Source organism: Gossypium arboreum, chromosome 7 (assembly GCF_025698485.1).
Source record: "Gossypium arboreum isolate Shixiya-1 chromosome 7, ASM2569848v2, whole genome shotgun sequence".
NCBI classification, from domain to species: Eukaryota; Viridiplantae; Streptophyta; class Magnoliopsida; order Malvales; family Malvaceae; genus Gossypium; species Gossypium arboreum.
Window position 1 is genome coordinate 97163251 of NC_069076.1, and position 63886 is coordinate 97227136.

General features: G+C 30.9%; 4 protein-coding genes across 5 annotated transcripts; all 4 read right to left on the bottom strand.

Moving 5' to 3' along the window:
- Nucleotides 1-22707: 22707 nt before the first annotated feature.
- LOC108484655 (transcription factor TCP14-like) lies at nt 22708-24681 on the bottom strand. The gene has a single exon (XM_017788529.2). It carries the CDS (start codon nt 24304-24306, stop codon nt 23050-23052), a length of 1257 nt encoding a protein of 418 aa, XP_017644018.1. The 5' UTR covers nt 24307-24681; the 3' UTR covers nt 22708-23049.
- Nucleotides 24682-33064: 8383 nt separating this feature from the next.
- LOC108485381 (flavonol synthase/flavanone 3-hydroxylase-like) lies at nt 33065-39536 on the bottom strand. The gene is made up of 3 exons (XM_017789211.2): nt 38987-39536; nt 38279-38600; nt 33065-33533 (listed from the first exon to the last, which is right to left on the bottom strand). Exons 1-3 carry the CDS (start codon nt 39337-39339, stop codon nt 33264-33266), a joined length of 945 nt encoding a protein of 314 aa, XP_017644700.1. The 5' UTR covers nt 39340-39536; the 3' UTR covers nt 33065-33263.
- A 768-nt stretch (nt 39537-40304) lies between these two features.
- On the bottom strand, nt 40305-44754 carry LOC108483963 (NAP1-related protein 1-like). Of its 2 annotated transcripts, XM_017787532.2 has the most exons (11): nt 44461-44754; nt 43850-43972; nt 43696-43746; nt 43445-43516; nt 43184-43294; nt 43034-43095; nt 42473-42533; nt 42325-42381; nt 42187-42222; nt 40610-40716; nt 40305-40471 (listed from the first exon to the last, which is right to left on the bottom strand). In XM_017787532.2, exons 1-10 carry the CDS (start codon nt 44587-44589, stop codon nt 40657-40659), a joined length of 762 nt encoding a protein of 253 aa, XP_017643021.1. In that variant the 5' UTR covers nt 44590-44754; the 3' UTR covers nt 40305-40471; nt 40610-40656. The 2 variants fall into 2 exon arrangements, with proteins under 2 accessions (XP_017643021.1, XP_017643020.1); XM_017787531.2 differs by having other exon boundaries at nt 40305-40716; nt 44461-44753.
- Nucleotides 44755-57463: 12709 nt separating this feature from the next.
- LOC108485202 (protein PHYTOCHROME KINASE SUBSTRATE 1-like) lies at nt 57464-58999 on the bottom strand. The gene has a single exon (XM_017789044.2). It carries the CDS (start codon nt 58843-58845, stop codon nt 57637-57639), a length of 1209 nt encoding a protein of 402 aa, XP_017644533.1. The 5' UTR covers nt 58846-58999; the 3' UTR covers nt 57464-57636.
- Nucleotides 59000-63886: the final 4887 nt, after the last annotated feature.

The window sequence follows — 63886 nt, forward strand, 5'->3', positions numbered from 1 at the left end:
AACAACGCCATTCTCGGTGTGACGAACCTCACCATCATAGTAAATAACAACACTAATACGTTCACTCATCTTCAATTTCTATTCTGCTTAGCGTCTCTAATTTTTCTTGCTATAACTTATGTAACCTGAGAATAAAATTTGGCTCATTTATAGCCTCAGACAAAATAGGAACTACTGTAGAAAATGAGCGTCTACGTGGGAGCTTTTTTCAGTACTTTTGCTGACAGTGCATCCTGCTTGAAGTGTTTTTGACACTATTTGTTCAGAAACATCTTCTCAAAATTATTTTTTTTAGAAACTACTGTAGAAAAAGAGCGTCCACGTGGGAGCTTTTTTCAGTACTTTTGCTGACAGTGCATCCTGCTTGAAGCGTTGTTGACACTATTTGTTCAGAAACATCTTTTCAAAATTATTTTTTTAGAAACTACTATAGAAAAAGAGCGTCCACGTGGGAGCTTTTTTCAGTACTTTTGCTGACAGTGCATCCTACTTGAAGCGTTTTTGACACTATTTGTTCAGAAATATCTTCTCAAAATTATTTTTTCAGAAACTACTGTAGAAAAAAAGCTTCCATGTGGGAGCTTTTTTCAGTACTTTTGCTGACAGTGCATCCTGCTTGAAGCGTTTTTGACACTATTTGTTCAGAAACATCTTCTCAAAATTATTTTTTCAGATACGTCTTCTCTAATATATTTTTTTAGATACGTCTTCTCTAATTTATTTTTTCAGAAACTATTGTAGAAATTTTTTTATTGCTAATATATTTTTTTCATAACCCTAAACACAGAATTATTTAAAAAACTAATCCATAATTTAATTAATTAACCCTAAACCCTAATTTATTTAACTTTTTTCTTAAAAACCCTAAACCTTAAAACTCTAACCCTAAATGCAAAAAAAATTCTAACACTAAAAAAAGGGCAAAACGCGTCCCTAGGGAAGCGTTTAGTCTACATCAGCACAAAGCGCTCCTTAAGGAAGCTCTTTGTGCTGACGTGGACAAAACACTCCCCCAGGGATGCGTTTTTCTGACATGTCACTTGACATTGCGTTGACGTGGACACGCTTTCGGGGAATTCAGCCCTTTCCAGTAAATAATTAAAAAGCTTACCCATTTCCGTAAATATTTTAAAAAAAACTTTTTCTTATAATTTGCCCGTAAATATTTTCACTTATCAATTACTTAAAATCCATCTCTTTTACTGTTTCCATCATAATTTTATTTGAAAGTGCAAATTTTACCATATTAGTTCACTTTGTAGATCAATTTCGGCACAATTTAATCAATAAAATATAATTTACTTCATTCATTCCATAATATAAATTGTAATAGCCATATACACATACCTTCATTTGGTTAGGAGATTTTTATTAAAGTATAATAATAAATTTAATTTTTAGTGTCTATATGTTTTGTTAATTTGGTTATTATTATTATTGAGTTAAATTTAATCATTAGATTTTTTATTAAAAATTTAAATTGCTTTTTAACGAAAATGTTGACTAAAATATTAATTTTTTACGATGATGTGGTGGCAACCCGTGTCATAGTTCACGTGTACTTTATGCTGACACGTCATTATTTATGTTATATGTTATATCAATAAATAATTTAAAATTGATAAAATATTCAAAAAATAAAAATTCAAAATTATAAAAGTTATAAGAAGTTCAAAAGAAATTAGCATGAAATACATGTGGATTGTTATGCAAATTGTCATATTAAAGAAGTTAATGTTTTAGTCAATATTTCTGTTAAAAGATTCAATTCAACTCTAGTTGAAGGTAAAATTTAGTCAGTATTTATGATAACACTTCTTTATTTCCCTTAGGAAAATTTTGAAATCATCCAACCAGAATACTACAATTAAAAGAAAGCTAAAATTTAAAGAGCACTTACCTAGCACCAAGCTCCTCACTTCAAATGCTAACTTTAGCTTCAATTTTCTTCCTTTCTCACTAATAGATAGGCATGGAAACACACCAACATGAGAAGAGGTCAATAAAATATTAAGTGCAATATAATCAGGGACTGTATGGATGTAGTTGCAGTAATTTATAGTAGCTTGAAGGATTGCATAAAAAGAAGGAATTGACGAGCAACTGCAGCACATTCATTAGGTGCTTTGTCTTCTCTTCAACGTACTACATGCAAAGCAACTCAATAGCTCTTCTTTTTCATAGATAAATTTATACATGACAATTTAATTTTGTTGAACAGCCACTGTGAATGGCCATAAATGACAGCAGCAATCAATCTTGAATTGGTAAAAGCCAAAGCTTGAGGCGATGCAGCAAGAAAACTGCAGCTGCTCTCTTCAGTATTGCTAATAGATATTTGGTAAATTCTCCTATTAGTCCATGTACTTTGCAAAATTTGTTAATGTAGTCTTTGCACTTATTCTAAAATCTGTTTGGTCAAACTCTATTACTAGTCTTATACTATATATATGTACAGTTGTAGATTTTAATCTTGACGCAAATAACACTCATTAATCCATTAACTAGATCTTTAGTGAGTAATATCTGAAAATAACAAGCAACATGGTATTACACGTGATAATATATTTGTCATGTCAAGTTTTGGAAATAGAAAAATTTTAACTTAATGAACTTAACAATTATTATTTAGTAATGATTGGAATTCTAAAATTTAAAAAGTATCTGGGACTAAAAAAATTAAATTAAAGTATATAGATTAAATTCACAACATTCATAAAGTACATAGAAAATCTAAATATTTTCTTAATTAGGGGTGAGCATTCGATCCAGTCGAGTCGGATCGAGTCAAAAAATTTCGAGTTAGTCGAGTTGACGAATCCTATTTTAGCAACAGAACTCAATTTGAATTTTTTCGAATCAGATCGAATCGAGTCAAAAATTTCGAGTCAAGTCGAGTTGAGTTAACAAATCCTATTATTTGTACTCAATGTTGCTCTTACATGAACCGATTATTTAACTAGGAAACGAAGTATAAAATTATTTAAAAACATAAACAATATAATAGTTTTGCCTTTTAACTTAATTAGTAAATATTTATCAAAACAACATGATTTTACCTTTTAACTTAATGGTTTTGACTTTTAACTTTAAAAAAGACAAACATTTATCAAAATGACATAGTTTTACCTTTTTTTATTCGGATTTTCAGATAACTCGAATTGTGTAATTCACATTCGAGTTAAACCGAAAAACTTATTTTTTTATTCGAGTTAATCCAAATAACTTGATTAACTCAAATAACTTGAACTATTTAATTCAAAATTTGAAAATTTTATCGAAATTTTCGAATCGAATTGAATTTTGCTCACCCTTATTCTTAATTGTGTAAAGATTTGTCAAAGTGGGATGGTTTTGCCACCTAGGAAGTAGATTTTCAATTAGTTTCATGTCTATCGATGTGTCATTATCTTAATTAATTATGTTACTTATCACCACTACCAATTACTTTATAGAATTTTTATGTGGTATAAACACAATTTAACCCCTCTTTACTAAATGGCATAATTACTCTTTGAGTCCTACAATTTATCATTAAATTTAAATTAGTCATTGTATCGCATTTCATTAAGTTTGAATATCTTGCCACCTTTATATATATATATATATATATATATATATATATATATATATATATTTTCATCGATTTTATTTTGGTTAATACCATTGTGTAATTAAATCATTTCCTCTTAACATAATATCCATTTGCTAAATGGTCTAATTTTACTTCAATCCTGCAAATTATATCCATTATCGTAAGGATAATTTATACCTTTACTGCCTCACCTAGCAGAATGAGTACTTGTTTGGTGGGATTCCTGGCTCCCATTAGGCTAGACACCTAGCCTTCAAGGGTTATCATTAATACTTGCGGCCATCTTCCATACATAAATCTAAAACTTCAATAATTTATTCTTATTTTATAATTTCTAATATATTTTAATGACTAATTATTAACTCTCAATTTGCCACTTTTTCCCATTATTTATTTTAACCAATTTCATTGTCTATTTCCTTCATCGCCTCTTTCATGCAATGGCCTAGATTATTATTATTATTATTATTATTATTATTATTATTATTATTATTATTATTTATTACAATTTTCGTAAATTTAAAATTTAATTCTTTATACTTTTAATTTTAAGTATTTAATTCCTTTATTTTTCTAGATTTTAATATTTAGGTCCAATAGTTAACACTATTAAAATTATTTGGTCAAATTTAGGTTCATTATGTAATTTTTTTAGTTACATTGCTACCGAGTGAGTATTTTTTTCAAATTGTCACACTAATAGATAGGCTTAGATTAGAGTTCTAATCATACTAAAATATCCCTGGAATAATCAGAGTCCAACTGGGAGAAACAGTCTTACTTGAAGTCTAAAATGCAGCTGCCTACTAGGAGAACATTCTTGATGTCTCATGCATGCTCGTAACGACGTCATCGCCACATTCATTTGGGGTTTCATTGTGTTGTCGTAGCGTCACTTGTCTTCACATCGCGACATCGCATTTGTTTTACCTCTTCTTCACTGAATCATCGAATGTCTTCCTAAGTGCTTGTAAAACATCTGATAAATGCTAGCCACACCCCACAAATCTCCACCTTGACTTGTATTTATCACGCCTCCATTTTCATTCCTTGTAATAGGCTAAACTCGAATTTTGTAGAATGTCAACCAAGTCTAAACCGTCCTCGAGCTTGGAAACTAAAAGACTTCTAGTCTTCAAATCAAAGTTGTATAACGCAACAAGGGCTAGTAATACTCAAACATGAGAGAAAACATCAACTCTCTCCACCTGACTATAACCCTCTGCGGACAACTTTGCCTCGAGCACTCTGCGAACTATTCGAGTCTTAAAGACCAAAAGGGGATTAGATTATTCTCTAAATCAAGTACATGCCTGCCAATTGACACTACGCCACCTTCAACCCGATAAAGTGAAAAGCTACGAATCAACACCCTCGTCCTTGACCACATCAGCTACCTCCGTAATTATTTGAAGTTACCAAAAATTGAAATTTGTGATTGTCAAACTTCTTGATATCCAAAATTATTATTGTGTCACTAAATGATTCGATCTGTGGAAGCTGAACCTTGGGACTGATTCCAATTTGTTGGGGATCTACCCGTATAAACAATGAGCAAGAAAGGGTAGAGAAGATTGAACACAAATATTTACGTGGAAAACTCCTCTGAAGAGGATAAAAACCACAGGCAAAAGAGGTGTCGACTTTTCACTAAATGAGTAAATAAACGAGAGTACAATATGGAGAAAATAAACCTAAATGTACAAACCTAACCCCCAAAAACAAATCCCTATCTCGGGAACAAAATTCTCTCTATAGTCACCATGAAAACTCTCAACAAACTCATATGTGATACATCTTGTCGCCTTCAAAGAAAAACCCTTATTGATTGGCATTCCAAAATAGGAATACAATGGCCCCTTTAAATAAGCTTAAATTAAAGTTCTAATCATATTAAAATATCCCTGGAATAATCAAAGTCCAACTGGGAGAAGCAGTCCTGTTTGAAGTCTAAAATGCGACTGCCAAGTAGGAGAACACATCGTGACGTCCCATACATGCTCGTCACGACATCATCGCCATGTTCGTTTGGTGTTTCATCACACAGTTGCAATGTCACTTGTTTTCACGTCGCGACGTCACCTCTATTTTACCTCTTCTTCAATAAATCATTGAACGTCTTACAAAGTGCCTGCAAAATGTTTGATAAATGCGATGCATACTCCACAAATCTCCACCTTGACTCGTATTTATCACACCTCCTTTTCCATGCCCTGTAATGGGCCAAAATCGATTTTTTCATAATGTCAACCAAGTTTAAACCATGTTCGAACTTGAAAACCTAAAAACTCTTACTCTTCAAATCAAAGTTGTATAACACAACAAGGGCTAGTAATACCCGGACAAGAGAGAAAGCACCAAATCTTTCCACTTTAATGTAACCTTTTGAGACCAACATCGCCTCAAACATTATGTGAACCATTTAAGTCTTAAAGATCAAAAGGGGATTAGATTCTTCTCTAAATTAGGTATATTCTTGACATCTGACACGACTCCACCTTCAACCGAGTTGTGTGGAGAGCAACGAATCATCACCCTCATCCTCGGTTACATTAGCTATCTCCTTAATTATTATAAACTATCAGAAATTAAAATTTGTGATCCGTTGAACTTTTCAATATCCAAAGTCATTGTTGTGTCACTAAACGAGTCGAACTGCGAAAGCTGAACCTTGACACTGATACCAATTTGTTGGGGATTGACCCGTATAAACAACGAGCAAAAAAATATAGAGAAGATCAAACATAAATATTTACATGGAAAACTCCTCCGAAGAGGATAAAAACTACGAGTAAAGGAAGTATCGACTTTTCACTAAATGAGTAAACAAACGGAAGTACAACATGGTGAAAATAAACCTAAATGTACTAAATGTACATAATTTTAATAATTTCTAGTATAGCATGCTTATATGCAACATTAATTATGTTTTCAAAAATTACATAATTTTAGCAAGACTATCCACTAGAGTAGTAGTCACCAAATTATTTATATCTTAACCTACAAAATTCAAAATTAAGATCCACTTTTTATTTTTGAAACTAGACTCAATGAAATTTGTACCATAAAAAATTCAGAATATCTACTTAATTAAATTAATACAGTTTATTCTTTAAATCCTCATTTGTTCTGCTACTAGGCAGATCTGACCATTCCTCACTAAAAAAATATTAACTTTCAGCACAAGTATCATATTAATTTTCTATTTATTTCCTTTGAAAATAGACTCTTTAAGGTTTTATTCATATGAATTTCATATCCTAAACATATTTTTAAAATTTACAAAGATTTTTCAAATTTAGAATAGGGGAACCAGAAATCATTCTGACATTGTCTCACAAAAATTACTATATATCATAATCTATAATTCCATTGCTTACACCGTTTCTTCTATGAAAAACTATACTCAATAGGCTTTAATTCCATGTTTGATTAAAAATCTAATTCAATTTCTACAATTGTTGGTGAATTTTCAAATTTTACTTACTTCGCTGTCCAAAACTATTTTAGTAGAAACATTTTCTTTTCCATGGTTCTTTTGTATTAACTTTCATCTAATCACATATATTTATTATAATTTTAGTTTCTGTCCGATTTAATCACTTATATTTATATGTTGATAACATATTCATTTCTTTACCTTGACACTTTTCATAGTTATAAATCATATCCACTCACTTGAAAACTTGGTGTCTCTTTATGTCATACTTCATCAATACTTTCTACCTCTAATGTATAAATTAAAATACATATATTATGTAATGGGCCAATTTAACCCGGGCCTGTATAAACACAAAACCAAATTATAAAGTCCATTTACATTAGCCCATTAAAAAAATACTAGTCCAATTACAGTTCAAAATTCAAGGCCTAAGTGGCCCAAAATTGAAACAGTTGCAGAAACCCTAGGTTTCTCATGTGAGCCGCAACGACCCCTTCATGCACCACTCCACAACAACGAGCCGTACGCCACAGCTGGCCCTGTACACCCCGTACCTGCGAGTAAGCCAAAACCACAACAGCAAGAGCAAAAAACGAAGCGGAGCAGAGAGAAGAAATTGAAATTGTATTTTTCTTCTTCATTGTTCTTTGGTTCGGCTATAAAGCCAAGAACCTTTTCATTGTAATTTTTACAGACAGAATACACACATACTAAATAGCAAAAAGAAATAAAAAAAGTCATTGAAAGGTGATTTCACATTTTTTTCTCCCTTATTTTCGATCTGCTTGTGATTTTTTTTTTAGCATAGAAAATGAAAGGTGTGTTTGAAACAACACCGATGAAAGCCCACATGTCTCAGAAATATAGAGATTCGGGCTAGGGTTGTTTTATTTATTATTATTATTATTTTTATCAGATTTTACTTTATTTTTTGGTAGAATAGCATAAGATTTTAAGTTTTTCTTTAAAAAAAAAGAAGAAAAAAAGGGAGAAGGAGTGCGTTTACCCGATCTCCTTGGGCGTGTCCTCCGTTGACAAGGTCCGGTCGCCATTGGTGCATAGTCGGCCATCAAATAAATGATGGTTTAGGCGGCTGCATGTTGAATCAAACACTAGGGGGAGGGGTTAAAGCTTCTGTTTAAAAAAAAATGAAAGGTTGTTGAGTTTTGAAAAGGAAATAAATGGGAATTAAAGTTTAGCATCAGATTTGGAAATGATGGAGTTTAAAGGAGGGGACCCACGCGTGTTGACCCAATCCAAAAGATTGGATCCGCATTCTTTTGTTTCAAATGGGTTAATGGCGCATTTGGTCCTCCTCTTTCGCGCCAATTTTCAATAGGCTTCTGTTTGTACTTTGTTTATTTTTTAAATATTCCCTAATATTTGTATGTTCTTACATTTTAGCCCACGGTGTACTGCTGCGTTTTAGGCTCTGGGATATTCCCAATTCTAGTCCTCATACGATCGTGTGCATTATATATTGGCCTCATAAACTATTTTATTCCTAAATTATTCTTATTATTTTTAATTTGATTTCAATTAGTTTCCTTTTTCTTCATTTAATACTTCTTTAATCTATGTTTACCATCATACGTCATTTGATTACTCATTTTAGAGTAGTTATATTTTCATGTTCTGTACATTATTTTATGTAGTTTCTTTTTATACATTATCATATACATATATATACATATACATTATAATAAGGCTAATGTCACTTCATTTGTATAATGTTTTCTTTTGTATTCTAACCATGTATTTTAGCATAAATTTTTGCTACGATAATATGTTTTGTATATATATTTTGCATAAAATTATTTTCTACTTGCTTATATTAGTACACATATTTGGTTTATATATTATTAAACCTATACACATTATCATTTCTATATAAATTTGCATGTACTCTCTTTTAAATTTATATGTATATATATATATACACTTATTATTTTAATAAATTTTTATTTAAAATACTTTTTGCTTTATGATTTATTAAATCTTCTCTTTATATATATATGAAATTATTTTAGAAACATCATCTTTGTAATTTTAAAATTATTATTTTTGAGTATTTCTCGATATTATGTTTATGTTTTTATATAGCCTCTTATTTAAATATTTTTAATAAAAGGGTGTGTATATAATTTTTAGATTAACAATGTATATATATATATATTATTAATTTCATGATCGTTTTTTTACAATAGATTTACATGTACATATGTCTTTTAAATCTATTTTGTGTGTTATGTCTCGTCTTGTACCCTTATTATTCTTTTATGCGTTATATATTATTAAAGTTAGCATGTAGTTTGTCAACTTTTAAATATATTTGTGTCTAAAATATTTTACATGTATTTGATTCAAACTTTCACTTTATAATGTCTATTTCAAAAAAATTATATATCTATCCCTAGTTTTTATATATAAATTTGTCAATCTACATTTTATGTGTCCATTTATTCGTCGTTACTTTAAAATAATTTTATACCATATTATTTCTTCGGTTTGCATTTTGTTTTGTGTATCTAGTAGTGGTCATATTACATTATGCCATGCATGTTATCATTGCATTGTTTTATATTGCTATGTTAATTATTCCTCATGCATGATTGAGATTGAGCTATATTTCCAAACTAATTGTACTTAGTTGTAAGTGTTTGTTAGTTGGTTAAATAAATCGTATTGCCTCCACTCTTCCATTGTCATATTTTATGCGTACACCTATTACCTCATATCATCGTTTTCCACTTGGTTTTTGAAATGCGGTTCTATAATATCCAAATTTTTACGATTAATTTCGTCTTATTTCAAGTCGAATTAATACATTTTAAGCTAGTTTTATAATTATTCATTTAAAAATTCTTTAAAACGAAAACGAGATTTGATATTTGGCAATTCGCGGAATCGTGCCCTAACGTGTTGGGTTGCAATTTCGCGTTTGCTCCAAATGATCGAATATCCCTTTAGAATTTCACCCATGTCTTTTAAAAACCCCTTAAAACGGAGGCGATATTCGATATTTGGCAATTTGCGGGATTGTGCCCTAACGTGTTGGGTGGCAATTTCTCGTTTGTTCAAAATAATCGAAGGTCCCTTTTGAATTTCACTTATGTTTTCTAAAAACTCTCCAAAACGAAGGTAATGTTCGATGTTTGGAAATTTGGGGAATCGTGCCCTATCATGTTGGGTTGCAATTTCCTGTTGGTTCCAAATAATCGAACATCCCCTTTGGAATTTCCCTCATGTTTCTTAAAAACTCTAAAAAATAAGGCAATGCTCGATGTTTAGAAATTCGAAGAACCGGGCCCTACTGTGCTAGGTTTCGGTTTTCTCGTTGAGCTAAATAATTGGGCACCCTTTTGTGGTTTTCAACATAAAAATTTTGGAAGTCAAAATTCATCATGTTTTCAAGGGCTTAAGGGATCATGTCCTATCGTGCTGGATGTGGTGCTATATTCCTCTTAGGCAAGAGAATTTTGGTGACTAATTCTGGTTATTCAAATGTCATCAAAAGAGAATCACATTTCAAAAAACATTTTTTTAAGCTTTGACATAAGGACAGTATTTAATCGATTTGGTACCAATTTTGAGCGTAGTGAGGGTGCTAATCCTTCCTCATGCGTAACCGACTCTCGAACCCATTTTCTCATATTTTTGTAAGACCAAAATCGTTGTTTTAGTAAAAAATAAATGTTTTATTAGAATAACCAAATTTTTAGGTGATCCGATCACACCAAAACGAAAGGATCGATGGCGACTCCCCATTTTCGTTTTTTTAAAAGTCGGTCCCCGTTTTGCTTTTAAATTTAAAAATGGTTTCGACATATTATACTTTTCATTCACTATATATTTAACTCAACTCATTGAAATACAAGTAAGGTTAATTTGAAAACTTACCTCTTTTGATAATAATTTCTTCTCTTTTGCTTCTCTTCCATTTCTTTTTCAACTTCATCACCACCCTTCTCTTTTCATCTATTTTTCTTCACTTCCATCTACTAGTTTCTTGCTTCTAGGTTGATGAACATACTCTCTAAGATATTTACTTCCATTTTCGTTTTTGATGCTCATAGAAATTCTCATGATTTTGGAGTGAAATAGTAAAATTGAATAACCAATGACCAAATTGTAAAAGAAGGAAATATTTTTTTTCCTCTTTCCTCCCTTTTATAATACTATTTTATTATTAAAATATCTCATTTATTTATTATTAATATATTATTTAAAATATTACCAACATCATGATTACAATCCAATGGCCTATATTTTATATTCAAGGCTAAGCAAATTTAATGGCCATAATTTATCCATGTATCCAATGACATTTTGGTAATTTTACTCAAAATTATTTATTATTATTTTGCTAAGTGACCATTTTGCCCCTGGTCAAATTTTATATTTCCATTTATGTCCTTTTTCACTTTTGGTTATTTTCATTTTTAGTCTTTCAACCTTTTGAATTTATACTTTAACCTCTCAACTTTTAAATATTCACACTTTTAACCCCATTACTTTTTACATTTTACAATTTAGTAATACCTTAAATTTATATCTCACAATATAATACTATATATTTTATTTATTTATTTTTGGACCTTTTCCATTATCTAATATCTTCATCTAGTAACATTGATGTATTGTATTTCATTTGCTTGATAATTCAATTATACACTTTTGCATATAACACTTTACAAAATTTAAGAGGATGATTTGTGGGGCATTACATTTCTCCTGCCGTAATAAAATTTTGTCTTCTTAATTTGAGTAATTATAAATTCCATTATTTATTTACTCTCTTTTATTGCCTTGATATCCTTCTCCCTTGTGATCATATCTCTAAAAAAATTTTATCCCAATAATGCACTTGTTTCTAAATTCTACGGTCTCTTGAACATATATTTTACTTATCCTTCTATTTCATATAATTTTCTTTCTTTCATTTCTTCATGTATTCTTGTATATATTTTCAATCTATAAGTTATCTATAGCCTTCATATATCCTCCTAATTCTTGACATAAATCTTGACCTTCCATTATTTAACCATGACATACACTTCACTTAATTCACATTACATCACTAACGTATAACTTACTACACCACTCCATGACCTTCAATACCAAGTTTAGGATATTCTAACTTATTAATTTCTATTTGAAGTTAAATTGTCTCTTCTCACCTTTACTTAATGGTCATAGCAAACTTTAACCGTTCAATAAATCTAACACATCAGTTTAATTGTATTATTAAACTAATACATCATCGTATTTTTTTCATTCATTATTTCTAATAATAAGATTTCAAATTATAATTTTCTTAATTGATTTTCTTATTTCATTTTTTCTCTAACATCCCTTATCATTTACTTTCTTTACATCTTATTTTACTAAGAATCTATCCCATATTATTTTTTACCAAAGGGGTTTTGAGGATGTTACAGTGCCTACAAAACATCTGATAAATGCGAGACACACCACAATCTTGATCAACTAGAGTTTCACTTTAACTCAAACTTTAATAGCTCAAATAAAATGTTAAAATATGTTATAAGTCTATGTACTTTTCCAAAAATTAGAATTTAATCCATATACTTTTATTTTATGAAATTTAGTCTCTACTTTTCATATTTCAAAATTTAAGTCCAACTATTAACACTGTTAAATTTTTTTATTAAATTTGTTGTTATGATGTTTTTCAAATAAAAAAAACTCATTTGGTAGCCATATAATTTTAAAAATAACTTTGTAATTAACTTGAATTTAATAAAAAATAACAATATTAAAAGTTGGACCTAAATTTTAAAATATGACAAATAAAAATTTTAAATTTATAAAATAAAAGTACAGGAACTAAATTTTTTTTAAAAAATACAGGCATATTTTAACTCAAATAAAATAGTAATCAAGAAAAAAATTAGTAACAAATAAAGTAAAGTAGAAAAAAACTCGATTAAACTCAAAATCTACTTAAATCAAATATTAAATTATTCAAGCTTTAATCAAAATTTATTTTCAGTAATTTCAACGTATAAAACTCCACATTTTTCATATTTTCAAAATTTATTTGAAAATAAAGGTCGTATAACTGAAAAATATGGAACTCCACATTTTCATATTCAAAACACACTACACAGTGCTCAGACCCAATCATTCAATGTTGCCCCATAAACACAGGGATTTGGCCCACAGCTAAAGTAATTGAACGGTCCAGATTGATGATATTTTTCTCGTGTCCAAACACCGAAGTAGGGTCATTAATACCCACCACCCATCTCTATGGTGCAAGTAACAATGAACTTTCTTTTTTAAAATAAAATAAAAATTAACTGAAAATAAAAAAAATAAAAAAAAAGGGGAGGAGGAATGATCCACCTGTTTGTCAGTGACAATCGTACATTGCTTTGGGCAACGAGCAGCAGCTGGGACCCACCATCTAGAACTGATAAGGTCATTGGCCCCACCCCCACTCCTTTAATCATTTATGGTTGTAAAAAAATAATCACCTCTAGCTTGGATTTATAAGTTTAAAATAGTAATTAATTTCATAACTTTTAAAAGATGAAAATTAATAAAACTATTGTATAAAAATTACTTTTTAAATATTTTAAAAATCAATAACCTAATAAAACATAGTTGAGTCTTTTATTTTTTAAAAATTAATATATATTTTGCTCTTGTTTGTATTAAATCGTTTTAAACTTAACTGATATTTAAACTTAAAATTTATCACATCAGGTATCTATACACAAATGTTATTAAAATGTGATGACGTGACATTGAAAACTTCATTTTATGAGATCTCATATTACAATATGTGGCAAGCTTAAAAGTATATAATTTTATTAAAATTATAAAAACTATTTTACATTTCAATGAACTTAAACAAAATAACATTTAAGTTTATTTGAATTTCGACATTCATATGTCAAGACTTATTCGAATGTGTTATAGTAACTTAATATAATTTTGTTATTATATAACAAAATAATTATTGATATATTAATAAATTATTATTAATATCAATTAAGTAATATAGCAAAAATAAATAGTATTTTGGATAATGGTAAGTTTGTTTAAATTTGTGCTTTTATCTATATATATTATAAATATTGTAGTACTACAAAGAGGCAGTAACACACTTTTTTTTTTTTACTATCTATATTACTACTAGAGTAAATATACTTTTCTGAGATTTAAATTTAGGTTTAATATTCATTGATATCCGTGTTTTTTTAAAAAACTAAATACTTAAATTTGATTTCAGCCACACGTTTTTTGACCAATTTTTTAACAAATTTAAAATGGGATGATATTGACCCCATAGGTTATTACATGTGACATACATGCCACACCATTAGTTAAATGTAACGGCCACATTAGCAAACCTGTTAAAAACTGAAAAAATTGTAGAAATATATAAAACTAAAATGAATTAAAATATTTAAAACTTTAAAAATTCATAAAAATAATATATTTAAAATTTCAGAAAAAATAGAATTTTAAAATATATAAAAATTCAAGAAAAAAGTTTGAAATTTTATTTTAAATTTTATAAAATAAAATATATAAAATTTAAAATTTATAGCTAAAATTTTAAAAAGTAAAAAAAAAAGTAAAGTAAAAAGAAAGCAAAAAGTATTGAAACTTAAAAATAAAATACTCAAAATGCATATTTATAATAAATATAAATGCAAATTTAAAGAAACTTTTAAACTACTAAGGATATCTTTTATTGTTAATTATATTATTAAATTGATATTAAAATAATTTATTAGTATTATTATATGATGATAATAAATATAATATTAATTAATTAATATATATATATTATTAGATTAATTAATTTGTTCATACCATCTAAAAGTTCTACATAAAATAACACAATATATTATTAATTAATAAAATTGAAAATCTATAAAATCATTGAATATAATTGGATAAATTAAAAATAAAAATTAATTTTTTATTAAATATTTTAATTAAATAAATTTAATTTATATATATGATTTTATTTAAAATATGATAATAATCAATCATGTTAAAATCAATTTTTATAATTAAAAAAATTAAATCTATAAATATAATTTTACATTAAATATGATAATAATTATTTTATTAACGATTTTTTATTAAAATTTGAATATAAAATTAATAGATAGGTTCTTCATTCATAACAAATTATTAATAGTTATAATTATTTTGTTAATAATGTTTCCATTGTTGAAATAGTTATTATTACTTAATTATACTTTCAATCCATATTAAATTACATTTTTTATTGAAAAGTAATTATCACTTAATTAGTATTACAATTATATATCAATAAAACTAATATTTAACACTATAAATATATGCATCAACAAAGCATTTTCACTCAAATAACAATAAAGAATTATTAGAAAATTTTATATTTTAAGGTTACGTTTCCATCACCAAAAAAAGGTATATTCTCATTATTATTTGATAAGCTTAACTATTTTTATTTGATATTCGATAATTTTATTGTTATTTGATTTAATAATACTTATGCATCAGCTGATGTTATTCATCATTGTGTTTTGCAGTATTATGTTAAAAGTAATGGCGTATTACAGTGTTATTTTTTATTTTGTATGAAAAAGGGACTTACGATCATCACATCACTACATTGCAATGCCCATGGAGCTACTCTCACATCTTTGTCGAGGAGCAAGGATATATCTTTGCAGGTAAATTTTAATTCATAGTCGAATGTGAAGTTGTTCTATCTAATTATTGTTTTCCACTTTTTATTTTACTTTCAAAATATCATCTTATTCTCTCAATTATTTTTCAAAATTAATACACTTTTATTATAAATTATATCCACCCCAATTTAATTAGTAATAAAATTTTTAAATTATAAAATATATTATTTAATGAATTAAAAATAAACATGTAAAATCACGTGACATTAGAACTAGTAAATTTAAAAAAAAATTTTACTTAAAAAATTATCCGAAGCTCTAAAAGCATCTACACTTGTATAACATTTAATAGGGATAGGTGGGGATGTTGTAGTGAATGATCTAGACAGTTCTTTGTAATCAATTATAGTCATCAAATCAAAAAGGGCTTATTATATAAGAGAAGGCTCTCCTCCTTGATTTTTACAAAAGCTAGCTTTTTGAGTGAATACCAAAGTAGTCATGTGACACCCCACACCTGATTTGATTACCGGATCTGAATGCGTAACGTCACAATACATTGTCGAAGCAACTTAGACTATTTCAAGTAATTTAATTAAACAATTTGACATTAAATCATAATAATCACATACAATCGTAATTATCAACATAAACATGATGATTCAATGTTATATGATTCAACAAATAAAGTTACAAATTTATGATCAATAAAAACGGAGTTAAGACTCGAATCCAAACTCTATTCATAAAAGGGGATTATATGTCTCGAGATAGGCCTCCCCTATTCCACTATTTTAGCTTTAATGTTTGGATGTCTCGAGACAAGAGATTCTTGTCTCGAAACATGGAACAGAGCAAAACTAGTTTAGCTTCGATGTACCCTTGTCTGGAGAAAAAAACCACTTTGTCTCGATACTGGGTTAAGGTTATCTCAAGACTAACATGGAATGTCTCGAGACATTAACACTTTGCATGAACAATAAGGTAAATTTTATTCTAACAATTTAGAGACATGTTTTTCCTGTCTCGAGATTGAATGGCAAAATAACCAAAATGTTTGTTTTCAAGCATTCCAACTAAAGCAAGTTATACCTAAAATAAGCCTATATGTAGATCAACACAATAACAATCAATTCAATACATGTAATCACAATCAAATACCATCTAAGCATACAATCCAATACAACTAGACAAAACTTATCAACTAACACATTCAAGCTTGTATGACCATGCATAATTAGCTACCAATCAAAGGTTGAAAATCAATCTTGGAAACCCTATAGGTCACCTTACCAAATATACTGTAACATGAGCATATATATACAAACAAAATATCATAAGAACTCTAAAATACTTTCTAATGAATTAGGTACATGCCATATGTATTAAACATAGTAAAAATAATATAAAAATAGACGAGTTGAGAATTGATTGCTTGGATGCTGATCACCCACGATCACTCCAAAAACCTACAAAACATGCGCATGAAAACAAACAAATTTGTACATTGAGTATTGATTACTCAGTGGTGTTGTAACACCCTTAACCCGGCTTGGTCGCTAGACCTGAGTTATAAAATGCTACAACAAAAAACAGAACATATAACATTCGCATATAAAGTTAAACTTACAAGATTTCATGTAAACACCTCAATCAATCATGTTTCATAGCATTCATATTAAATACGGGTCTCAATCAGACTTACGAAATCCTTTAAACCAACCTAATAACATGTAAGGACTTAATTGTAAACTTTACAAAAAGTATGAAAACTTCATTAAATAAGGGTCATGCGGCTGTGTGACAAGTTGAGGCTATGTTGAGTTAGGTAGCATAGTCGTGCTGTCAAATCGTGTAACAAGCTGATGCTGTGTATAATAGGGTCAGATGGCTATGTAGCCAAGTCATGTAATAGGTTGAAGTCGTGTCTAAATGTAAAATTTCTAACAAAGGTCACACGGTCGTGTCCAAGATCGTGTAACAGGCTGAGGCCATGTAAGTTGGAATCACACAGTCGGGTAACTTATTGAAGCCGTGTACATGAATCAATACCCAAATCAAATAGAGCACATGGCCATACCATATTCCCATGTGTGACACACGGCCGTGTGTCAGACCGTGTATACCTAAAAGAACCTTTTCAAACAAGATACATAGCCCTATATCACTTAAACCACAAGCAAGCATTAAACTATCCCTCAACTTGTTCAAAAACATCAAAAATATGCTAAAACCACAACTTAAATCAATCACCATAAGTGTCGAATCAATATGCCACCATAGGCACCACAATTTATCAAGATAATACCAATCATTCACACCATGTATAACCAAAGATTCATGCCATACATTCATTCCAAAATCATCATTCTCAAGTTTCAAAATCAATAAGAAAAATGCACCATAAGTATTAAACATACTTTTACCATTACATGCCACCATCAACCAGAAACAACTATCAGGGCATAAACAAGTACCACACATACAAGCACATTTATACAAAGCTATCAACTAGCCTAACTTCAACTCCAACATTTACATAACCATATATGGACACATAAAAAAGAACTAATTCATACTTCCTACTTGCATATATGCATATAATCAAAACACCTATTTACATGTCACTTATAACCTATCCCAAATGATAAAAAATCTATCGAGTCATTGAACGGATAGTGTGAGCTTTGACTTGATTTCCAACCGGCCACATAATTTCTGATGATCTATAAGAAAACAAACATAGCAAACGTAAGCATACACAATGCTTAATAAATTCGTACAGAATTTAACATAACTTACCGATGTTAATATAACTTAAGCATTGAACACATAATTATATAATTAGGTAACATGACATTCTTTGATATCCTATGCACATCACAAGCCCAACAAGGTTAGTTTCTTCACAAATGAACATAAAACATGATTTATGCCTTTATACCATATACAAAGCTAACATACATGGCTCACATAACACCATTTATTTTGCTACTAATTTGTACCATCATTTCTATTTTATAAACCTTGTTTTCACTCGTTGAAATGTAGTGAAATAACGTTGGATACACAGGATAAAATTTGCTCACATGAGCTGTGAATATAATGCTCACATGAGCTGTGAATGTAAGTGCTCACATGAGCTATGAATATGGGCCTGCTTACACAAACTGTGCGTCAGGATGGTAACTTTACACGATGCTGCTCAAAAGAGCTGTGAAGAATCCGCAACAAATGCATAACCTTAGCCATCGATAAAACATTCAAGACCAGCACCTGAGACGATAATAACCCTAATGACATATCATTTGTATCCTAGTTGTTCACTACGTTCATACGGGCCTCACTTTATATCCACAACTTCCAATCATTTAAACACCAACATATTAACATGAACTCAACTATATTCATAGCCTTTTTCAATCACCAACACCAAATATACCATTAATTACAGTTTAGTCCATCTATTATTCAATATTATTGCACAAAAGATATGCAATCTCATACAAATACATATTAAATCAAAAAGGAAATAAATAAATCAGCTTATACATTATACAAACTTACCTAAACCGAAACAACAACAAACACGACATCAAGAACTACTCAACAATTTTTTTCTTTTCAATGTTTATCTACCGGTTGATCCGTTTCTTGATCTATAATATAATTTAATTCAATTATCAACTTCAAATACTTATAAAGCATAATTTTATGCATATGACTATTCATTTAACACTTTAAATTATTTTCCTAATTTTTTATATTTTCTTCAATTTAATCCCTAAAACCGATACTTTTATAACTTTCACATTTAAACCCCAAATTTCAAACCATTTTCAATTCTATCCTTAGATAACCCTCTAGAATCGAAACTTATAGAAATCTTTGGCTAATTTTATAAATTTTCAATTTTAGTCCCTAATTCAAAAACTAACAACCATCTCTTTACAAATAAGTCCTATTTCCTAACAAAGTTCCAAACTATACCATTTAACATCCCAATAAACTTCAAAACAACAATGGTGACTTTTAAAATCCTTGATAGTTTTACAAAATAGTCTTTGGGCTAGCTAGATTAAGTTACAACTATTTCAAAAATATAAAATTTACGAAAAACGGTTTTGAAATTTCACACCATGCAATGACCGAATGTTTCCTTGAAGCTTAACAATGGCTTCTCCTTCTTGTGCTTGTTTATTTCAGTGGTGGAAAAAAAAGGTAAGAATATGATGCCATTTTGTTTCTTTTTACAATTTAACCATTAAAAATTAAATTATATTTTAACATTATTTTAGAGAAAATAAGCTCCTAACCGTCCACTTCCTAGCAAAGTGGGCAAATTACTATTTTGAACCTTAAACAACCATTAATCAATCCACTTAACTAAAAGAAATCAATAGAAATTAACTTTCTCGGTTTTTACGATTTAATCTTTTTTCCTTAATTGACCAACCAAACATTAAAATGACTAAATTTTAATACGACACTCTATTAGACTCGAAAATATTAATTAGTAACATCTATAGACTCACTCATCAGATTATGGTCCCGAAATAACTGTTTTCGACACTACTGAAAATCAAACTATTACAGGTACTAACATTATATGAATTTATATATAAAAAAATTTAAATAACAAGAATATAATTATAACATTAAAACAAATCATTTTCAAAATAATTTGTGATAATCAGAATTAGAATGACATAATAAACATTTACTTATAGCCCTATTAACCGAATGCAAACACAAGTACAAGTACACGAATTTAACCCCTAACACTCCATAATAAGCACCAAAGTATTGATCAAGCATAAATTCACTGACCCCCCCTAACACTCCACAGAACGTAATGTACTGAAGTGCCAGAATAAAATTGCACCGAAGTGTTAGAATGATTGCATCGTAATGCCAGAATACATTTATTCAATTTTGTCTCTATAAACTCTTTTATTTGAAATGCTCGTATGTTTTGATATTCATTATCAATTTGAAATCCAAATTTGAATTTAATCACTATTGACCTCGTACTTCCATTCTATAGTAAAATTTTCTTTCAACTTTCAAACTACTCAATTTGGTCTCTAAACACAAAAATTAACTATATAAATTTTTATATAAGCTTTACTTAAATTTAATTTGAAACTTTTATTATAACATTAACCTATTCCACCATACACTTAATTCATACTAGCTTGCATGAATCTAATCTTTTAAACCCCAAAAATTCTCAAGCTTTCTATCAATGTTTCATCTAAATAAATTAAACAATTTCTAAATTCATGGCTTAGGTTGTAATTATTTACTAACATATATTAATAATCCATCAAAAATTTACAAGAAAAAACCCACTTACCGTCCCAATTAAGTTCATGGCAATGGAAGAACAATAAGCTAAGTTTTATTTTCTTCCTTTTTGTTTTGGTTTGGGAAAGATGGAGAAGATGATGTTTTCATCTTCTCTCTCCCACTAAGGGATATATATAGATAGATATATAAAAGTAACAAACACTCCATTAACTTAATTCAGCTTAGTCCATGAATATAACTCAGTTCAATTTTAGCATGATAATTGGTTTCCAAAAATCGGCTAGGGGAAAGTATTCTTTTCTCTAGATGTTTGTGTCGAGAGTTTGGGAAACCCTCAAGGCTAATACGACTCAATCCATCAAGAATGGCAACTCAATTCAATTTTAGCATTATAACTGGTTAACAAAGAGATCCTCCCTCTGGTTAGAGTTTGCAAATGCTCATCTCATCATGTGGATAGATCTCTTGTCACAAACATGGTTAAAACTGATGGGAGTTAGAAGTAGAATTAGTTTGAACAATGTCTTGATTTATCTATATTATTTTCTATTTCAAGGACACATCCTCCTATGGAAGAGGCTGATCAGGATTCTCTATACTGGCAAGAATGCAAGATGAGAACATCACAGTAGCCAAGGCTTGTAGGCACTTAAAGGAACTAGTGGAATCTAGAAGACAAAAAATGGCAGGAAGTTTGGAAGTTCAAAGGTCCATAGAGGATAAGGAGCTTCTTATGGCTAGCTCTTCAAGGCAAATTACTAACTAATACGGAGCAATGTAAACGGGGAATGTCTGATAATCCTTGGTGCTTCATTTGCGGAAAAGAATTCGAATTAGTAATCCATGCATTAAGAGATTGTTCTATGGCTAGAAGTGCTTGGGGAAGGCTTCTTCCTGCACCTATTCGTAGCACTTTCTATGTTTTTTCTCTGTTGAACTGGAAACAAGAGCAATTTGAAAATTGGAAACTTGGACTAAAGTCAAATCTTCAATGTCATAATGTGGAAATTATGGGAACTTAGGAACTCCATAGTTTTCAATAATGATAACCATAACGCTGATAAATTAATTAAGCATTGTTTGATATTTGCTAGGTACATTCTGGATGCTCGAGGAGGAAAGGACTTAAGGAGCCGAAAGACTGAGAAACAGTTACCATGGACTAAACTACCTTTGGGATGAACCAAACTCAATACAGATCGTCTTCGAAGAATATCGCTGCAGCTAGTACCCTACTTAGAGATCACAATGACGCATGGATGGCGGGCTTTGCTCGTTGTATTGGTATTTGCTCTGTAGTCCAAGCAGAACTTTGGGGAAGGTGCCAGTCGAAGTGGACAATATCATGGTGGCTCGCATTTTGACATAAGATCTTCCTAATAGAAAGGACTTCAATATTGGCAGGAACATTAAAGATTTTTTAGTTAGGCAACGGAAAATCCAATCCGACATGTTTATAATGAAATCAATAGGGTTGCCGACTGCCTCTCTAAAAAGGATCTTTTTGATGATCTAGGCATTAAATTCCTCGACAACCCTCCAAAAGAACTTGAAGAAATATTGTCCACTGATGGAGCCGGGATAACGTTTAATATGACTTGTTTATGCATTAACTAGTCTTTAAAACTTAATTTCTCATTTCTTTAGAAAAAAAAAAACCTAAGGAGTGCTTTTTTGGCCTCTTCCAAGAATTATTTGCACAAACAAAAATGCTGAAATGAAATTAATGGTGTAACAAAAATAAATATAAAAAACCCAAAAAATGGAGACTTTTTTCAGCCAAAACGGACGGCACCAATGTTAAAAATGGTGTCTTCTATCTCACCCGAAACCTAGAAAGAACCTCATATTAATCACACCAAGAAAAGTAAATTTTCAACCTTTTTTGGCAGTAATGAAAACCAAATCGTATTTTTTTTTGCTTTTTTGTTATTTGAAAGAACAATCAAACCTCACGTGTGTTACACATCAAACTACACAACTGATCGAAACAAGCAAAGAGATGATCGATGCATGGTGGTATTTGATCAACTCTACGACTGATGACTAGTTGCATCATGTCGGTTATCGCCGCCTCCGGCGCTTCGACCACCACCTGCACCTCCTCCTCCTCCGCCGTCGTTGTTTGAATGAGACCCGCTCGTTTGTGATTCGGATACTTGCCGATAAGGATTCAATCCAGCTAATATATTTAAATGTCCTTCAGCACTTATGCCGGTACTTCCTCCTCCACCACCAGCAGCAGCAGCGCCACTAGTAACACCGCTTGAACCCAATTGTTGGCCTGGCAATAACGCCATCGGAGCTGGAAAATTCATGAAATGCAATCCACTAGACATAGTGCCCCTATACAAAGCACTGCTATTCACGGAAGGAAACGTCCATATAGGGTCGCCGCTCATTACTTGATTATTAGAATTAGTTACCATCCAAAAATTAGCCGGAATCTGACCGTGAGTTGCTGCTGGAATCACGCCAGTGCTTGACTGCAACAAGTAACTCCCCATTTGATGTTGTGAAGATAAATCTTGCTCGGGTCTTCTCTTCCTTCCTAGACTATTTTCTTCGTTTGCTGATATTTCCAACGAAGAACTATTATGATCACGCAACTCTTGCTTAGCTTGGAACATGGAATTCAAGTTACTGCTTGATTGGAGGTTAAGGAATGTCGGGGTTGTTTCTAATCCAATTCCTGGGAACAGACTTCTACGTTGTTGCATAGAGAAGTTGGAGTTGAAACCTGAGGATCGTAACTGAGTGGGAACCGACATGGTTGAGCCTGAACTGCGGAGGGAGATGTTGAGGGAAGTGAAGTTTGCTGGGATGGTTCCAGTACCAGTGGCGGCGATCACAGCTGGTTCAGCTTGTTGGAGTAGCCATTCAATGGTTTCACCATCAGATTTATGGCCTAATTCACGAGTGAGCTGAAAAACCCTGGCTGCACAAAGAGCTGGCATTCGGATCCTACGGCCACGTCCATCGACCTTGGTATGTCGATCTTTGGTTGAAGTACGTTTAGGGGGTGGTTTTTTAAAAGGTTCTGGCGAGATTTGGAGGCTTGAAATGGAACGACTCGTGTTGGGTTGATCAGCAGAGGATGAAGAAGAGGAAGAAGGTGGGACAAGGGAAGGGAAAGGAGGGGAAGAAGAGGAAGAACAAGGCTGGTTATCATCTTCTTTCTTCTCAAGTAATTGGAATGGGAAAGTGGGGCGGTGTTGCTGCTGCTGTTGGTGGTGGTGGTGGTGGTGGTGATGATGGAGTTGATGATCATCACTTCCTCCTCCTTCCATGATATCATGAAAGTAATAGGTCGTTTCTCTAAAGGTTATCTTTGGGGGGGGGGGGGGATCGGAAAATCTAGTAATTTATTCGTTTGGTGGGTCTTTCGATCTTTGTGTTTTTTTTTTAAAAAAAAAAAAAAGAGTACAAATGATATAGAGGGGATGATAGGGAGGGAGTGTTATGAATTAATTTGGTTTTTATTTGAATTTGTTTTCCCATGAAAAGCTTAGCCTGGAAAATTCCTTTAGAGAATACATGTGTTTTGACGCAGATAAAGAGAGAAAGGATAAGGGAAGAGGGCAAGCTTTAAGCAACAAAGATAATGAGTGGAAATGATATGATATGGGGTGAGCTTTAAAAAGCAATATATTTTTAATAAATATGATTATATGAATTGAATGAAAAAAAATAAAAACTTAGGAATTTTGTTTTAATATCCTTTGATCAGTGGTTGGACAGGACAGCCCCTTTGGTTCAGACTCCACGTGAGGTGCTCTTTTTTATCATTCAATCCATAAAGACAGTGGTGGCCAAGGTGGGACCCAATTCCAAGTCAAAATTTTAAAATATATTTCTTTTTTCTGTGAGACTATTGGACCCATCTCATTCAAGTAATTAGGGGTGAGCATTCGATCGAATCGAATCGAATCGAATAGAAAATTTTCGAGTTAATCGAGTTTTCGAATCTTATTTTATCATCCTAACTTTATTTGAAATTTTCTCGAATCGAGTCGAGTGAGATGTAATTCAATCGAATCGAATCGAATATATTTGTTCGAGTTAAGTTTAAAAAAATGACTCTAGCATTATTTATTTTATGTAATTTTTCAAAAAATAATTTTCTTTAAAGTTTTTAAACATGAACATACAACAAAAATTAAAGTAAATAAGTGAATAAATACAAGCAACACAACATTAACCTAAATAAACAACATTAGTCCAAAAAAACAACAAAAAAAATACAACAAGATTATAATAAAAAAACATAAGTAAAAGTCAAAGTAAACAACATAAGTTGAAGTAAACAACAACATTATAATAAAAAAAACATGAGCAAAAGTTTAAAATACAATAGAAACCTACACCACTCAAAAAAAAAAAGAATACAACAAAAGTTCAATTAACCAACAACAATAACAAACCAAACCAAACTAATAACAATAACACATCAGTTCAAAAACCATTATAGAATAGTTTAAGTTTCTTCATGAGTCCAAATAAAAACAAAAACAATACAACAACATTGTAATAAAAAACATAATTAAAAGTCTAAAATACAATAAAACCTACACCAGTCCAAAAAAAGAACACAACAAAATCTCAATTATCCAACAACAATAACAAACCAAACCAAACTAACATCGGTTCAAAACCATTATAGAATGGTTTAACTTCTTTCTTGTGCTTCAATCATCGTTGATAATCTTGAAACATCTAGTAAAAGTATTGATTGAGTTAGTTAAATGATAAAAATGTTTGCAAAAATAATTAAATAAACACTTAACTTTATAAACTAATGTTAAGTGTATTACCTTCTTGATCTTCGGTATTTTGAATAAATCTAGCAAATTTAAAAACAAAAGTGTTAGTTAAATTATGGGAATGCTTACTAATATAAATAATACAAAAGCTTATTTTATAAATTAAAATTTTTATATTACCGTCTTCCATGATTTGAAGTTCATCAACATAATCTTCAAGATTGATGGCATCACTAGATTTCAAGCCAATCTTGTGTGCAAACTAAAGCCTCGACCATGAGAGGAGTTAGAGAACTTCTAAAACTATCGAGAACACGCCCACCGTGCTAAATGCACTTTCCGAGGCAACTGTTGAGATAAGAATAGCAAAAATATCTCGAGCCATTTGTGCAAGAATAGGAACCTAGGGTCGTTCATTTTCCACCACAATAGTAAATCAAATGAACTTGAATTGTTTACTTCTTCATCTTCACCCAAATATCTATCCAACTCAGATTTGCTTTCTAATCCAACTTGTTTCTTCTTCTTAAGGTATTTTTGTTTGGCCAAGCCTGCTTTCATTTCGATCGATCTATTTCCATTGAACGCAAAGATTAGTCAAAGAACTAGATCTACCTTCAAACAATTCAATTCTCCCAAGATTAGAAGAATACTCATTGAACAAGCAATGCAATTCTTTATCAATCATTTTTATAATGTCATTAGCGACATTAGGAAAAAGCAAGTTGACCCCAAAGTCCAAAAACTCATTTTACATCGCGGATCAAAGATGACCGCCAAGTAAACTAGCATGTTGATCTTGTTTCCTTCACCCCAATACTTATTATATTTCTCTCATTTTGGAAGTCATAGAAATTATTTCTAGATCTCCACAATCTTGCCACCCATCAAAAAGACAATGCACATCCGTCAATACTTCAAAAAGTGAATGAGAGGTAACATGCAAAGATCCGGACACCTTCAATGTAAGATGATAAAAGGCTCTAATACTTTTATAACTCTTGAACAATTTCCCAATCATCAAATGTAGGAACTCCATCTCCAAAGAAGAAGATCAAGAAAAAATTATGGTCATCACGCATATATGATTCAAATGCACGCCATATTTTTCAGCCACCTTTAACATCATATATGTTGAGTTCCATCTAGTAGGCACATCTAAACACAATTGAGCCTTACTATCTATCATTTCTTCTTTTACCCGTTGGTTGAATTTTGTCAACCTTGATGGTGATGCTCTTATATACCTCACAAGACCTCTAACTCGATCCACGCATACGTAAGCATCCTTAATACCATATTGCACAATGAGATTAAGAATGTGCAACACATCTCATATGAATAAATTTTCCATTTGCAATGAAGCATTTCGATGATTGAATTTCTTTCTCAAATATTCAATGGCAACACTATTGGCGGATGCATTATCAACCGTAATAGTGAAGACCCTCTCAATCCCCAATCTCAAGACATTTTTCAATGGCTTGACCTATGCTTTCACCTCTATGAGCGGATATTGGGCAAAAATTTATAATCCTTTTTGCAACCTCCACTCATCATCCACCCAATGTCTTTTAAAACCATATAAGATATCCTCTGCAATGAAGTCCAAGTGTCGTAGTCAAACAAACTCTACTTATATCTTTTTCAAAATAGTTCTTCATCACACTCTTCATGGAGTTAAATAAATCAAGACAATCCTTCTAATTGTCCAACGAGATGGAAGACTAAACCGTAAGGTGCTATAGAAAGAAAGTATTTGAAACCCTCTCCTCTACAAATTTAAAAGGTAGTTCATCCACAATTATCATACGAACTAATGCTTTTCTAATAGCATCTTTATCAAACACCCAAGTTGATAAATCTGTTGTTTCTTGGCTAACCTTCACAAATGCTAATTCGATTGCTTGGATTAGAAGTATTACCTCGAGGTCTTTTTAGGCATGTTTTCAAATGGTTATTCAAATTAGCTTGTAGAACCCAAGTTGATTCCATGGTGTAAGTAACATCACATGTATTGCACCTTGCTCTCTTCTCCCCTCTTTAGTCACAAATTTGGTGAAATGGTTCCAACAAGATGCTCTTGGAGTAATCTTTTTCTAACATTTTCATTGGTTGTTGTTTGATCATCTTTACTTGGGAAGAATTTTGTGAACTTTGAGTTGAACCATCTCGCTTTGAATCACTCATCTACAAGTAAATATTTGTTGCAATCACTAACCATGACCAATAATTAATTTAAAATAAAACCTAATAAATCGGTTAAATTAAAAATTAATTAATATAATAGTACAAAAGCATGTTTACTGGTATTCTTGCAAATAAACAAAACAATCCAAAAGCCATGGCTTATTTAAAGTATTCATAGTCGTGATATTATAGAAATTTTGCTTTGGAAATCATTGCTAGTGGATACTAATGAAAATAGATGTACATTAAGTGCCAATTAACCAAAAAATAGATGTTCATAAAATAAATGTACAGATGGATAAATAAACATTAATGTCTGTAGTTTTTCTTCTTCAATTATTGAAGAAAAATTAGTTAATTCATAAGGATAAAAATCATACAAAAATCTAATAATTACAACTTGAACTAGTAATACAAACTTAATTAACTAAGTTTTAAAAAAATCTTATAAATTAGTAAACCCTAGGAAATAAATAACATTTAATAACAAATTAAATTTATAACGATGATGGAACAAAGTCTTCAATAATTTAACCATTGAATCAAAACAAAGTCTTCAATAATTCAAAATGTTTCAAGAGTCAAGACAAACCTTAAAGATGCAAAAACTTGAGCTTAAAATGGAAAAGAACAAAGTACCTCGGTCATTACTCGGAAGGAACAAAGAACTCGATTTGGAGGTAAAAATTTTAATTTGAAGGTTGAAATAAACTAAAAGAAGAAGAAGGATTTTAATTTTAAGATTTTTTTTTAGCAAAACAGAGTAAGGTTTCGTCTTTCGTAGAAATGGGGGGTAAGGGTTTCGTTGAAATGGGGGGTAAGGGGTTTGAATAACAGTGTTTAATTTTATGGTTTTGTGAAAAACAAAGTCTGGAGAGAATAAGAAAATTAATTGGATTTGGCTGCTGGAGATGGCATGGGGCTTGGGGGTTTGAATTGATTTGGGGGAGGAATTGGGTTTGGGTTTTAGGAAAATAAAGTTTTGGGCAAACGGGCTTGGGGTTGGGGTGAGGAAAAATGGGATAAAATAAAATATTTGGGCTTAGGGGTAATTGGGTTTAGTAATTAGTAAAAGTTTAAAATTTAAAAAATTTAAAAATATAGTTTATATTCGGTTTATTCAATTATTCGAGTTATTCAATTCGAGAATTCAACTCGACTCAATTGAAATTGAAAAAAATTCGAGTTGATTCGATTAATTCGATTAACTCGATTAACTCGATTCGAATAATTCGAAATTCGAATTTTTTTTCGATTTTTTCGAATCGAATCGAGTTTTGCTCACCCCTACAAGTAATTATTTCATTTTTGCCTCCCTATTTCATCTTCATTTTCTGTTTTTATTTTTCTTTCAAATTAGTGGGAGTCCAGGCTTAAATTAATTAATTAAAATTTGAAATGTCCAACTCTAAATTTAGATTTATCTCCTTCATTCCTATCAAATTCAGCATCCAACTCTCCGGTAAAAATAACCCTATTTTACATAATAACCTTTTTACCTACTTTGACAAATAATAAAAAGAATTCCACCACCTTCAAAAACCCTAACATTGATTTAACTATGATATAAGTAGACATACATACAAATTTAAATATGAAGTTTTAACTTAATTGGTATAGGCATTGTTATTAATATAGAAGGATGTGAGTTTGAGTACGCTGAAGCACATTATTCTTTCATTTTTGTTGGGATTAAAGAAGGATTATGAGTAGTTTTAATCATTCTTTAAAAAGAATAGATATATAATATAAAACAAATATTAACAACTTTATCTTTAAATTAAACTCATTTATATATATAATATAAAGTTGTTACGTTGAGTGCTTTCGCAATGTTAAAAGAAAATTAATAATGGTATCAAATCTCTTATTTTGAGTTATACTAATTAGATGATGCGCTAAATATAATTTATATCTTTTTATTTAAAAGGAGTGAAATTTAAACAAGTTGAATTGAAAGTAAATATATATAAAGCATAACAAAAATTAAATATATGAGATTCGTGATAAATATATAACTTTACTTGTAAATTTGAAAATATGAAATATAGTTAGAATTCACAAAAATATGTCTAGCTTTTATAGTTTGTGTTTTAATATAAATTATATTACTTACTTTTAAAAAATAAAATAAAAATATGTAATAAAATATAAATGAATTCATTATTATTATTTTACTTACAACTTTATCATAATATTTTTCATTTTAAAAATAGTTATTTTATTAATATATTAAGTCAAATAAAAGAACATTAAAAAGTAAACAACATATAAAATCAATAGAGAAATTTCTTGCATCTTATTTTTACTCACCCAAGAGTTTTATTTATAAGCACTTGTCATTCAATGCAATACAAATAAATGGAGCTTATTTAAATGCTTTATTAACGCATACATCAAGCAACTTGTATATCTACTTTCATAAATAAAAGGGGGTTATGTAACAACTCGTTTTTAGTGATGTTATAAATAGTAGTCTCGAGATCATAAATTCGAAAAGTGAGTCTGTAAATATTATTATTAAATATTATATTGAATTTTGATTTGATAAATTTTGTTAATTGGACTAATAGTTAAGTTCAAGTGGTTTGTCCCTAAAGTTATGTGATTTTGAAAATGAGATATTGAGACTTCATTTCAGAAACCGAGCCCGTAAATATTTTATTAAATATTTATGGAGTTATTATATAGGTGTATTGAAATTTGGTTAAAAAATTTAATTTTAAATAATTAATTTAATAAAAGGATTAAATTGTAAAAGTTATAAAAGCTAATCTCTATTAGTTTATTCATGCTTAATAGCCATAAAATCATGGGTGGAAGATTAGACCTTATGTTACAATTAGACCATATTAAAGTAGCTTGGACGATTAGTGGGTTGTTTTTAAGTATTTTATATGTTAAAATTTTATTTAATTAAAAGTAAAACATATTTTATAATAAAACAAAAGTAAAAGTCATTTTAATTTTATCATCTTTTCATTTTTTGAGTTAACACCGAAACCACCATTATTTTAGAACCAAAGCTTTGGCCTTGGCAAATTTAATTGCATAGTAAGTATTTCTTATTGTTTTTAGTAATTTTTTTGTTTTTGATATCGTTATAACTTAATCTAGCTAATTTAGGGACTAATTCGTAAAATTGTGAAATGCTTTGATTTATGTCATTGATGAAATTGTAATTTTTTTGAAGTTTGATGATAGATTATTAATCTTGATAGTTAAATAGGACTATTTTGTAAAAGTGGTTTTGGTTAGTTTTGTATTTAAGGACTAAATTGATAAAATAATAAATTTGGCATGAAATTCTTGTGATATTTTAATAAATATCGAATGTAATTGCATGGGGAAAAATTGGCTAGCATGGAGTTGGTTTAATTGTGATAAATTTGAAAGTTTCGGGTTTAGAGACTAAATTGAATAAATTATAAAAATTTAGGGTAAAAGTATAAAATGTTGATTAAAGGGTTAATTACATGAATTTTAGTATTTAAAAGTATTTGAATTGGATAATTGAATTAAATTATAATATTTAGATCAATAAACGAGTCAACCAGTCAATAATCGCGGGAAAGAAAAGTTAGCGGGGTAATCATCGATGTTGTGTTTGTTGTCATTTTTGGATTAGGAAAGTTCGTGTAATGAATGAATCGATTTAGTTGATGTTTTGAGAATTAATAAATATCTAAGTATGTTGTATTTAAATTTGCTTGCATGGTAAGTATTAAGTTATGAAAACAGATCAAATTGAAACGAAATTACAATTAAGGGTCATGATTGAAAATGGAGAAATTATATAGTTGAATTCATGGGACAAAGAAATGCTTAAGTAATTATATGATATGAATGTGAATCACGGCTCGTATGAACCTCGTGAATGTTTAGGATACAAATGACATGTTATTAGGGTTATTTACAGTTTTGGGTATTGGTCTTGGATGTCCTATTGATAACTAAGGTCCTACATTTGTGGCGGATTCTTTACAGCTCGTGTGAACAGCGTCGTGTAGCCTAACATCGCAACCCACAGCTTGTGTGAGCATTTACAATTACAACTTGTGTGAGCATCGTTCCCGCATATCTGACATTATTTCATTTGGTTCATTAGGTGAAAAAATAATATATGAAAAATGATATATGAAATGGTCATATGACTCGGTTATATAAAAAATGATATATGAAATAATTATATGAATTGGTTATATGGAAATAGATATATGAAATGGAACATTGGATATAGATATTTGAAATGAAATGTGAGTTGTTAAATGAATAGGTGATGATTGAATTGAGTTTTAAATGTGTTTATTTGTAATGTTTATGACATGATAAAGATATATGTTTTGCATATGTGAACTCACCAACCTTGTGGGATTTGTGGTGTGTATAGGAAATAAATGAACTCATGACCTTGTTTATATAATTAATTGCAAAATGTTTTAGTTACAACAGTTACGGTAAGTTAAAGTTTAAGTTTAATACGAACTTACTAAGCTTTATTTAAGCTTACTCTATTAGTTTTTTCTTCTTTGTAGATCATCAGATATGAGCTGTCGATTGAATTGCTTTTGGAGATCACACTATCCATCAACTCTTTCGGTAGTTATTTGTTTATTTTAGTTGGTTATAAGTGGCATGTAAATAGGGTTATGGTATCTGCATGTTGGTGATCATTTCATCATGTTTTGTGCCATTTGAATTATGAAATATGTGTATTGATGTAAATCTTTAATAGTATTTTGGTTGGTTTGGTAATTGACGGCATATGTGTGCTTGAAACTTAATGTTCGATAAGCTATTTTGTTATTTGGTTTACAAAATTAAATTTGATTATACTAAAATTGACGAATAAAATATTAAATTAAAATATATTCAATAAAAAAAATAATAAACAATCAATTTATATAATTCAAATGATTTTATATAAAAACTCAACCTTTTAAGTGAATTCATACTAAAGGTTGGTTTAGATGAGCGGTGCGTTTACCTGTGATTAGTGTAAAAATAGCGGTGAGATTAAATACTGTAATGATACTATAGCATGAGATAAAAAGTAAACTAAATGTATTGCACCGCACTCAATCTCCCATCCAAATTAACCCTAAATAAATAAAAAGTGATGGATTCTAGATAAATTGAACCAAACCAAATAACCAAAGTGAATAGTTCGACAAACCCAATCAACGTCTCAAGTTAAAATAATATAAAACTCGAAATATTTAAAAAGAAAAAAAAAACTTAATTTTTTTCATCCTCAAGCAAAGAAATACAGATATGAAAATGGATTATTCGAGTTAAGAAGTAATATTATAATGGGTGATCCGGATTTCATCTTCAGGCGTAGTGGGAGGATGAGTCTTGTTCCTCAGCCTCAACTGCAAATACTCACTGTATTGAAAACCTCTGTATTTGGGTGACTCACCGATGTCTTTAGTGAAGTGTGGCAATGGTTCAACCCATTTATCTCCCTGCAAGTTATAGAAGAAAGCAAAAGAGTATCTGCTTCTTCCTTTAGGCCTCACCACTCTGTGTGTCGCGCTTTTGAATTTATTGTTGCTCAATACCTTTGCCAAAACGTTTCCACCACCAAAACAGTCAATCAATTCTCAGAAAATGTAATGTATTTCGTATACAATGGCAATGTTTTTGGAATGGTACCATCTGTCTCTCTATTGTCAAATTTAAATCAAATAAATTATTAAAAATTAAAATATATATATATATATATAATTTAATTTGTGGATTTTTCGATTCAACCATTTTAACAACCGATCAAGTCTAATTCAGAAAACATTGGCAACTAGAGTCATTTATTAAAAGAGGAAGATGGTTACTCTGTACAAAGGTAAAGAAAAAAGAAGTTAAGACTCTTAGAATATAATTCTTGTATTTTATGAACGTAAAGAAGTTAATCCACTATCTTGTAATTAAATTCCTAAATTGAAACTTAGTAATTCAACTATTTATATGTAAATAATTAATAAATTAGTTCGTTTCAAATTAATGTATTTATTAATAATTGAATTTCTCTATCTTCGTAAAGTACAAACACTAGATTTGATAAATTAAAATAAAGAGATTAATCTCACAATTTTAATGAAGTAGAAAGATGGAATTCATCGTTAGACCGAATTAATAAATATTTGCTCTGATCTATCATGTTTTAAATTTTAAAATGATTACTTTACTCTTTATAATATAGGTTAATATTTAATACACTGTCGATATATAAATCTCGTGTACCATTAATTAACCATAGTAAGCCACCTCATAATTTAATAAAATAAACAACTTGTCACATCTTGAAAATCGACGAATCAAAAAAGGTGAGTAAAGTAGGTATGTAGGTTGTTAGGCCTGCTGTGGTAACATAATCTATCAACCTATTAGCCTGATGGCGAGTTAGAGTATTGACGCATGCTAGCATTAAAGCATCTGCCCGTTGATGGTATCTAAAAAATTGATCACATGATGTTTCCAAGAGAAGAAAGAGTACGCCCATGAGAGTGCACGCCTGTGAAAGGGTATGCCCCAGAGTTTTGTTTACTAAGAGTCTGTCAAGTGTATGAGAAAGCTGTAGGAGACTTAATTATCTTTAAGATCATACCGAACCTGAGTCACCACCAAGGTATGGTACACTCGAATTGCATGAATACTATCCAATTAGATTTTGTATCGGGTTTGGTTGGGAGTTGTTGTGATTCTGCAGCAATAGAAGTAGAGATCAAAGTATAGAGTAGAGTAGCAAGGTCTGTGAAAGATTACTTGTACACTAAAACAAGCCAACTAAACAAATCGTCACAAGCAGCATGGTTGGCTATTTCTCAACAGGAGTCAATTAGATTAATTTGACCCTCCTCATGACTGGTCAATAGTAAGTTAAACCTTTACCGGATTTTATTGTACGTACCTTGAATTTGGTAGGGAAATCAAGGACTAAGAGTATATTAATGGGAAAAGGACACTTCGAATGGTTTTTGCTATATGCTTAATGTTCAAGTTCTTTTTTCTATCCTCAATATTCTCTTATTCTTTTTCGTTAAGATCGAACTAAGATCTCATTTAATGAGTAGATGATTTAGCCTTCTGGTAAGTCTTACAGCTTTGCACGTTACGACTATAAAAGGGAAGAGTGTTATAAGAAGGTCTTGTATGGGGGTCGCTTGTAGTTGAAATATTTGTAAAATGTCTGTAATGAGGATTCTAATGGAAATCTTATGATCGTTTAAGCAGTTGCTAATGTTGGATCAGGAAGGACTGTTGAAGCAAAAGCTCTGGGTCGAGGTAAATGTGAATTTCTGGTTAGACTCTAAACTCGACTCTTGCATGTCATGTAATTATGTGTATATGTGTTTCTGAGAGACATATACAAATACGTAAATAAGGTAAACAATGTGCGGCATGATATGACGTTGTTTGATATAAGATGTTCCTGGCATGTGTGTAGTCATTGCCTAATGCTTTCATATTATATGATTCCAGTACTTGACAATTCTAGGCTATGTAAAAATGTGAGAAAGAGATTCGTTTGTATTGCCTCCGGTAGGGCATATATCTATAATCTATTCATCTTACGAACATATTCCTACTCCATTTTTTCTTAAGAAATAAGAAAAAATTTCACTTTGAATTTCGGACCTCAACATCTCCGGAATCCAATGAACAACAACGATTACTTAGCTATAATACTAACCGGACTGGCAGATTACGAAATAAATCTGTGAAAAGCCCATGGTCATGGTATCATACGATAATACGCCAAGAGGGCATGAAGGTATAAGACCGTGTGGGAGAAGCCCTATGATATCTATAGAGATGGTCCACCGAAACAGTAAATGCGAGTTTCATGGAGAGCCTTTGTAGCGAATCCTTTGAAAAGCCTTTGTGGCGAATTCTCTAGAAAGCCTATATGGCGAATTCTCTAGAAAGCCAATGTGGCGAATTCTCTAGAAAGCCTTTGTGGCTTGTTATTTGAGAAATCCATAGAGTGAATTTTTGTAATGATCAAGTGGTGAGACGCTAGTCTCCCTTGCGTGAGATCTAGGTATGCCTATGAGACATTTTCTGATAGAACTCTCGATAGAGTAGCCAACTAATGAATCCGCCTTAGTGATCTGCCATAACAGGGAACTTGGGACATCTAGAATGTTGATGGTGCAAGTATCCGACAAACTTCGAAATTGTTAGGTTTTATATTGACGTCATCTGAGATTCTATTGCTTGAATTAAAACATTATATTCTTCTAAGTAAGTATGTCTGTCTGAACTGATTTGAAAATACAATATAACTGGTGTTCTAATAATTGTTTGGTTCTGTAAAGGAATTCGTCAAGAGTAGTAGCCACTGAGTATCGTTCTGAGAATCATATCTAACGACAAATTGCAAAGATATTGTGCAATGGGATTTGAAGTATGGTGTAAAGTTTGAGATTCGCCAGTCAGGTAAGATGAATATGACATGGTTAAGTGCTGAGATTGACGTATGGTTATCTGCAAATTAAGAACCAAAAGGTATCCGCCAAGGTCTGGGAAGGGATCTAAACCCTTGATTCGAGAAATTATACAACACCATTAAAAGGTAATAATGAGTGAGACCCACTAAGTTCCTTTGAACTTATATGCATCTTTTGGTATGCAGGTCTGAAAATTGAACCAATGCACCGAGAGGGATCAAGTTAGGGTTGCACCATGGTGGTAGACCAAGGGCAATAATATGCATACAAAGGGACATCCATAGAATATGTTTTTCAAAAGTCAAGTTGTAATATACACAACAAATATGTCTATCAAACACTTTGTTGTAAGAATTTATTTTACCTTTGAAAGTTTTGCGACAAACGATAAATATATTATTCAACCTATTGTCTTAGAAAGGATTTTATAAAGATAAGAGGAACATTCAACATTACTTTCGTAGATTGTAAAATTTTGCTAAGTATGTAAGTATTAAAACATTTTATATTCAGATCCAAGAAATCAAATAGAGTATTGAGTGTTACACAACTATCAAAGTACTTTTAAATAAATAATTATAAATTCATTTGAAAAAATTAAAATTGGTTATAATTCTTTTTATTTTCATCTCCGGATGAAAAGCAGCAAAATAAATTCTTTGTTTAAAATATTAAAATATAAAAAAACCAAAAAAATCTTAATTTAAAGATTTAGGGTTCTTAAAATCTTTAAAGAAAAGCATAAACTGAAAAAATTAACCCTTTTTCTTGTTGTTTAACACTTTGGATGTAATTTTTTTTAATATTTAACACGTTGATTTTTAACTAAAATTATCAGATTAGATCGGATTTCTCGAAATTTATCGGAATAGGCTAGTTTTAGAGAGATTGTGTGAAAAGCTGGACACGTTTTTAGTGGTTTTTGCAAGAAAACGCTTCTAGTTGGACGCAGTTTCCTACTTAGTCAACAAAGCGCGTCCAACTAGATACGTTTTCCCTATTTTCTCTCCTCGATCAGTTTAGGATTTTGTTAAGGATTTTGTTTTAGGGTTTTTTTTTTTAGATTTTTAATTTTTAACTTTTTTTATATATTCTTTTAAGATTTTTATATTTGTTAAAAATATAAATTTTAGAATTTTATAAATATTTTGATTTTTAAAATTATTTTGCAATTTATAAAATTATTGGTGTAATTTTTTTTTTCTGAGAGACCAAAAAGGTATTTACACCAATATGTTATTCGAATTGTAAAATTTAATTCGATTCAAACTCGAAAATCGAATTACTCATTCGAGTTAACTCCAATAATTCAAAATTCAAATTCTTTTTTCAATTTTTGGGAATCAAATCGAGTTTTACTCACCCCTAAAATAACGAGTAAATATACTAAAAAAAAGTGTATTTTTTTTAAAATATTCCTAAGATATCTGACCAATTTTGGGGTGAGGGACAATTCTGCATGGAGTTGACAATAAGAGAGTTTGGGACTCGAAATTTCGTCCAGTTAAATGCACTTTGCTAACTTAGTAGAAAAGCACATCAAGTTGGAAGCGTTTTCCTGCAAAATTCACTAAAACATGTTCACACTCTCTCTTCAAAATTCATCTATTCCGGTAAATTTTGAAAAAATAACAAATCTAATAATTTTGGTTAAAAATCAGCATGGGTAATTTAGCCTGATGTACTGTGTAATTCTTTTAAATTAAATTTAAACTAAAAAAATAATATAAAATATCTTAATAATTTAATAAATTTTTTACATTAAAAAGTTTTTTGAGTGGCCAAGGCGAGAAATGGGCCTATTTTTTATATTAAGTAACTTTTATAACAAAGAAAAATAAGTGATGTTGTATTACCTGAATAACATCGCTTATGTTGACCACTAATGTGCCTTTTGCAGGGATCACAGGGATCCATTCCCCATCCTTACTAACTTCTAAACCACCTGCTTCGTCCTGGAACACCAAGCTGATGCAATTTGAATCTTTATGTTCTGTTAGTCCATTGTTCTCAGATTCAGTAGCTGGGAAGTAACGAAGTGCTACCATGAAATCCCAGCTCCGATCATGATTGTATTCTTTGAGGAAATTAGGAGGGAGACCCAAGCACTGATTCACAATCGTCTCTACAAGTAGACCTGTTTCTGTCAACTTGGAGAAAACATCTTCCAACACTCGTCTACCAAAGCCAATGAATCAAATCAAATAAGACGAGGTTTATATATATGGTAAAAGTACTAACAACAATTGAATTGTATTTTGTCCCGCTATTAAATAAGTTGATCTCTACATTAAATAAGAGTAAATTCATATTTTTATTAAAATATTTTTATTTTTACAGTTAAAAACACAATACGTTAAAAATAAGATACACATGATCATGTGTATCTCTTTAGTTATTATGATAATCACGCTAATTTTATTGTGCTAATTTTTAACAATAAAAATGAGACCAATTTTTTCTCTGTATAATTTATATAGATTAATTTATTTATTTTTAAAGTATAGGAATAAAATATAATTTGACTGACCACCTCCATGATTATATAGAGAGAGAAAACGTACTTGAAATCAGGTGGGTTTTGAGGGAAAACATTGAAGGTAGATCCTGGTGGAAACATCAATAGATATTCATTCTTGTCAGGCGATTGTTGGGGCTGTGTGTTGTAACCAGCAGGAAGTGGTGCATTTGAGGCTGGACTGCTTTTCAGTTTCTCGTCGGAAGGATACTCGAAGAAAACTTTGGAGAGATCCAGGGCTCGTTGCAGCAAGTTTATGGGGACACCATGGTTCACAATTTGAAAGAACCCATACTCGGAACACGCCTTGGTAATGACTTCCATGGCCTTTTTCTTGCCATCTTCATCATTTTTGGTGAAAGGTGAGAGATCTACAGTGGGAATCAAGGGCTCTGCCATAAGTAAAACCAAGTTTTGTTTTGAATCGGGACACTCTCAGGCAGGAGGACATTTTGTATATAAAGACACCATTCTGGCAACTCCAAAATCAACCACCTACTTTTGTCTTTTCAACTCTGTCTTGGTGTGATTGGCTAGATACCATTTTTTTTTTTCACAAATATTCACTCAACTACAGAACTACAAAAATCAGACTGCCATGAAAACAGAGTTAAAATATTAACTAGACTGCCATTTATAAAATTTTCTTTCTTTATCTCCCCTTGATTATACTAAACTCACCCCCACCAAGACTTTAAAAAATTTCTAAGAACGAACTCTTTTCTTATACATAATATTATTGTCACTGTATAATAATAATAATAATAATTTCATGAGAAAGTGAATGTATGGTAATTGAAAAATCCATTATTGAAGTTTTCAAAATTAAACTAATAATCGAATCGATCAAATTACTAATTCACTAATTTGATCAATTCATAGGATTCAATTAAATAAATTATTAAAATATTTAAAATATTAAAAAAATTAATACAACTAATTTTTAGCTCGATTCAATCAATTTGTATCAATTCACAAGTCAACCAATCTGATTTTTTTTTTCAAAACCGATTTTTTATTCAACAACCGGTGGAGTTTTGAATTAAACAAGCTGACAAATAAGTCAAAAAATTGTCCAAGTAAAATTCAAATATCTTGATTCTTGATTAAATGATTAAAGTCGCAATGCATTTTAAAATTTTCAAACTCAAACTTAGATGAACATAAAAATTAGATTACTTTTTACTAAATAAACAGCTTTAATCGAAAAAAATCAAAACATGCAACTGCAGATGGTTGGTGAAAAGAATACTCTTGGTTTAATCAAATTGATCCAGAATCATGTTTAAAGAAAAATGATCTTGAAAAAGAAATGCAATAACTAGGGAAAAACTATTAGCCATATGCATTAAACGTCAATTCCATTTTACCAATATATCACAAATTAATCATTGATAAATTCATATGTCAGCTAAATAGCAACAAAAATAATCTATTCTGCATTTTACACGCTAATTAAACAAAACTATAGATGAAGACCAGAACTCCAATATTATGCAGAAAATTTCTTGACACCCGCAGGGAGGAAAACCTGAAAAAAGGTAAATGATACGGGCAAGGATAAATGAGTCAATGCCAGCTGCTTATAAAGCAAAGAAAGCTATCTTGAATTTGGTTATCCTCCCCGTAACAACAGCATCTAGGAGACAACTTTACACTAAGTTCTTACTTAAAGCAAGGTAAGCAACAAGTATGATTAAAAGGCCAGCAGCGAATTTAGTTATCGTCATCGTCATCGTCTTCATCATCATCATCATCCTCGTCATCATCTTTTCCCTGTCAGTAGACAGACATTAATGATTTTAAGAATGTACTTGTAAATGATCTAAACATAATGCATCAACCTGATGAGTATATGTAACTCACAAAATTTCAATAGTCTGATATTTTTACAGTCTTTAAATATAGAATAGCTCATTTAGCCATAAGCATTTTGACCACAAGTTGTTCCGTCAGACAAATTCACAGAAAACAGGAACAAAAGAAGACCTAGATGCAAGTATTCACTATGAATAAAGAGAAAAGGCATCTAATGCTTTCAGAAATCAAAACTTCCATCGTTGTAATATAGACCTCATTTCCCCGCTTTCTTTTATACCACCACTAAATCAATGACTTCATCAATCAATATACCAAACTACAAGCATCTTCATTCTGTGACCTGACTCTTAAATTCAGTTAATGAGTATTCAACTCACAACTAAACTTTCTCTACATGAAATGAATTTCAAACAATTACCTTATCTCAAATTATATTTATCATACACCAGACAACTGCAAGCTCAAATTGCTTCTTCATCCAATGTATGGTTTAAAAATGTTGAATCAGGTAGAGAGTTGAAGAGCTAAGATGATCCGACATAATCTAAATGGTATGCACACAAGACAAGATCCATATATACCCACTGATTTCTGTCAGTAGGATAACCCTTGACCAATATTGGTCTCTAATGCATTCAATGTATCCTAAGCCCAAAACATAAAACATGTTGTTGTAGGAAAATGAATCTATGTCCTCTATCTTGATTCAAATGACTTCTCTAGTACTAATATGACAAACATTGGCATGCTAGTATATTCACATAATCCAATTGATTTATTCCACATTACTTTAGTACAATCAATGCAAGAATTTTATCAAAAGAAACCAGCGCATTATAGCATACACTATACCGTAAAGTAGTCGGAATACTGTGGGTTTATGTAATGCCATTATAAAGAGGAGAATTCATAATTTACAACATAAAGTAAACCGTTTTCAATAACTAAGTAAAATACTTATTAGAAGAACCAGTTAAATAGATGCAAGTCAAGTCTAACAAGCAAGATAAAACAGCAGGCTCTTGCAAGTATAGGTGACGCATGTCAGCTTAATTTACAACCACCTGAGCAAAAGGAGATGAGTAATTAAATCCTGATCACCATATACTAGCCGGAAAAGGATACCATTCTTGTCAATATTCTGATTTTTGTTATTAACAAAACCTAGTTCCATTGATAAACTCACATTTAAACTGGAAGAGAAACTCTAGTAAGTATAGTTCCCAGCTCCCCCAAACATATCTAGATAAAAATAGTACTCAATCATTGGTGAAAAACAAACAAAACAAATATTAAAAAAAGACCAAAACCTACAGCCATGCTATTTTTATCTGAAAAGAAAAAAAAAATCTAGTAAAAATGGTACATGAAATACATGTATTAATTTTTTCACAGAAACAAAAAACTTCAAAAAAAGGGTTTTACCTCTTCATCACCATCAAAATCCTCTTCATCAGCTTCCTGCATCAAGTTGACAAAAAAAATTAGCACAGGAAGCAAAATTGATCAAACAACAGGTATATAACAAAATCAGGGGAAGAAGCCAGAAGATCAAGAAGTTACATTGTTGAAATAAGTGAGTGGGTTGGGCCACAAATCCTCCTTGATAATCTCTGCTACCTGTAATGTTTATCAGGTGAAAGTTTAGATCAGCTCTTTTAGAAAATAAGTAGAAGTCTACAGATAGATAGTGCATGCAGAGAGAATTTACTTCATCATGAATTTCATCCATGTCATCTTTCTGATGAGCATCAGTAAACCAGGTAAAGAAACTGCAGTCACACGTGTACCAAATTTAGTATAATATAGAGCTAATTGGAAGCATGACCGAGAATAAAAGAATCAATACAACACAGAACCTAACACTTGCGAATTAAAGTTATAATGCAACTTCAAAGAACCTAACAAGTATGTATAAATACAAAGCATTTATAAGTACACAATAAAATATTTGCCAAGAAATTGCAGTAACCAAAGCTTTACTAGAGTAACTAGACCAGGACTAAATAACACATAATACATGTATAGAACACTAAAAAGGAAACTGAATCTCTCATTGCTTGGCTCAATAAAACAGAAGATAACTTAAAAAGAAATTATATTACTATAAAAGGCTAGTTTAGAATACAAAAAAGAATATATTACAAATATTGAGAAAATAGTACCGAAATTACAACATTTTACAACCTGAAGATATTAAATAAACTAAACTTGAGTTTTATGTTATGAAGTTCTAAGACAGAAAATTAATTGACAGGTATGATCAACAAACCTTTCTTCTGCAAGTTGCCGCTTGTTTCCTTTCTTCTCATGATTAACTCCATTTGGCAAGCCCTTAACATTGGAGGAGAGTAATTTATAACATGCGAGAGAAACAGATACCTAGAAGAAGAATAGCCATCAAAAGAGGATAAGCCCTCACCATGCCTTCTTTCCACTTGATTTGTGTGGCAGTAATTTTAGTTCCTTCATCATGGAAGGTAAAGGTCTTTGTAAGCTTTGAATCTTCAAAATACGGATTGGGATTGAAGTTCTGAGAAATTATAATCAAATTCAATCAGCAAGCCATCAAGAGAGATTAGAGATGAATTATATCTACTACCAACCAGTGGACTGCAAGAAAGTAAGAGCAGTTTCAGTTTCCTACAAAAAAAGGTAAGAAAAGGAACATGAAAGAACTTACAAATGTAATAGAGTACCCGGATTTCAGATCTTTAAAATCCTCCACTTCAAGTGAAGTAATATGCTTGAATATCTACCAGGTAATAATAGTTGAAAATAAGTAGATGAAGAAATAAGACAACAGTTCCATCTAAAATTACATAACAGGAAAACATCCAGAATTACATTTAAAATATAAACCAAAAATCAGTTTTGCAAAGTAACTATGAACAGGATGAAAGTTTTCACTTGAGGAGAGAAGTGACTTTACACCTTCTGATCCTCTTCAGTCAAAAGATCACCAAGAGCAGGATGACTCAAGAACTGCACATCAAGAAGGCCTGTGAATCTAAACATGATTCTAAAACATGGAGAAAGCAATAAGATAAGGTCCACTAAATTATTACGAAAAAATAGAATCACTTACAGCTGTTAACCAGAAATCAGGGATCTTTTTAATGATGTCTTTCCGTTTATCATAGACTGGTCTGCGTACCTCATTGTACTTCTGCTCCACTTCCAAGACTTCCTCACTCGCCTCCTCATTAATCTAATTATACCAAAACGGAACAAACGTATCCGTCAACATTAAATCACCTTCTCCATAATAAGGCATAATAACCTAAAATGAGCCCCTACAACCCCCATCCCCCACCCCCAAAAAAGAAGATTCAGGAAGCAAGAGGAACATAACAATTAAAAGACTTGAGCTTTCAACAATGAATTCAGATATATATACAACAAATAATCAACATATAAATCAGATCAGATACAGAAACTAAGAGTAACAAAATAATAATTTTAACATTTATTTTATTTTCCAATGATAGAAATTACAACAATGTTGATACTTATATCATTTCAAACAACGTTCAATTAAATTTATCCCAGTAAATCAAAATGAAATCCAAATTTTAAAAAAAAAAATCAAATTCTACTAGCAGTTTTCTTGAAGTTCTCATAAACCCCAATTTAAAAAATATATATATGCATGGTATATAAATTATCGAAAAATGCAAACAGAAGAATAAAATGAACCTTCTCAAGCTCATCTTGGATCTCTTGAAGCTTTTCAATGGAAAGGACGAGGTCTTTATCGATTTGTTCAGAGTTCTCTTCTTCTCCTTTCTCTGTTAATTTCACCTTCTTTCCTTTGTCCGCCACCATCTTATCTTTCTCTCACCAAATTTTTTAAAAAAAATCCCTAAAAATTCAGGTTTCCCGGTTTTGCTCCTTTCTCTTTGTTTTCTCTTCTCTCTAAAACCCTATTTTTTTTCTTGGATATCTACAACGGGGAAAAGTGAGAAAGGACAAAATGCAAAGGTTTTGGGAGTCGCAATCTGCTCTGTTTGGGATATTTTTGGGAATATGCAAATGGACCAATAAAAAACTGACAGCTGGAAATTGTATGGTTTATTGTCATTACAAACCATGATAATAACGGAACTTTCGGAGATTCCATTTCACAACCAGCATCGGAATCTATAAAGTACTTCACTCTAAGCTTGTAAAAGTATTATAAAAGTTTTTTATTTAGATTTAGATTATATTTTATTTCTTTATTTAAAAAGTAGATAAATTAATTTTTGTACATTAGATTAATGAGTAAGTTGTTACTTTTTTTAAAAATTTTATTCATTTCTACTATTAAAAATTAGTCATTATACGTCCAAATGAGATATACGTACCACGTGTAACTTCTTAGTCATTCTATCAACCAAGTCATTTTTTAATAGTAAAAATAGATGATTTTTTTAATAGAAAGGATCAATTTGCTCTTTGATCTAATGTAAAAAGACTAATTTTACTTTTGCTTCTACTCCTACTCCTACTCCTACTCTTATATCAATCGGAGTGAAGACAACTTCTTTGCTTCTCACAATTTCGTAATTGTCTCCAACTTCAAACTCATGTCGAACACCCATGTTTAGCTCATCATGCTCAATAATTGAGGAATGACCCTCATCCTCGAGCTTGGGAATATCATGCTCAACCTCTTCCATCGGAGTGTTTATTGTGGCTTAGCATTGGACGACTTCTAATAATTACTCCAATGTATTGGACATGGATGACATAGCAGCTTGCCACAAAGACATGCTCTCCTCCAACATTCCAACCCGTGTAGCAAGGGATGGGTCTTTTATGCACTCGTCACTCTCCATGTTACTTTTCGAATAATTATATAGAGAGTATGAATTTTGCTTCGAATAACTAGCCAACTACTCGAGATTGTAGCTATCTACACCATTTGCATACCCAGATGACCCATGAGAATGCTCGTATGAATATTCATGTCATTTATGATCACCGTAATAACTCCAATGGCTCGTTGAATCTTCATTCGCCAAACTCAACTGCTCTTTATAGTTGTATTGGTCACCCAACCACATATATCCATTGTGTAATATCCCGAATTAGGGCCTAAACGGAATAGTGGTTTCGTGACCACAAATTCGAGATAGAAATAACTATTTTATAATTATTTTGATGTTTATGATATGATTATATGATTGTGTGAAAATTTCGTGATGAAATCCTATGCCTAAAGTGCTTAAATTGAAATTAGGGACTAAATCGAATAATTTGCAAAACTTGCATTCTAGGAGTTTTTAGAATGAAATTGCTTTGGAATATTAATGAGGAGGTCTTAAATAGAAATTTGACCAATTTCTAAGTCTATGGACAAAAATTGGACATAGATGGAATTTTTTTGAAAGTTTAATAGGAAGGGCATTTTGGTCATTTAGCTATTAAAATGAATTAAAAATAAAATTAAAAGCCAATTTTTGTCCATCTTCTTCATTAGGCCGAAATTTCAAGGGTCCTCCATAGCTAGGGTTTGTTTCAAGCTTCCAAGCTCCATAATTAATTTGGCATTATAGATCAAGAGAAATGAGATTCAAGTCGCGATCGAGGGAAAAACAAAGTTTACGAAAAATAGGCTCGATTGCTAATATTTTGTATCAAGGTAAGTTCATTTGTAAATATTGTAATATAACCGTTATTTTAAATGATTTAATGCTATTTGTACGATATTATGATTGTTATCATGTAATTCTATGCTTTGTGGTCATTGTTGGACAACATGCAAAAATTTTATGAATTATGTGAAAAATGTGAAAGACTACAGAAGTATCGTCATTGGTATTCCAAGGAGAATGGTAAAGGAGTACGAACGAGGAAAGTCCCATTGAACCTTAGGAATATACTAGGATATTTGGGCATCCGAGCTCGTTGAGTTGAGTCCGAGTTCACTTATAGATGCGAACGCCTGAGCTCGTTGAGTTGAGTCCGAGTTCACTTATGAGCGGGTTACATGGTAGCTTGGCTACATAAGTTCCGCAGGCTATTGAGTTTTTCTAGCTGCGGGTATGGCACTTACGTTCATTAAATCCGCGTATTCAAATTATATTCCGATGTGTTCAACGGGTGAATCTTAAGTGAATGAGAAGAATGCCTAAAACGAATGTGATATATTGGTAAGTGTGGTGAATGAGAAAATTTGACAGGTATGTGCTTAAATCCTCGGGTTGAGAACTTGGTATGATGAAATCGTAGAAAGATATTAAATGCAAACGAAACACGAATGTCTTGATGTTGTTTATGCAAATGATGTTTTATGTGGAATTGCATGATTTTGTTACTTGCTATTTGCATGTGAACTTACTAAGCATTTATGCTTACCCCCTCCTTTTCATTCATTGTAGTTGTTGACAAGCCGGCTTGAGAATCGGGATAGGTCGAAGACTCGTTCACACTATCCGAAGGCCTAAATTGGTAAAATGGCTTGTGTATTTTGAATGTGGCATGTATGGCAAAATACTCACTTTGTGTAAATGATTTTACGACATGGTTATGGTTTGGTAAGAAAAGGGTTTGTGAATGATTAGCCATTGGAATGGCCAATCTAAAACATATTTGATGCCATGTATGTTTAAAATGCTATTTAGTCCATGGAAATCTATAGTAAAGTGAAATTTGTTATAAAACATAATATTGCTGTAGCAATGATGTGAATTTGAAAAATCACTAAAAATAGTAGAAATTGACTTAAATGATGAATAAGTATATTTTCATATGGATTGAACAAAACAAGTATATGAATTATATTTTATGAGATATTTGAATTTTTGTGAAACAGGACCAGAGTGATTTCTGGATCCCCTGTTCTGACTTTAAGAATTCACCATAAATTTTACAAAAATAATTAGAAGTCATTCTTTATATGTACAGATTCCTTATTGAGTCTAGTTTTAAGAAAAACAAACAGCATAGTTATTGAAATTTTTTACAGAGAGAAATCTGATTCGTAATACACAGAGGTCATAGAAGTTAAACCCTGAAACAGGGGAGACTTTAACTAATAAACTGTACTAATTGGCCAGACCAAAAATTCTATAAAAAAAATTAGTAGATAGATATATGAGTCTAGTTTCAGGAAAAATTTACGGAATTGGATTTCGAGTTTCGGAACTCGAGATATGAACTTTTAAGCGACTATAACGCAGATTGCCAGCTTGTCTGGAAGTTTTAAAAATAAATTGTTTGAGCTGTATAAGTAATGAATTAAGTCTGTTAACACCTCGTATTCGACTCTGGAAATAGTCTCAGGTACAGGGCATTACACATTGTTATTAAACATGATTAAGTTAAATCTTCAACAAGGCAAATTTAAATAAAAACACAAAAATAAAATACTATACAATGAAATAAAAAGCACTAACTCAAAATGCTTCGGTGTGCATGTGCTGAGGTAGAGAATCAACACAAAACTATCAAAAATAAAGTGGTTATCTGCAAGTGTGACAGGTCAGTTGTAATATTCATAGTATTATAATGGAACACTTTAGAGTATTCAAAGGATCGAACTCAAATGATTGTCAATTTGGTAAATGTGTTTATCAAATTAATTATGAGTTAAGTAATTACTAATCTAGTTGAGTTGAAAATTATTAGTGCAACCAAATAAAATAAGATTTAAGCTATATCTGAATTAAATAAAAATAAAATATCAAACTAACTTTCTTCTTTTTTTACTGGAAACAGTGCAAAATGGATTGAAATGATGGTCAAATGATTCATGATTTACTAACTAAGCTAATAAAGCTATGATGATTATATTGTTTACCGCTCTTAACTAGGAATCTCCTCTTAGTCTCATTCTAAACTAAAATATATCACCTAAGCTCTCATCTCAGTCTCACTTAGCATATAGATATCTTCTAAGTCTCACTATTCGGCATAAATGTATCACAATCCTACATGATAAAGTCTCATTTCGGTCTTATCTATCTAAACTTTCACTAGAGACGTCAATTCTAGTGTAATATAAAATTTAATACACTTGAACAAATAACTAATCAAGGCATAGATAGTAACTTAGTTAAGTAACACACTTATTAATCAACCAATAAAATGATTCAGCACATGATTAGGCTCAAATTCCAAACAACACACTTATTAATCAACCAATAAAATGATTCAGCACATGATTAGGCTCAAATTCCAAACAAGCATGTTAACAAACACATGGTAAGTTGAGAAAATGCTCATTAATAGATTAAAATATGATGAAAAGCAAGAGCTAATTCATCTTCATCCACAAGGTTCCAACAAAAATAAAGAAACAAAAATGCTACAACAACAAGAAAAGAAAAATAAGAGAAGAAAAAGAAAACCTAAACTAAGAAAAGGAGAGGAAAACTTATCTAATGTCTAATCTAATTTTCTACACTAGCCTCTAGCCACCCAAATAGTTTATATAAGATAGTATTTATACGTAAAAAATACTTTACCTGACATTGACAATTAAACCCTTTAAATGAAGAGTGACTTGAGCTTGTTTGGATATAAAATTGCCCTTATAGTTTTTACTCATCAAACTTCAGCGTTGCGACATCCGTGGAAATGGGCACGATACTGGCTTTAGGGGTTCTTGATCTCGATAGTAGCCCTGGCTTTCTTCACTTCAACCATCAACAGTGGTATCGTAACCTTGAAGGCTGAGAGTCGCGACTTCGAGTTTGGTGTTGCAACACAACACACTGAGTGTCTTAACATCCTCGACAGACTGTTCCAAGTTGGTTTCTCGTTGAAGTCTTGCTCCCATGAGGTGATGGAGGCTCAATGTCGTGACATCCTGACATTAGTGTCATGATACCCACGACAATTAAGGTCTTCCTTGATGTTTGACCTTAATCATCTCTTTACACAATTCAAAATCAAACATTAGACTCCCAATGGCATAGTTTTGCCTATTTGGGTCTTAAAAGAGTTAAAATATAAGAAAACTTATCATTAACACTAAAATCTAAAAATTGATTAAAAAAATTAAAAAGACTCATAAACTTCTTGAAAGCAAGCTCATTAAGTATTCAAAAGAGCTTAATTTGACATATCCAATTATGACAGATCATGTTCCCCCCTAATGTCCATGGTGGTAACGATAAATTCATTTGATCAAGGGCTAAAAATGGTCAATTAACTACTGTTGGGGCCTATCAATTTTAGGTTGGACAATCATGGAATCTTAAGGATGGTAAGTGGAAATTACTTTGGAAATGGTGTGACCCTCAAAGAACAAAGCAATTTTTATAGCTTGTGATGCTTGAGAGACTTATGAAAAATTTTGAAAGATTCCGATAAGGTTTTACTAAGTCGGCAACTTGCATGTTGTACAATGCAGCAACGAAAGATATTATTCATATTCTTTGAGATTGTAGTATGGCAAAATTAGTTTGGAGCCAAGTCATCTCTTTGCCGAGTAGTATTGGATTTTTGTTTGTCACTGATGGATTAGGTTAGTGTGAACTTGCAAAATTCCTTCGGCTATGAAATTGAGGGGCTCGATTGGGAAAATTTTTTCATGATTTGTTATTGTAAACTATGGAAAAAATATAACAGTTACATTTTCGGGTAAACAGATTATTATGTGTCCTAATTGGTAGCCCATTGCACAAATTAGGCAATGTATTTCAAATTGACAAAAGGTTAGGGGAAGGCATTGATCTGCCATAATTCGTTGTATTCGATTAGGCCCAATTCTATAGTTAACGAGCTGGTCTTATAAGTTTCCTTTCTTCAGACTTAGTAAATAAACATTTTTATATGTTTATGACCTTCTAGGCTAATTTGGGCCTAAGGGGATGCTAACGTGTTGAATAAGTGTGCAGGACATCATTCAAGGGCAAAAGGATAGTGGATTATTCCTGATGTTGCAGCACGGCAAGTAGAATACCTAATGAGTAGTCTGCTAAGGATGTCACGACACAGGCTAGATGATGTCGCGACACAGCCCTGAAGATACCAAGAATAAAGCAAACTGCCTTTAGTGTCGCAACACAAGCTTGATGATGCTGCGACACAGCTGCGACGAGGCCAATTTAATGAGCAAGGGTGTTTTCGTTTACACAACCTAAATTAACATGTTCAACCGTCCTTGCTTGACATAGTTAGGTCATAATACATGTAATCTATAAGTACTCACTTAAAACAACACATTGTGGGGATTGATTATTAGGTTTTTATTTTGTTCTTATTTTTTAATTAGTTGATTTTATGTTCTTGTAATCGGAAGATCCTCTTCCGAAGTGAGACTTTTGTGAGCAGGGATTGTTTTAAAGTCACGTTTTTATTAATAAATCCATGAGCATCTATTTCCTTTATTATATTATTTATATTTCTTTCTTTAACATTGTTAATTGAACGTTTGTGTAAATATTAGAATCAATTTATACTTTATACATATTTTGCATGTTTCAATTATACTAATTAATTAATGGATTGACAGATAGAGTTCAATTTGGATTGGTTAGATCTAGTTGAATGCAATTAAACCCTAGGATTGACGACCCTAGGAAGTCATTTGGTAGAAATTAACTCGAAATCCGTATTGCCTACCAAGCATCACTTAACAGATTAGTGGTTAGGGAAGGAATAACTTAAAACCATATGCTTGACGATCCTAGAAAGTCATATAGGCGGGAATTAACTCAAAATTGATATTGCCTATCTGTAAAAACCTTACCCTGCCCCTGTTTGAACTGTGTCATTGAGAGGTGAGTAGTTCTTGTCGACTAGTTAAGTTGGTAGAAGGCCGAGAAGCCCTGCTAGGTTAGTTAGTAATCAACTATTTATTTGGTTAGGTTTAATTCAATTTATTTGGTTACTCTTATTATTATTATCTTGCTTCCAGATTAACATTACTAATTCGCGACTCGAGTAGATTTGTAGTTTTTTTCGGTAATTGGCTTAATTGCAATTTTTCCCAAATTGCAACCCCTAGGGTACGGTCCTCGAAATACTTACTAATTGTTTCGTTGTAAACAAACTATATTACAACCTGACCTGTATACTTACAAACACCGTCTTAGTTCATATCTTTAGTTGCAGTTTTCTCACTCCTAACATTGGTACGTCGGGAGGCGGTCAGGCATCGTCGATTAACAACAAGGCAAATGAGGCTTGGTAGAAACCAGATTTTGGTTGGGTAAAATCAACACAAAAGGGTTTAGAAGTATATGATGGATCGATCAAATATACATAAGTACTGAACACTGAAAGGATTTGTCAAAAAAATTAATTTTGACTCTTCTGATAATTGGGGTTCATGATATAATTATATTATATTTGTTATCAACATAATTGGAAACCTAATGGGTCACACATGATAATAAAATTTGGGAATTAAAATAAAATAAATAAATTTAATAATTATATAATGTCCAAGGATTAAAGGTGTAATTAATCAAAAGTTGGTTAAAAACCTAAGCCTATATATATAACTTATGCCTCCCTTTTCATTGAGAATTTAGGAGTTTTTTTCCCCTTTTTTCGCACATCAATTCATAGCTTAGAAGAAACTCTCGATTTTTTTCTTCAAGTTTTGATATTTCGTTTTTGACACTGAACTAAAAAAGGTAAATGCACATGATCATATAACTAGCATTAACAAAGTGGATCTTGACCTTACAAAGATTTTCTCAATTCTTAGTGTGGAATACCGTTACAGGTTAAAGCTTAAACAGCGGCATGTTTTCAACAACCAAGCTCAATGTTCATACAGGAGTGGACAAAATTTTAATTGGTGATACTGACCCCTTGGTTAGAGGTATAGATTTTTTCTACTGGTTTTCGTGTTCTTAGACATGATAAGAACGTCCTACTAATCCTTGGAGGAATATAATATTGTATGTTCTAATTCTTCTATTGAGCTACACTTTTGATGCAAGTTTATTTTAATTTTTATTTTTCGGGCTTGCAATCGAATTCCAACACTTCAATCATCCTTAATTTCACAATTTTGAATAGTATAGCAATAAAGTTTCCTTGTTTATTTTGATAGAGACTAAATTGTTCCTTATCCTATAGTTTATTAATGAAAATAGTTAACACAATTATCAATTGTGTTTATTTGCTCACATTCTAAATAGTATATGGATTAAATTGCCCTCTTTATTTTGAAAGGGACTAAATTACTTTTAACCCAATAGTACATGAACCTTTTTGGTGTTTATTTCTTAGGGTAAACTACACCCAATATCACTAAACTATTAGTAAGTTTATGTTTGAGTCACTTAATTTCAAAAATTTCAAAATGGTCACTGAACTGTTTAAAAGTTTTTATTAAAGTTATTAGGTTGTTAATTTTTTTAAAGGGTCTGGGTAGCCAGCTACAAGCGACGATTGGATGATCAGTACGGTGTATCAATACCCATCGATGAGTAGAAAACATACATTAGATCCAAGTTGATTTGACGGTTAATGACGAAGATCGTAGAAAAAATGTTTTTTAGATTTTGGTTTGCATATTTGTAACGTGTAGAAGAACATACTTTAGATCTAAGTTTATATGACAGTCAGTGTCAAAAATCAAAAAAAAAAGTTGTTTGGATTTTAGCTTGCATATTATAACGTTCAAAGCAATTTCATAAAAAAAAATTGAACTGTAGAATAGAGGGGATGGAAAGCTTTCGATTGGTGCAGGCAATGCGAACAGAGAAAGTCATACAACAATGACTTTAACAGTCTAGTGACTTAAATGAAAACTTTCAAATAATTTAGTGACCATTTTATAACTTTTTAAAGTTAAGTGACCAAAAACATAAACTTAATAATAATTTTGTGACTTAGGTATATTTAAATAAAAATAACCCATAGTTAAATGATAATAAGGGTGTTAAATTCTTTTCAACATTCTATAAATATTTTTCAAATAAAAATATGTTTTGAAAATTGCACACTATATTTCAGAACTATTGTTTTCAATAAATCCTAGTTTAAACATTTGAAATTGTTAATAAGGGGAAAAACAATAATCATATGGTTTTAAATGGTTTGTCCTTGTAGTCCCCATTTTTGTCGAACACTTCGAACTCCACCACTAATAATTCCCATTAGTTATGCTTCCTTTTCAGGTAGACGTAGAATTAATTTGGTCGGTTTTTTTTTTTCTTTCTATCTTATGGTTCATATTAAACCTGTTATGGCTTTCAATTTGTAATTTGGTGCAAGACATTCCTTTGGCAATGTTACGGCCTATTACTTGTTTTGTCTGGCCGACATACCTTTTGCTTTCTGGGTTAATGCTGATGTTGGAAATAAATAAGAAAAGTAGGTGCTTTCTTGAACTCATTTTCTGTTGTTTTTTAATGGTTAATGTGCTGAGTTCTTGATTTCAAAGGCTCAAAAATCAGTTGATGTGCATCTTTTGGATATGTAACAATTAGGATTTTAGCCTAGTAGTTAAATAAGGGTACCTGTTCCGAGTGGTCCATTGCCAACTGTTTTGATTTTTAGCCTCAATCCACTGCCAACTTGTAGCTTAATTTATAGATGTAAATATCTATTAGGAGTTCTTAGATAATTCTGATTTAATGTTTATCTTTGAATATTTGATGTGATGGACAACCTCTACTTTCCCTCCTTTAGTTTGGAGATATTGATGTTTGTTTATGGAAGTCCGAATTTTTTAGTTGAAGTTTTTAAAGCATTATTGTAAGAAGTTAATGAATCCATTAATGGACCGATATTTATTATCTTTGGTGGTCGACGAGGGATTTTGTCTCTTAATTTTGTGAGAGCTTGGGTGCGTGAAGAGGCAGCGGATTCAACTAAGTAGGAATGCCTTGTTGGGTGTCTAAAGAGGTGAATTTGGTGGGATTTAAACACATGCCCTATAGCTAGCCCAAGTGGTAATGTAGTTACCCGTAAGCGTCATATATGTTATAGGACATGGACTCAAATTCTACCCAAGTGCAAATGTTGAGATTTCTTTTTAGATGGTAATATAGACATTTACAATCCACCTTCTCAAGCACTTATCTAGGTACTGTCACTCTGTTGAACTCCCCACCTCTTCAAGAAATCAGGCTTTCAGTGAAGTCATAAGACAAAACCCTCATAGGAGATAATATCAACTCGTTAAAGGGTTTGCTAACCTTCTATGGATAACACTTCAAAGACATCTCTCTAAGAAGTTAGCCTTCCCTCAATAAGGTTCAAAGTAGTTTAACTAATCTTCAAATTCCCTTTGGTTTGTATGTTATGTTGTACTATTACCTCTTCATCACTTTATGCCTCATAAAAGAAAATGTTTTTTTTTGTTAGTTTGTAAAAATTTCATGAAATATATAATATATTGAGACAACCAGGATATGAGTGATCAAGATAAGATTTATCCCTCCTACATAATGCGAGCAATATTTTAAGCCTTTAATCGATTGAGACTAGAAATATATGACCATGCTCAAATGAGTTTATATAAGATATTGAACTCCTGTTTATCTTTTTACTTTAATAAGTATTTAATAAATTTTAATTAAGAAATTAGTTTGAAAAGAAGATATTCATGTTTTGATTTAAATTCTATAATATTCTATTGTATGTGATTTAATAGGAGTTTTGAGTAAATAGGAAATTATATTATCCCATGTTTACTTCTTCTCCCAAAATACTCTTCCTAGCATACTAGAAATTCAAGAGAACTCACTATGAGGTTCATAGATTGTATACTATTGAAATCTGATTATGAACCTAATATAATATTATACTTATTATTAGTTAAAAATTTTAAATTGGCTCTTAATTTCATCGTTTTTAATATAATAATAAAAATTTTAAAATATAATTTATGTTTCAAATGTAAATATATATATATATATGGACTTAATAACTGACTCCTTCAACAATATTATTTCTAAGGTTTAAAATTGACATTTCTTTATTACCATTATTCTCAACACTTATTAATTTAAAAGGGTATATTCATTTTTTAAATTTCCATTTTATATTTGTGTTGAAATATATGACAAAAACAAATGAAGGGTTCTGATAAAATAACATGTCATCACTTAAATATGTCATTGTGGGCAACGGTCTTTGTAGCTTTCATCATTGAATTATATCACCATTGAAAGTTTAAGCTTTCCTCTAAATATATAAGGAAGGAGAAACTTGATGCCATGACTTTCTAACACACGGCACCTTTTCATCCAATTGTTTGCTCACTTTAAATTCCAGCTATCCTATTTAACTATTATATTAAGAGTCAAATAGTATTTTATTTTTATTATTTAAAAAATAAGTAAATTAATTCTTATATATTAGATCAAAGAGTAAGATGATCATTTTTGTTAAAAAATTTATCTTTTTTACTATTAAAAATTAGCGTGACAGACGAAATAACTAGATAGTGACACATGACACGTGTACCTCATATTGATGTGTATGAACTAATTTTTTAACAATAAAAATAAATGAAATATTTAACAAAATAATCAATTTACTCTTTTGACATAAAATACAGAACTATTTTACCTATTTTTTCAAACTCTCTTCACATACTTTTACCCTCCCTGTTACAAATGTATTGTCTCAGAAGTACAACAATAAAGCTTCAAGACATATGTCCGCCTATGTTATTTTTTCAATGTGAAATTCTGTCGTGTACTTATTTAGAGAATATTCAACAATTTATCTGTCAAATTAACAAGTAAAACTTTGGACAAGACTATGCATCTTTTGTATCCTAATAACTACAAGCAAACTAAAAGAATGCATTGTCTTAAATTGGAACATCTCAGTTTATAATTGGTCAAATTCTATAATTAGTTTTTCTACTTTACTCAACTTTCAAAGGTAGCTATTATATAAATTTAATCTTTCTATTTTATGATTTACAATTCTCAATCCAACACTTAATTTTGATTAGAATGTGTCGTCAAAGTTAATGACGTGATTTTTTTGGGGCTTAATATATTAACTGACCTATATAATTGGGAAGTCATCAATATTTAAGAATTTTTTTCAGATCAATTTATGTGGCACTGGTTTGTACTCTAACTCTACTTCGCTTGGAGTTGATGGACCTTGATTGAGTATTTAGAATAGTCGATTCCTACCAAATTTTAAAGATTTTACATGGAGATGTCTTAAAAAGTATATCCCTATCAGTGTAATAAGATTAGTAGTTAAAGAGGTTAATGTGCCTATTGCTTATTATTCTGTGTGGGGAGGAAACTTTAGATATATTTTTGTTTCTTGTGATTCGGCTCGTGCGGTCTGATAGCATGTTGAGCTCAAGTGGTATTATATACCTGAATAGGTAATTTATATACCATAAGTTAAGGGCTTGAATCTCACCAAATGTTCGACATTCACATTGCCTTTTAATGAATGTCCGTACGTCCACGTATAGTCGAGGTGTCTCCTCCCATAAATAATACACGACTCTTCGTGAAAGGAGAGACAAAACCCTTTCAAAAAACAATACTTTTTATTGTTGAGAGACCATGTCAGCATCACGTTGAAGACTTCTTATAGAAGAGCTAATCCTCTATTAACAACCATAAAACTACCATAAAAGAAAGCTTCACTTAAAAGTAGAAAAGAAGCTACAAAACATGAATGTCCCCCCAGTTGAAAATCAAGAGAACAATAATAAACCTTTAACTAATGATTGAAGATAATTGATCAGACAAGTGTGGTCCGTTTATGTTTCCGGGCTGTTTTGTATTTCAATGAAACGAAACTATGTGGACCATTGTTGATGACCAAATCAGTAGTTTAAGATTGTATGTAATATTTCTGGAGAAAATTACAGATGGAAAAAAAAAAAAAAAGAAGAAAAATTTATGTCATATGGGAAAGCTTCCAGCCATCTTTATCCTTATCACCTTTAAGATTTCTCATGGAAAAAAAAAAATCTTGTTTTGTTCATGAGAAATCAAGATCTTCCATACTGGGCATGGCGGTGACTGGTTTTGGAAACTGGTGCAACTTTGTTGGCTTTGCTTTCTCATCACTTCTATATGCATTTTCAGCAACCATTACTGCTTTGTGACTGTTGCACCCCAATATCCCACCGGCCCGGCTTCTTTGTGCTTCTTTCGTCACTCTACCGGCCGGAACTCTAATATTTTCCGATGATTTCTTCCCATCACGATCTGAAATAAACGAGCAATCAGCTGCTGCGCTGGCCGTGACGACACTCCATTCAATGCTGGTCTCACTTGGTGCATATGGGGTCATACAACTAGACATGCCATCAGATACTTGCCTTGTAAACAAAGCTTGACCATTGCCTGATATGTTATCGATCTCGAACAGATCGGAACTCGCATCGCTCTCGATATCATCACCTAACCGGCTGCTACGAGTTATTGATGAAATGGTTGGGGCATTAGGAATGGCATCCCAACTTAACATAGACAGTTTCCTCTCAAGGTTCTTGGCTATATCTCCTTTCTTAATGGCAGTGGAACCAAAAACTTCAAGGGATTTTCTTGGATCATCATCAAGTTGTGCTTTAACTGTCACATTTTGAAGCCCCGGATTAAGAACCGGCGGTTTATAATAGTATGCCTCTCGATTCGGTCCAACACTCATCCGATCGAAACTCTGGTTGAGCAATTTCGCTTGATACCGCCTCCGTCGATCAAGATTGTTAGGCCTATGATTGATTTGAATTTCATCTTTTCTATTCTCAACCACCCTTCCATGATAATCAACATTTTGATTGACATAAACAGATTTCCCATCCGAACAAGACCCGGTGCAGCTAAGATTCGAGAAAAAACTCCTCCCATCAACCTTCTTTAACCTGTTTTCAGATCGGTTCCTCATCGAACTCCGTAACAAAACACTTTGACTGTTCCAACTTGCTTCAGAACTCGCACTCGGAGTTCCAGGCCATCGCCTCGGAGTCATCATCCGATGCAGATCGCCCCGGTTTGGTACAGGCTTATTCGAAGACTCTTCATCATCATCATCATCCAGTTTCATGCTGAAGTATTTTTCTGCACCAAAGACACTGGTTTCACCCTCTTCAAGCATCTTGTTCCGGTCTAACCGTGCAGGAGTAGTACGGATTCCGGCACTCGGAGCAATGGCAGGATGGGGAATTTTCCTCTTATCGCTTTCCATTATGGAAGCCTTTGAGATTCTCAGGAAACTGTATAATGTTCCATGTTCAGGATTGAAGAGTTGTATATATGAAGAGTAGATGTAGGGTAGGACTGCAACTTTCAAAGGTGTAAATTCAGACCCTACTTTTGCCTGGGGCTTTGATTCACAATTATTCACTCTTCTCTCACTAGTGTACTTGTTATTTTCATTCTGCACCTAAATTTCATGATTTGGGGAATTATCATTAATGTGCAATTATGTTACTTCTCACTCTATAGATATGTTCAATGCTTTTCATGGGCATTTTAATATACATTAAATAGGAATTTTGAATATAAATAAAAATTAAATACCCTTTTGGCACTTATATTATAATTAAATTATCATTTTAGTATCTTTACTAATTTTTAAAATTATTAGTTTGACCTTTGTATTTTTTCTGTAATCCCCATTACTTTATCTATATTTTCCGTTAAAATTTTTAAAATATCACAAAATTAAAAATCATTAAAAAACTTTGAAAGCTATAAAATTTTAAAAAAATTATAATCTATTTTTGAAAATTATGATAAATATTTTTTTAAAAATTATAAGTATGAAAATATTTAATAATTTTGTTTGAGGTTTTAGAAAATTTTAGAATTTTACCAATTTTTATGCTAAAATTTTGAAAATTTTAGGATTTCCTTTTGCAACTTTTTATTTTTAAAGAAAATTTAATTTTTTACACGTGGTAATACTTGATTGGATGAGGTGATTTTTCTAATGGAAAATGATGAAAGTACAGAGACTAAATTAATAAAAACGGTTCATATACTGAAGTGATCATTTAATTATAATATAAGGACCAAAATAAGTATTAAGCAAAATGAAAACAAAGGATTAAAACAAGGTTTAATGTTCAATTTGGCCTCAAATCATGCATGTTTTTCCACTTTGATACCTAATTTTTTGCCAGATTAGTACTTAAATTATCATTATGTTACTTAGTTTAGCCCCTTTTTTTTTAATGGTATTAAAAAAAATCGGCTGTCATGTGGCACCTTTCAACTAACCATAATATGTCACATAGCACTTAGGTTTATTTAAAATAAAAATATTGATACCATTGAGTGGACATTGATCAATAGTTTACTATTGTTGACCAAATGTTGAACGATGTAGACCGACCATTGACTTACGTTGATCGTCCATGCGGTGCTACTAGAACGTGCCACGTTACCTTTTTAAAAATATTATATATAGTATATGGTTTAAAACATAAAAAATCATATATAATATATGAATAATTCAAAAAATTTAAAAATATAAAATCTAAAATATATAAAAATAAATTTATAAAAATCTAAATATTATATAAAATTGAAAATTTGTCAAAAATATTTTTTTCAAAAACTCTAAATTCTAAAAATTTAAAATATATACATCTTAATTTCTAAAACTTTATATATATATTTTTATGAACTTTGTCTATTTTGAAAATTTAGATATGTTATTTTGAAGTTTTAGAATTTTGAAAAAAATAAATTTTATAACAAATCTTTTAGAATATATATTTTTGAAAAAAGCTTTTTTGTAATTTTTAAAGTTAATATATTTTTAAATTTTTATAATTTTTTCAATATTGATATATTTTTATTTTTAAAATTTGTATTTATAATTTTAGTTTTTTATTTTTAAAATATTTTTAAAAATCTGAATTATTTATATGTTATAGAAAAAAATTACATTTTAAAACAATATATTATATATAATATTTAAAAAAAGTGACATGTTGCATTCTAATAGCACCATTGACGACCAAAGTCGGTCAAAGATTAATCAACACCGATCAATGGTCAATCAACACAGGTCAACGATGAGTCAATGATTTTATTTTAAATAAATGTAAGTGTCACGTGGTATATTTTTATTAACGCCACGTGACTGTTACAAAAAATGAATTAAATAAAGAAATGATAGTTTAAGTATCAATAAAAAAATATATATATAAAAAAAAAAAAAACTAAACATAATTCAGCCAAATTCTAACATTAAGAACCTTTTAAGGTGTGGTCACAGGGGGCACATGATTGCACTTTAAAGTCTATACCATCCAACTTATTGAGAATAAGCAAAAAAAAATATTTTAGAAACAATTTTAATATTGGATTAAATTCAAAAGTTGATTCCAAGTTTTTAATGCATATTATAAATGGTAGAAGAAATATCATTATCATCGTCCCCATCATCATCCTTTTCTAAAGGCAACAACATTTATTTCTTTATAATGGTGTTCACATAAATAAATAAATGAACTCCAAAGGGTTAAAATTATGGAAGAAAGGAAGAACGAAAAACTAGGCACCCTTTTAAAGTTATCCAACTTTGCTGGAAAATTTTAAATTAAAATCAAGGATAAAATATATGGTTAGTTTCCGTAATTTGATAAAATTATAATTTTAATTCATATACATAAAAAGTTAAAATTTAAGTTTTATTTTTTATTTAAAATTTCAATCTAGTCAATTAAAATTGTAAGTATTTTCTGTTAAAATTTGTCAACTTAAAATTTTGATTAAGCTATCCTCAAATAGTATATAATTGTGGTCTCTAGGGGATCTCTCCGTTGTCTAGTTGTTCCGAGCCTTATATACCATTTGTCCCTTATCCTTAGGTACCATGTGTCATGCTACTATTGGCAAGTCAGAGTCAAATGGCCAAGTGGTCTAATGATATAAGTTTAGTAGTTTGGCGGCATGATTTGCTCTGTGTCACTTCGAATGAGACGTTCTGATTGGAGCCTAGTGTGGTGATTAATGAATGGGGCTCACTTGGTTGTTGGCTTGGAGGGTTTCTGTGAGAGATTTGTCTGCACTATTCATGGGCTTACTGCTTGGTTCGGGCAGTTAAGGTATAACAATTACCCCCTTTCCCCCGTCAAAAGGGAGGCTATATAGTGGTCGGCCTTGAGATGTGATCATGTCCTTATTTTGGAGGAAAAGTGAGAAGTGTTGGTGAAGAATCTACAATTAGTATGAAACACTTAGAATTTGAAATAGCAAGCTTGTGTGTGTATAAGACACATCTAGTCAGCATTTCAACAAACCTTGCACATTTAAAGACACTCATTAATGGTTGTGTGTTACAATGCATTATTAGGAAATGATGCTAATAATTTCCTCTTGTTTTGAGTTTCAAAATTGCCTGCCGCCAGGTGTAAAACTTTGGTTTGTGATTGGAGGTCGTGCTTGTTGGGTTCTAGAAGCGTCTTCTGGCTTCAGGGGTGTATATATACTCAAGGTACTTTATTATTTTTCACCGGAGTTAGAAAATTTTCCATAGTTTCTTTATTTTTCTAAGTCTTTACTTTTCTACATAGTTCGTAGCAGACAGTGCTTTGTAAGTTACTCCACTTTTTTCTTTCTCTTTTTTACTATTTTTTCTCAATTTCTTGAGCAAAAATAATGAGAGGAAATTGGGGTGTGAGGCATGGAGTAGTTTGAATGTTGATAAGCGTCAAAAGACAATAGTGTAGAGGGTTGAGAGAACGGTATGTGTGGGTGGGTCATTTGAGATCCAGCAACCAGGCGCATTTTAGAACCTATTTTGTTTGACATCGCTAAATCAAAGTATACACCCTGGGATGTTGTTCTTCAACAAACACCAAGGTGATGAGGGCTTAAGCACTTGGTCATAGGAAAAGCTAACAACTTGGGTTTAAATTGGATGAAATACATCTTGGTTGAGCACAAGTTCGTAGAGGATTTTATCTTCCCTACCAAGTGGAAGTTGCCTCCAACTGACTTGAGACTGTTCAAACCCAAGTTGAAGAATCCTTTTAGCATAAAATAGTTTGAGGGTGATCATGGTTCAAAATATGTGGATGTATTATGTAACGATCCGAAAGTTAGTAGTGTCAAAAAATACGATTTTGGACCCTGTTTTCATAAACCGAGTCTATAAATATTTAATAAAAATATTTACAGAGTTATTATGTAATTGAATTAAATTTTGAATAGGTAATTTGGCTGAAATTATGTTCAATTAGGGCCCAAGGACTAAATTGTAAAGGTTCATAACTATAGATTAATAATTGGCCAAAGACTTAATGACTTATATAGCAATTAAACCAAGACCTAAAATGGTAAATATACTATTTTATAATAATAGCAGACAGTTGAGTTATTAAACTTGTTAAAATAATATTAAGATTATAAGTATATTAAATTATAAAAATCATAAAATAAAAAGATGATAAAAATTTATAGTGGAAGGAAAAAGAAGGGATTTTCTCCTTTCTTCCTCAAGTGGTTGAACTACCAAAATTAGATAAGAAGCATTTGACCTTAGGGGTTTCAAACTTTGAAGCTTCAATTTGTTAGTTCAATTTAATGTTTTTCTTATAATTTTTATGTTTTTGAGGTCATGAGAGCTTAATCTAGCTAGCCCATGTATCAATTTGTAAAACTGTTAAAGTTTTAGAAAGTGTTCATTGTTGATTGCTTGAAGTTTTATGTGTTAAATTGATTGATTTTAAGCTTAAAGATGAAAAATAACTAAATTGTAAAGTTAATAGATAGTTTCATACTTTAGACACTAAATTGAATAAAAAGTAAAATTGGTTGTAGAAATAAGAAATAGGAGGTCCCTAATAGACAGAAGTGAAATCATATTTTCAATTTGGAGTTTTAGATTGAAAGTTATGTTAGTCTCGATTTTAGGGACTAAATTGAATAAATTACAAAACTTGCAAAAAATGACAATTGTTTGTGGATTTGGTTGAATTTTAATGGCGTTATATATTTATGTTAATCCACAGCTAACGTCGATTAGGATTCCTCGAGAGGAAAAGGAAAATCTAAAGCCGACGACGAATAACATGAAATTTACGGTTTGTATTTCTATGATTTGGGGCCTCTTTAATTACTACATTTTCATGCCATTTCACATCATACATTGTTGAGGGAAGTCATTGAGGACTACTTGGGCCAATTTGATATGTATAAGATCGATTTCTGAGTTAGAGACTAAATCAAATAAAGTACAAAATTTGGAATTTACTTGATAATTGCTAATT

Bases quoted from the DNA above. Each gene is read 5' to 3' on its own strand.
- LOC108485381 (XM_017789211.2), bottom strand. From the start codon at position 39,339: ATGGCAGAGCCCTTGATTCCCACTGTAGATCTCTCACCTTTCACCAAA. The intron at 38,601-38,986 runs GTACGTTTTCTC...TGGCTTTGGTAG, and splicing joins CAAAACCCACCTGATTTCAA to ACGAGTGTTGGAAGATGTTT. The intron at 33,534-38,278 runs GTAATACAACAT...GTTTTGGCAAAG, and splicing joins ACATAAGCGATGTTATTCAG to GTATTGAGCAACAATAAATT.
- LOC108485202 (XM_017789044.2), bottom strand. From the start codon at position 58,845: ATGGAAAGCGATAAGAGGAAAATTCCCCATCCTGCCATTGCTCCGAGT.
- LOC108483963 (XM_017787532.2), bottom strand. From the start codon at position 44,589: ATGGTGGCGGACAAAGGAAAGAAGGTGAAATTAACAGAGAAAGGAGAA. The intron at 43,747-43,849 runs GTAAGTGATTCT...CTTGATGTGCAG, and splicing joins CTGATTTCTGGTTAACAGCT to TTCTTGAGTCATCCTGCTCT. The intron at 42,382-42,472 runs GTAAATTCTCTC...TAAACATTACAG, and splicing joins TGGATGAAATTCATGATGAA to GTAGCAGAGATTATCAAGGA.
- LOC108484655 (XM_017788529.2), bottom strand. From the start codon at position 24,306: ATGGAAGGAGGAGGAAGTGATGATCATCAACTCCATCATCACCACCAC.